This window comes from Polypterus senegalus, chromosome 18 (genome assembly GCF_016835505.1).
Source record: "Polypterus senegalus isolate Bchr_013 chromosome 18, ASM1683550v1, whole genome shotgun sequence".
In the NCBI taxonomy this organism is placed as follows: domain Eukaryota; kingdom Metazoa; phylum Chordata; class Cladistia; order Polypteriformes; family Polypteridae; genus Polypterus; species Polypterus senegalus.
The window spans coordinates 47,860,260-47,932,348 of NC_053171.1; the positions used below are offsets into that span (position 1 = coordinate 47,860,260).

At 36.3% G+C, this 72,089-nt stretch overlaps 2 protein-coding genes across 2 annotated transcripts; both read left to right on the forward strand.

Annotated features, from left to right (window-relative positions):
* Positions 1 to 14,317: 14,317 nt before the first annotated feature.
* bmp4 (bone morphogenetic protein 4) lies at positions 14,318 to 35,521 on the forward strand. The gene is made up of 4 exons (XM_039741862.1): positions 14,318 to 14,602; positions 28,513 to 28,634; positions 29,999 to 30,357; positions 34,589 to 35,521. Exons 3-4 carry the CDS (start codon positions 30,006 to 30,008, stop codon positions 35,443 to 35,445), a joined length of 1,209 nt encoding a protein of 402 aa, XP_039597796.1. The 5' UTR covers positions 14,318 to 14,602; positions 28,513 to 28,634; positions 29,999 to 30,005; the 3' UTR covers positions 35,446 to 35,521.
* A 23,819-nt stretch (positions 35,522 to 59,340) lies between these two features.
* Positions 59,341 to 61,508, forward strand: LOC120518396 (uncharacterized protein F54H12.2-like). Its single transcript, XM_039741182.1, has 2 exons — positions 59,341 to 59,561; positions 60,413 to 61,508. The coding sequence occupies exons 1-2, from the start codon at positions 59,341 to 59,343 to the stop codon at positions 61,506 to 61,508; spliced, it is 1,317 nt and encodes a 438-aa protein (XP_039597116.1).
* The last annotated feature ends 10,581 nt before the right edge of the window (positions 61,509 to 72,089 follow it).

Genomic DNA, 72,089 nt, shown 5'->3' on the forward strand with positions numbered 1-72,089 from the left:
AAGAACTAAACTAACACTTTAAGTCAAACAAGTTTATTTGAAGTTATAATGAAGCATTATTATTTACATTTACATTTATTTGCTTGGCAGACACTTTTATCTAAAGTGACTTATAAAAGAGGTAAACATAATCGAGTAACACTGGGCTAGGACCTGTTTGTTCAGCCAGTGTTGTAGGACTGGAAACAAAGTTGAATGCCACAAGTGAAAAGATGTAATAACTAATACATTTACAATCATAGATTAACAATCGATAAAGTAATTAAAGTTAATGTAACATCAAATCAACCAACAATATGAAAGATCACAGAGCAAAGTTTTTTTTTCTCAGTCAGTTAGACAGATATCCAAAGAACATTCACAGATAGTTTTCATTTGCTTCTTAAATAACTTTGTGGGAGTCAGCAGTTCAGATGGAGGTGGGCAGCTCATTTCACCAACTAGGAGTTTCACAGGAAAAAAGTCTGTATTGAGACTTGATACCACAGAGAGGCGGCATCACCAGACGCTGTTCACTGTCAGATCTCATCGGGCGAGAAGAAGCATAACCCCTCACCAGTCTCTCCATATACATTCACTGACTACTCTGTAGGCAAGCATCAGGGATTTGAACTTAATGCGTGCTGCTACATCGAGGCAATGAAGTGAACCGAAGACAGGAGTGATATGTGCCTGTCTTGGCTGGTTTAATACAAGATGGGCTGCTGCATTCTTGACCATCTCTAATTGAAAAGTAATATATAATATTCATATATTATATTAATATAATACATACATGGTACTGATATACTGTACGGTATCCTGTAAAAAATGATGGGATGAAATCTGTGCCCGCCAATATAGTCATATGTATGAAACAGATGTGAATGGAGATTTTATGCATGGAACCAAAACCTTGATTGAATTCCCCACTTCAGTTCATAATGGTCAGCCACCTCTTTGAAATAATAATCTTTCAGCGTCACGGTGTGCTTGGCCTTGAGCAGTGTGGAACTTCTTTGGACAGATTTAGAAATGAATGATTTACTGATTGCATACAAATCTAAGAGCACTCTCTAATCATGTGACATCTGTATCATAGCTTTGCTACATGTTTCTTAGATAACAGCAGTAGTTACACCGTGAAACAGCCCAGACAGTCTCTAATAGTGACATAAGTTGTTAACTGTACTGTGTATCTTTTGAGATTGTTGTGATAATAGCTATTAGAAGAGTCTTTAAAAAATTCCCACAACCACTCCACTCAACAACAGAGATTCTATGCTCTTTACATGGCTCTTTGAGGAGGCTCACTGACCTTAAAAGGACTGCTTGCCTTTTGCCACACCAGTTAGAAAAAACATGCAACTTTGCAGGCTTGCCATTTATATAGGCGCCCCGGCCACGGGTGATGTCATGCCAGCCCATATTTGGGTGACTCATCCCCGGCTGATGTAACTTGTCAGCGCTGTTGCAATACAAAAGTCAGGGTTGTGTCTACTGTGCCTTATGTTAGTGGCATTTAGGTGCCATTATCTTCGACAACTGTTTAAGGTTTCCAAAAAAGAATAAAAAGTTAAGACTGAACTCTCATTGAAGCATGTGATGAAGTAACCATTCTGATTTTATGAAAACATACAGTTGATGACACTGCACTTTTATAGAATGTGACTCACCGTTTTTTTTCGCAGACAGATAACTGCAATGAAGAGATTTCATAAGCTGCATGAGTGTCAGACTATTGCTACATAGAAATTCAACAGAGATGTCAGTCATGGCTAAGCTTCCAGCAATGGGGTAGGCTGTGCCTTTCCAGTTCAGACATGGTTCTGACCTAATAGTCATCAAAGCATTCTTTCTTTGAAGCTACTGATAACCCCTAAAGAAAAGCATCATTAAAAGTTATCAGAAGCAGAAACAAATCTTTAATCTGCAAGTAAATTGTATTGAACATTACACAGCACAGATTTTTAAAGTTCATTTTTAACATATATATCATCTTTGTGCAAGAATTCAGGCAAGTATAAAATTTTACGACTGATACAAACTATACGTTTTCTTTATAAAAATACAGATAAAAGGAAGGTACATTGTTTTTCTAGTGTATTGTCCTTCCAGTTTATGTCATATTGACAAATTAACCTGCAAAAAGTTATTCAGTTTATTGTAGCTTACAAATAAGTGTACTTAATGATAAATCAACATTTTAATTTATATTAATAAATTATGGTTTCTACTGTTCACAAAAATTTTTTAGCATGAAATGGATTGACAGAGATATTTACATTAAATGGATACATATCCAGATAAAATACCACTTGGTGAATATACTGTAGTTCATTTGTAAAATCAGCTAACAGCAGATAACTGTCATTGATAATAATAATTTGTTTTTTCTTTTTCTTGTACAGTACAGTTCAAACTAAACTATCTTTTGAAAAAGTTAAGTGAATCGAGATTAATGTGTGCACTGGATGACCAGTTTCCCTAAAAACTTCCCCTATTTTCCTAACGAAGCATATGTCTTTGTCTTTACCCAAGAATTTGCAAAATTGAATCACATGAAACTCACTAGAGTATATCATTAAACTATGTACATTTAATAGTCAAAATAAATATTCATTAATAACTTAGTAATTGTGTTCTTTCTTGCCAAATGCACGTGTTGTCTATATTTGAAAGAAACTTTTTAATAGTTGGACCACATGTCCATCCAGGATAATGCCTGACAGACACTGAACTGCCACGGCCAGCGAGTAACAACACCTCTGCAGCAAAGCAGTCTGTCTCTTTAAGGTCCACTTGTGCAAGTCAGGAGTTCTTCTGCTGTCATTAAAAATGTCATCTGAGTGTTATGAAAAAGGAATCAAACAGAGGTAAACAGATATTACAACTGTGTACACATAGATATTTTAAAACAAAAATACAGTTAATTATTCTAAATTGCCAAAATGCCTGAAACTACAATAGCAAGAGAAAGAAGAGGTGGGTTAATCTCAGGCTCTTGCTGGGTCTGTTTCTGTGCTCTTTGTTTTTATTGCTCTCCAGCTCACCTTTTAGTGTCTCAAGATGGAGTAATCACACCCCCACCTAAACTCAGTACTTACTTAAAAATAATAAAACCCGTTTAATTTACAGCTGCCATTTGGTTTATGGGAATAGTAAAAATAATAAATAAGAAGTATTTTTTTATTTATGATGGAAAATATGTGTGACATCAACTACCATAAACTTGAAAATAACAGGAGACCACTAATGGTTAGTAAGCTAAAACGTTGTGTTAATTTTATCACATTTATTTAAACATAGAATTATATGGTGGCAATAACCAGGTTCAAGTACATTGTGTTTTTATAAGTAAAATGTGTGCTGCCAGTTTATTGACAGAATAGATTATATAAAACCAAAACAATTACACATTTGTACTCTGTGAATTAACAAATGTTTAGGTTGAGTCATAATTTGTAAAACTACTTTGAGACTTTCCCTGACTGCTGAATGTTTTATTACAAAGAGGGAATTAATCATTTTATAAACAAATATTGTTTATTGCACCTCCTAGTCCAACTGTCTATGGAGATTGCATGGTCTCCTTGTTGTATCAGGCCACAGCTGGGGGATACCAGGGCTATCCATCTCTCATTCCCAGGTGTAGAGATGAGAGATCTGGAGGCAATGGTGACTTTAGACAACCTTGAAGCTTTTAATGCAGTTCTAGACCTCTGGACCAAGCACCCGGTGACAGGGCTTATCCAGGTCCAATTACCTGATATAGGTCTGAAACTTGTAGTTCTTGACTGGAAGCATGCTTTCCCCTTTCTATAAAACACCTAGTTTGACACTGTGCCCCTGCCTGAACCTCTGAAACAAGAGAATAAAAAGTAGTTGATGCCATCTAAAAGGTTTAGACCCTGTCTCTTATCTATTTAAACACATGGAAAGTACAATGAAGGAATGTTATACAAGTACTTATATAAAATACAGTCAACTAGTTTTTTTCATATCTAACATACGTTTGAGAATATACAATCTGCATAACACAGTAAATGTAGCAAACCTCATTGCAAAGGTTTGTGTTCTCAAAAAACACTCCACAGAATAACCAACCTCCACAAGATTGACAACCCAGGCAAACTAAAAAATCTGTGAAAATCCCATGCAAGTTAAAGACAACAGCAGTTAAGGAACAGACGATAACAGATCAAACTTGCACTCAGATAATCAAAAGAGGAACAAGATACCACAGTGTTTCATCAGACTTAACAAACCGACAGGTATCCCTTGTGTCAAAAGTCAGAAAAAAATCTGCATTCAATTTCTTATGCTCAGTTAAAGAAATACTAACAAAGAAAACAGATCTCACAGTCCTGAAACATGGTGACAGATTCGGATCCTCACCTATGTCTTTAAAGGAGAACTCTACGGAATTTTAATGTTACCATCCTATGGACTTTAAATTCAAATGCTAAACAAGCTTGTTAAATATATTTCTTTCTGTTTTTAACAACAGTTTACTTTAAACTGTTCAACTATCTATCTAGATGTCCTAGATAGATAGATAGATAGATAGATAGATAGATAGATAGATAGATAGATAGATAGATAGATAGATAGATAGATACTTTATTAATCCCAAGGGGAAATTCACATACTCCAGCAGCAGCATACTGATGAAAAAACAATATTAAATTTAAAAGTGATAAAAGTGCAGGTAAAAAAAATCCTAAATCCATTTTGTGGTAAATCAGAAATTATCTTTAGTACTACCTATTTTGATTTTTCATTTTTTTATATTTTGAATGTACAATGGTATAGTCATTATCATTAAATGTGTGTACTGTACTGTATAAGGGTAGCAAGAGTGGTGTAGTGGTTGTGCTTCTGTTTTGCTGTAAGGGGACCAGGATTTGCGTCCCAAGTCCTCCTAGTGTGGAGTTTACATCTCTCCCTGTGTCTGTGTGGCCCTTGTGTGTGTTTGTGTGTGTGTTTGGTGTGTGTCTTGTGCCCTCTGCTAGTTGAGATACTGGATGCCATACACACACATAACAAAAGGTAAAAAAATCAAAACAGCAAGAAATACAAATAAATAACATATGTTTCTTTTTTTGTTTTTTGAACCATTTTATGATACAAAAGCACACAGACCAGGTCAACTGTAAAAGAAAACAAAGTATTGTACTATATATATATGCCATACAGTGTCCAGTACTATGCTTTTTGTTGTCTTCAGAAACTGAATATTGTTAGTCCATTTCTGATCTAAATCAGTTCATACACCAAGCTTATTATTCTTTTTACAAAGAACGAGGATTGCTTCCCAAGAATATAAAAATGTGTGTTTTAGATCTGCTTGTTTGAAGAAGTCTTTCATACTGAATATACCTCTCTTAAATAAAATCAACTTATACTATATGTTAAGTAATGTACTGTTTTTGAAGACTGTGTAATAAAGAATAATACTTGACCACACTGTCAAAGAATGAGAAAATACAATAGCTGCCAGATGTCTACAAGTGAGCGTATATATATTTCATGAAGTTTTTACTAATTTTTATTTGCTTGTCTCCATTAATACAAGTACAATTTTTACATATTTATCCTGGAAATTACTGAATGGCTGAGAATGTTAAAAACTTCTCTTCCCCGAAGCACACTATACCCCCTCAACATCCATGTTGCACTTCTCTTTACAGAATAAGCATATTCAAACTCCGCACTCAGAACGCTTAAAAAAATGCCATTTTTTTCCTGCAAAAATGAAAAGAGCATCCATACTCCACCCAGTGGACACAAGCACTCCTAGGGAGATCTTACATGCTTTGTGTTTGAACTGAACCCAAAAATGATGCTCCATATATGTGCAGGTTCCATGGTTGTGGTTTCTTTAGCTGCCTGTATGGCTGCTGTTTGATTTCCTTCTGATTTCCTGTAGGCTGTGCGTCTAATTATTTCTATATTATCACAGGTTAGAATATCCAAGGTTTTTCCAATAGTGCATAGCAGGTACTGAAGCTCTGATTTTTTTCTCAAGAGTCAATTAATAATTAAGTCCCCTGTTTTCCCCATGAGTGCAGAAATTCTTCAGAAATATAGCCTACATAATTATTTCTACACTAGTGCAAGCTAGAACCTTCAGAATGCCCCCATGAATGTAGACTGCATTTGTAGGCATTTCTACTTGAGGGAAAAGTGAATGCCTTTAGTGTTCTTGATGAGAGCAGACACCCTGTCTCCTGAATTCTACATGAATGAACTTCCTGGGTTTGCTAGTATTATTCATAAGTACAGTCAATGTATCTTTTTTATTTTTTTGTGAGTACATGCTGTGCAAAGGCTAGATTTTTACAAAAATTAACACTGGACTTCTTATCCCCTGCAAAGTCAATCTCAGTGGGAGGCACTTTTCTGACCAAACTGTACGTCAGCATGCCTGAAGCAACCAAAGACTTGAGCTCAGACCTCCTGCACTTTGAACAGGAACGCACTTGGGGATGTTAGCATATTCCAAGTGCTTGGAATTCCACACGGCTTCCCTGCATTTTAAAACTTGCTGGACTCTTTTAAGTTTTATTCAAAAGTGTGTAATTACATTCTTGAAAGAATAGCAGACTCCTGAAGTGATTTATATTGTGAATTAGGAAGCAGAATTAGCGTTCACTCAGCACAAACACTTTCCATATTTAGAGATCCATAAGTAAAGAATATTTTAAAACACACAAAAAACAGTAATTTAGTTAAACTCACCAGCCTTCTAATGCATTATTTAAATTAACATTTGTTATTTATCTGAAATCTAAAATTTTGGGGGAACGGGTACAATAAGACATACACTCTACTCAAATAGAATCTAATAAATAAGCCAAATTGGACAAGTATAGATGATTAAAAATATGTTTTATAAGGTAAATTATTATTATAATTATTTGGTAGAATGGTGCTGCAGTTCAAATCTGGACCTGGTCACCCACAGTCTGGAGTTTCATGTTCTCCCCATTTCTGTTTGAGCTTTTCTCTGGGTAGTCCGCTTATCCTTCAACGTCCTGAAGAAGTGGATGCCAGGTTAGTTATGAACTCCTAATTAACCCAATATAAATAAGTGAGTGAGTGTACTTTGCAGTGGTATATTACAGACTAATACATATCACAGGTTAATGCACTATATAAACTTTAATTTGCAGAGAAACTGGTAAGTGGGAGATTTTCTTACTGTTTTTGAAAGATCTCTGAATCTTAGTGAGTCTCAGTTTACTTTAGAAGTAATAGTGCATTTACATATAAGTCACTACAGTATATGACCTGAGTTACCACACTGAAAGTTCAGGTTCCTGCCAGTGAATGAAATCTGATTAGATCCTTTTATCTCCTAGGAAATGTAAGAAGTAAATTAAAGTGGTCACAGAACACAGGAAATGAATTTCTCCCTTTCTGTCCTACAAAGAGTGTAATTTGCATCTAAGGCAATAAATTTAAGTTAGAGGATATGCACCCTTAACTGGAAAAGTATACAATTATCCATGTATTCATTTCCTACATCCACTTTGTTCATCATGTGAGCAGCTGGATCTTATCCTATTGGAAGCAAAGTAGGAATCAATCCTGGATGGATCTACAGACGAACAAACAGTATTTCCTTACTTTTTTCTTTTCACCTACAGTATACTGTTATAGAAAATGGCCACAACATGATGAACTATTCTGCCGTGAATTTTAAATGTAGTCTCTGACATTAAAGGAATTAATATCTTACTAAACCTTTTTTAAAGAACACTGCAGGTTTTAAGCTAATGCCTTAATTTAAGAGGATACCTCCCAGACATCAGGAACATTAAGTTAAGGAGCATGGACTGAAAAGATAAGGATTTGTACACACAGTGCTGCAATGCAAAGTAGTGCTACCTCACAATTCTAGGGATGACAGCTGGCTTGGTCATTGCCTTTGTGAAGTCTATACAGTACATTTTCTTCAGATTTTATAGTTTTTTTCTCACATGTCAGAGGCACACAAATGTGGTTAATTTACGGCTCTAAATTAGGCTGGTGTGAGCGAACATGCTCAGTGTTCCCTTTCATGGAATGGTGTGCCATGCAGTACTGGTTAATGCCTTGTGCTCAGTGCAGCTAGGAGAGGTTTAATTTTCCCATGGCTGTAATAGAAAGAGCAGTTTAAAAACCTAGATGGATATTTTTCTGCGGTGGGCTGGTGTCCTGCCTAGGGTTTGTTTCCTGCCTTGCACCCTGTGTTGGCTGAGATTTGCTCCAGCAGACCCCCGTGACCCTGTAGTTAGGATATAGCGGGTTGGATAATGGATGGATGGACTGATATTTTTAAGATGTCCACAGAGAGATTGAATATACATTAAAATTTAAATATAGCAGTACTGATTGCATTTAAAGCCAGAAGAATGTCTAATGTAATATCTTTGTACTATGAAGGTTAAAATTCAGTCATCCGTAACTTAGCAGTCAGTCAAAAGCAATCATTATTTCTGTTTTTCTTTTAAAATGCATTGTTTGATGCCAAAGTGTCTACACATCTAGGCAAGAAATTGAACACAGTTCTGCTACTACAAGGCTACACCATACTGTGGGGCTTGACGATCATTCTGCCGTAGCTCTAAGTGGTGGCAAAGGTCATAATGAGGCACTTCAAAACTTTGTAACTGTATTTGTGGAAACTGTATTTGTGTGTGTTCATCATACAACAGTGCTGAAAATTCTGTTTATGGCTCAGAACTACATAGTTAGACCAGGGGTTCCTAACCGGGTGTAAATTGTGCCTACTCAGGGTGTAAATCTGCTTTAAAAAGCTGAAGTCGCAAAGATCTCAATTAGTTCTCAAAGATGACATGAGACCTGCTTTTTCATCAACTTGCCCAAGAATATCCAAAATCATAGGTGAAAAGCAAGAACAGGCAACTCACTGACTGATGTGGTAATCGTCTTGATATACTGGCATAAGCTCATCATTACAGTAGTTGTTTTTAAAAAAAGTTAGATAGCATTATTATGTGCTATTATTATTGTTATTTGAACTTCAAATAAAAATGTTAAATACAATATCTTAAAATGTCGCCTTTATGGTAGCAGTATAATCTCAAACTACTGAACAAAACAGGGTGCGAGTAAATTCACTTTAGAAAACTTGCCTTAAGGAAAACAGGGCAGAAACGTTTGGGAACCTCAGATTTAGATGATGCATTGTTCATTCTAAAGCGTAAATAACCTGCCTATGACCTATGGTTGGCCATTTTAATTTATGTATATCTAAAACAAACCTGAAGTAAATTAATGTGTTGAATTTGTGTAATTTCAGTATCATTTCAGAAAGGGAGTGAACAATTTAAGGGATGAAGTTATGTATTTGGGACTTGCATTTCTTTGGTCAAATGATGTGAAAAAGCAACTCACTTCCATCACCTCATATTAGTATACATCTATAAAACTGTGTGCTGAGCAAATGAGCTCAATTCCTTGCAGTATTTTCTAGTTGCCTTTAAAAGAGTGGAAAGTCCCAAATCTCTAATAAAAAACTAATACTCCAAAACACGAAATGAGTTCAGAATAGTATATCATTAGTAATGAAATAATCTGACAAATTTAGAAACAGGACATTGGTGGAGAAAACTCAAGGTGTTTCAGTTTGCCTGTCTGGACTGATAATGGGCAGTGTTTGCTGTTGTTATTTTGCTTCATTGTTGTGTATAAATAACAACTTGGAACATGTTAGGTATGTTACTACTGGTAAAATTCTCATCAGCTAATAACATCTAACCTTATCTTGTTGCAGGGAAGCTCCTTGACCAGAATAAGCAGAATGATGATCTTATCTGGGCGGCACGGTGGTGCAGTGGTAGCGCTGCTGCCTTGCAGTTAGGAGACCCGGGTTTGCTTCTCGGGTCCTCCCTGCGTGGAGTTTGCATGTTCTCCCCGTGTCTGCATGGGTTTCCTCTGGGCGCTCCGGTTTCCTCCCACAATCCAAAGACATGCAGGTTAGGTGGATTGGCTTTACTAAATTGGCCCTAGTGTGTGTGGGTGTGTTTGTGTGTGTCCTGCGGTGGGTTGGCACCCTGCCCAAGATTGGTTCCTGCATGGTGCCCTGTGTTGGCTGGGATTGGCTCCCGTGACCCTGTATTCGGATTCAGCGGGTTAGAAAATGGATGGATGATCTTATCTGCTGGTTCTCCTCAGGGTTGTGGTCTGTTGTTGATTTTACACATTATGCATGAATTGGCATTGCAACACATTTGAACACACTCTGTAAATGTATGCTTTTTGAAACTTCTAGATAAGTCTGAACCATGTCAGTCAATGTGACAAGTTCTAACCATTACTGTATAACATGAGAAAAGATTATTGATTTCAGAAGAAACACATTACAGATACAATTGATAGCAATTAAGGACCAGGTAGGAGATACATATTAGGCAAAAGCTCAAAAAGAAGTTATGTAGTTATAGAGATTCATTTAAACATATTAAATTATTTAGAAAAACAAAATAATTGATAGATCCAGTGGAATATTTTGTCAAAAAAATGAAAGTCTAATTAAGCAGAACATTCTGGTAATAGAGAGATTTTTTTCTAATTAAACACACCTGTAGTTTAAAATACTGTATCATTCAAACTAATATGACTTTTTTAGCCCTAAAATGTTTTGTAAAATTAATCCTAAGTATATTAGATCAAATCTTTACATTCTTTTGTACAATTAAATTTGTGCATCTTGGAATAATGATGTGAAAAATAATCCCTACACTCAGTTATTTGCTTGGTACCTTCTGTGTGTTGTGTGAATTAATTAATGATGAACTTCATAAAAAGTCCTTCAAGGTACATTATATGTCTGAATATACTACAATATATAGTAATAAACTTCAGCTTGAAAGTTTAGGAGCCCCATTGTAGCTCTATCAATGTTTAGGTTTTTCTTGCAAAACCCCTGCTTAATCATAAATAATCCTTACTAATAAAAAGACATATATAGAGATATATCTAATACTATGTATCTTGTAGGGGCATTGATACATAAAACAGAATAAGAATTAATTTAATTATAACCAAAGTAATATGTAATTCGGGTAGTTAATTATCTCGCATCTCCAAAATCCTGGTTTCAAATAACATCTAAAAATTAACAAATGGTGTACTTTGAAAATGAAATCATGAATAAATGAATCACTGTGTTGCAGAAGAATGTGAACCCATGGCTTTATCATTCCTCCATCAGATATAACAATAATAACAATTAGCAAATGATCAGAGAATAATCTTAAAGATTCCAGCCAAAAGAGGGTAAACTTGGTCTAATTTGTTATAAATATGTAGATAAATGTCATGCTGAGATCAACCGATGTTTCCAGGCACGCTAAAAAAAAAAAGAATGATGGTGGTTGTGTGTCTTGGAGAGGCTACAAGGCAATTTAAGTGCGTGATTCCACTCTGCATAGACTGCCTGGTAATAATGGAGGAAAGTCAACATACTGTAAGTAATCTACTAAGAATAGGCCATGCCACCACATTCAGCCCACTAACTGACTTAAAGATGCTCTGGAGCACCATGGTAAACCCCAAATATCTAAAGACATTACTTGGCACAATCAATGGTGTTGTGCTTTGGCCAACTGAAAGAAAGAAAGAAAGAAATGCATATATTCAGGTCCTAAGCAGTGAAACTGTTTCTAAGCTTCTTGAAATTCTTGCTGCAATGTAAACTTTTACCTAATTTATTTATTTGTCAATACACAACAATATAGTAGATTTGTAGATTTTTTTGATTACTGCACGGGCAATGCCTTCTATGACTAGCACCGACCTTCCCTCACATTGTTCTTCCCTGATATCTCCATCTTGTACTCTGCACCCTCCTCACCAGACAATGAGAAGTAACAAACAGCGGAGTGGCTTGGAGCTTAAAAGGCCTTACAAACAGTGAAACACAGCCGAAACATTACAGCGGAGTGGCTTGGAGCTTGGACAAACAGTGAAACACAGCCGAAACATTACAGTAACTAATATGGTCTGGTTGTTTGAAAGGCTTGACAAGACTTTTCTTAACACAAAGCTGCTTGACACAAGACAATGTTAATACGCTGAATGCATTATTTCTGCATGTTGTTATCTGACTCCGTATTCTGCACAAAAGTATGTTGCCCTTCACATAGTAAAACAGGACAAGTGACTCATTTTTTTCCTTTGGCCAGCTGATTACCAGCATTTCTAGTCAACCAGCAACCGCATTTTATGGTTTTATACTTTACTATCTTGCACAAATATGATCATTGATTTTTTTTTTGCGTTATTTAACTTTAACTGCCTGGATTGTGTTTCTTTTTTTGTAATGGAAACAGTGAGCAAGCATCAAGTAAACCACAGTGATTTCTAAGTTATGACCTAACTATCGCTCAGCAAAAGAAAACTAACAATCGAACAAAAATAAAAAATGTGTATATAACGACACAATCATGTTTTTTTTCATTTACAATTGTACAAAAGATAAAAAAAACAAAAACAAAAAAGTGCTTATTTTAATTTGACATCGCCCAATGATGGCCTTAAGTGGTTTTCCAGGTTTTCAGTAAAGGACATTAATTAAATTACAGAAATCTCCTTTATTTTTGTAAAGACAGGAGTAAAAAGTATATTTATGAAAAAGAAGTCTAAATAAATAGGATGATTAATTGAATAAATACGCTTTCCGTGATCTCTTAAATAGTTCCTTTATCATGCCAATAACATCTGAGAAAGGTCATTACATTTACTGTACTCATCTGGTTGACACCTTTATGCAAGGCATCTTACAACATCTGACATACAATTGTTTGCATTTTCTTTTGCTTCCCCTACTGAAGCACTGACTTGCTCGTGGTCATGCAGCGCTAGTCTTAAGCACAATGCCTGCACACAGAAGACCTAATCTAGTTACAGCTGGGAGAAACACAGAAATGTCCCACCTTATCACCTTGTCTGGATAGGGTTTTCTTTGGCTTGTGAAGTTTTCTCCCACATTTAAAAACATGTGTCTTAGTTTAATTTTCAACTCTGAACTGGCAAGCATGAGTGTAGATGTATAAATGTGCCCTATATGACAAACTGGTGCCCTGTCCTTGGTTGGCTTCTGCCTTGTGTTTGATGCTGCTATGATGTGCTCTGACTCTCCACCCTAAACTGAACTAAGTGGATTTAGTGGAAGGATGGATGGATAGATAAAGAACTTTGTTGGTTTTACCAGAGAGATTCCTAAGAGTGCATGCCAAGAGAAGATATTGTTGGATTTGAAGAATGGCAGAAAACATTGGTTTAATAAACAAAGACTTCTAGTGGAGTAGAGTGAGAATTATTGGGAGAGGTTCTCCATACTTAATTAATCAGTTGCAGAAACCATGCTGAGTGGACAGGACTTAATCTAAAGCACAGTGTCTCAATACCATATTGACCAAAAGAGCTGCTTCATCAGATTGTAGTAATGAGATTTAGGACCTTCAGACCCAATCTAAGCCATTTATTGCAATAAAACAGAGTAAAAGGTATGTGTAGCATAAACAGGGAAAAGCAAAAGTGTGGGATTTTAGTTGTCGCACAGGTTTACACTGAGCAACGGCTGGAGGCAAACATTCTAGTATATTTGATTGTGCATAATCAAGTAGAGTTTTTATTATTTTAATATGAAAGGTTAGCCAGGGCATCCTAATCAAATGTGCTTATTTGTAGTTAGGCATCATGCAGAAACAAAGTTGTTGAACTAGTTAATACTGTAAGAGGATTATTAAATAAATAAAGTAAACCAGCAAGATAAATAATCAAGTAGAGTTTTTAACATTATTTTAATATGAAAGGTTAGCTAGGACATCCTAATCAACTGTGCTTATTTGTAGTTAGGTATCATGCAGAAACAAAGTTGTTGAACTAGTTAATACTGTAAGAGGATTATTAAATAAATAAAGTAAACCAGCAAGCGTTATTATTATTATTATTAATAATAATAATAATAATAATAATAATAAGGAATAAAGGTTATGTGATTAATTTAAAAATGATGTTACAGGAGCCTAATTGTTTAATGTTGCACTGCAATTGTTTAAATAGGAATAGATACTTTATTACTATAAGATTCTGTTTCTTGCGCATCCTTCTTGATGATTCCGGAGCATTAAACGGAGTAGTTTAAATAATTAGTGGGGTGGGGGTTGGTGGGTTGGGGGTTTTAAGGAGGGGCGCAAGAAGTTTAGCAACATCTCACTGTGAATGTGCCACTTCGGTGACGTAACATGAAGAAAGGCATTCCTCTAAATTGTCTAAATTGGGCGGACACATAAAAACTTGAGAGGGAGGCAATGTGAGAGCAGTTAGCGAATGCTTACAGAGAAAGACACAGCTACTTCGGAGAAGCTATATTGCTCATCTGTAGCACGCAGAAAATATCGATGCCCTGGGATTTTTCGTGATATAAAGGAGGACATTTCCAGTAATAAAGAAAGCATTTTAAAGGGATCTTTGAGCGTGTATATGGGATACGTATATGGAGTTTAAAGCTATTTTTGAAATTGGACTGGAGTTGTTTATTTTTAATACAATGTGCTGCCCACGCTTAACCGACTGAGGAAAATTCCCAGTCCATTTCCTAATGGTAAGAATGAGCTTTACTATCATACTGTGGAACAGTGTACAGCATTGTTATATGTATTGTTACCATCACGTGTTTGCTTTATTTCTCTTAGTTCAGTTCTGCTTAATTACCTGCCGTGTTTATTCCGACAGGCAGCACGATAAGTAAAACCTGTTTGAAATGTGTACAAGTTATGCATTATTTTCTAAACAACACACAACACTCCAACTAAGTAGAACTTGGGAGAATGTGTCGGGAGCTACAGAATTAAACGAGCAGCCAGACACCTGTCTGCACCTTACCGACCAAGTGTGGTCTCCCAGTGACTTCTTGAAACTGATAAACTAGTTGATTTCGTTGAAATGAGATGATATGTGCGCTTTTCATTGAGTTTGGGCATTTCTAACCACATATGTTTTATTTATGTATTGTATTCCAGTACATACGGATACATCAGCCAGGGTTCGCAGTATTTTCACCAACATTATTCTTAATGCATTAACTTATTTACTTGAAGAGTTCCCGTGGGCGGACTTGACCGAAACCTCAGTAAACCTTAGTGAAGTTTACTGCGCAGTTTTAAAAAATCTTTTGCATAAACAAATACGTTTTCAGTGTTAAATAACTAATGTATCTCAACAGAATCTCAACATGATACAAAAAAACGGGTATTACTTGTTCTCTATTCTAAACGTGGTTAAAAGCATGTGTATTAGAGAGTAATCATCCACTCGCGCACTTGTTTGTAAACCAAGCTATTGTTTAACTTGTTGCTTTTGTGGTTTGTAATTCTTTTAAATGATCAGTGTTACAGTTAAACGCGGATGGTTTCCAGATTTTCAGCGCAATCGGAGAGGCGATTCTGGCATACAAATGATTTTGCGGGACTGTGCTCCTGTTCCTAATTTACTAACTTGGCCTCAGTACTAAGTATAAACAGGCACTGTGTGTGCTCTGGCTTAAATATCATTCCCTCGGAATTCAAAAAATAAGTCGAGGGAGTGACTAAAGCCGTACTCTGAATTCGAGCATATATATTTGAATATTACCAAACATTTTTATTTTATGTTTTGAGAAAACGTCGTTATATGAATTTTGTTATGGACGACGTCATCTGATTTTTCCTTTTATTTGCAATCGGAGTATATTAAATGGAGCGTATTTACAGAATGTATTCCTTTGAAAGCTGAATATGCTGGAGATATACACTGTAGATCAGAGTTGTATGGAGATTATAATGCAGACCGAACAGACTTCACAATGTATAAATGATTTCGTAGTCATCTAGCCCGTCTCAGTACTGTTCAGTAACAAACGGAATAGGCTACTCACCTGTTGCGGCACAATAAAGTAATTATTAACGCTGACATACTTTTAAGAAGCTTTGTTACGGTTAAACATATGTCCAGACATTTGCTTCTTTAAATGATAATAACCTCATCAAAACGTCTTGTTAAGAAGGATAGATTCTGAGATTATGCGTCGCATGTAGGCTACATCTTATTTTATACGAAAAGGTTACTTGATTTTAAAGCGATATCTTGGCAAATTTGACATACTGCTTAAAAGGATTAATTTTTTTAGCTGCAATAGTTTCACATGTTACATCTGCAGTATGAATATTAATAAAAACCCATCTGCATGGATTTTCAGTTTTGTGGATTCGAATTAATTAACCATGTGTCACGTTTGCTTATAATGACAAGCCTGTGAAATGACTGCTGATTATTGTTACAATCTAAAGTGAAACAACTATTTCATAATTGTACTGAAAGAACGTGGACATGGTTTGATGATATGCTTAATCCACCTTTCAGAAATAAACCATGGTGAATGAATTCTCCTACAGCTCTGACGTGTCATTTCTTTCATTTAAACAACCAGAATGAAACCCTGGAAGAATGGGTGGACGAATAAAAGCAAATGACCAGCATGAAACCCTCTTCACTTCGACAAAATGCGAAAAGCTAGATTTGACAGTTTAGTTGATGAACATTTAAGCGCGGCTTAGGTGTTTGTTTTTTTTACAGTTTAAATATGTTTAAAATAATGTTAGTAATAAATACATAAAAGTTAGTCATTTTACGTTATGAGTTCAATAAACAAAAGCATTGCATTGTTCCATTAGTACTAAGTACACGGAAACCGAATCCCGGGCTTGTACTCTGCTCACGGGCTGTGCTCGAAAAGAAAACCCAGCGGAAAACGCCGGAAAAGGCGCTATACTATAATTTGGCGAGAATACAACGGCAGAAAAATAATTTTTTGCGTTTGAAGAAGAGGATGTATGTGTTGATATTTTCTGTGATTAAGTTACAGTTTTAAATTTATGCAAAACAATGTGCATTTCTTTTAACACAAACAGCAATAGACTTTATTGTTGTTTTCGTTGCGTTTTTTCCAAATAAGACCTCGTAATTAGGAACACATTTGTGGCATCCAAGATCATAACTTCTATCAGAGAAGTAAGTATTTCATACTGGGGTCATTAACGAAGCAAACTCTTAAATTTCACTTGGGGGCTTCAATGAAACCCGAGATAAAAATAATAATGGAATTGTGTGTGTTTTTATATATATATATATATATATATATATATATATATATATATATATATATATATATATATATATATATATATATATTAATTACACTGAGTAGCTAGAAGACCAGACAGGCTCAATCCGAAAAGCGTACTTAACCTTCTTGCTACTAGCAATTAAACTTCCTCGGGGGAATTATAAAAATGCAAAAACATTTTTAATTTTGCAAATGATTTTACTAATCTAGACAATAACTGAGGGATGAGAACTTTGTCCTTTTAATTCTGTCCCCATTTCACATGTTTAAAGATGCTGCACATACGGTTTAATCCCAAGAGACAAACGTTCTGCCTTATCCACCCACTTTCACTATGGACTAGTGATGGACTAGTGGACTTCGGAGGTCTACTGAAGCTCAATACCCCAACTCAACTGAACATGACATTTTTTTTTCCTGGTAGTTGATGTCTTAGACAGTGCCGTGATACAACCTTCTTCTTCATGTGGATATCTACTACGCTCCGCTATGTAAAACCACATGAGTATTCTAGATTAATAGATTTAGCGTTTGCACCCGATACCGTCAAGAGACTTATAACAAAGTTCTATGTAGTATAAATAAGAGAATTCATCACTTAGAAGATTTTAATAAAGGATCCAGCACGTCATGGCAAAATCATTTTTTTTCTGGTATTTGTACACGTTTGACTTTTGTTTTCTTAACATACGTTTTAAATTATCTTAATTTACTTTACAGTATCATCAATTAGAGCTTTGATGCGCAGAACAGTTAATCATTTACATTTGTCAGTTTCAGTAAGTGTGCAGTACTTGTGTTCTGTAAACGCGCCTAGATGTGAACTGTGTACAGGTTTGACATTGTGGGCATTGTTGTAACTGCATTGTGTTTACCATGTGCCCATAGAGCGCAGTTTACCAATGCAAGCCAATATGTAAAAGAAAAACAAAAAGCGAGTTAAAATGTGCTTTTGTTTGACAGCAGCTTTAGACCACAGCACATCATATATATACACAGTATGTTTACATTCTTTACATTCTACATTGCCACATAACTTTATAGGTTCCACCTTAGGCACTGGGGACTGCTGGAAACCAAAAGTTACAGTCTACTCCACTCTTTTTTTCCTTCAAAGCAATTTTCCAAGTAATCATTTCAAATTGTTAAAAAAAAGAATAGATGGGTTGTGGATGTCCAATCTTCTACAGTAGTTACCAGAATTACTTTACAAATCCACTACATTGTTGCATGTGCTTTACAATTTGCAAAAGAGAACAATTTCTAGGAGTTTGATTGAAGAACCATTGCCCTTGTGGCTGACAGTTCATTACTCCCAAAGCTACAGGTTACACTTGGACATCTGGAATTGCATGAAGTATTGCTGATGATCCTGAGCTGAATATGTTGGATAGCACAAGACATGTTAAGAGATTAAACATTTTGACAGCTGCGGTGACTTGTTTTTGATTCTTTGCAACTACTGACATATGCACAGAAGTGGACTGTTTACCTGATTGAAAACTTTATTTCTAATAATAAAAAAGAAGTGAAGTAAGATTCCTAATTCAGCAAATAATAAGGTATGAATGATGATTACTCATGTGTATTTACTCATATGCACCTTTAGTAAAAACTTGAGATAACAGGTTGTAGTGTTCCACCCTAATTCATAAAGATTTTAACTTCCAGACTTTCATTAGTATACAATCAGCATCTTATGAAAAGCAATATTTGAACAAACACCAGCCACTAAAAAGTGAAGAATGTTGATTCAGCAAAACATGTTGGTAAGTCACCCTGTGCTGGAAAATAACTTTATGCCGTTATAAAAGTTGAGAATTCTGAGTGCGTTTTTACAGGGTTTTTAAGTCAACGTATTTAAATGAATTTGTGTGCTCATCCAAAAAGTGAATAGGAAAGATTTGTTGTTTTCAAAATCATATGGTTATTAGTCAGATTAAATTAACTCTCAAGATAAAACTGTTCCATTCAGCAAAATATCCTAATTAAGTGCAGTACCCAAGAAAAGACTACATTTTGGGTAAGATTATCATTCAAAGGTTTACATTTTATTAGACACAACTGAAATTTTGGTTATTTGTAAACATTGTAATTTTAACAGCAGAGTGACCCAAGGGTTAATGGCAAAAAATGCAGTTAAAGCTTTTTTCATTAATTACTAAGTTATATAAGATATCAACTTCCTAAGATGTTTTAAATTTGTTGATTTTAGGAAAATCTGGTCATTTAACAATTTGGAAGGAATAGTTGTGCTGAGAGGTGGCATGGTGGTGCAGTGGTAGTGCTGCTGCCTTGCAGTTAGGAGACCAGGGTTCGCTTCCCGGTTCCTCCCTGCGTGGAGTTTGCATGTTCTCCCCGTGTCTGTGTGGGTTTCCTCCCAAAGACATGCAGGTTAGGTGGATTGGTGATTCTAAATTGTGCGTGTCCTGCGGTGGGTTGGCACCCTGCCTGGGATTAGTTCCTGCCCTGTGTTGGCTGGGATTGGCTCCGGTAGACCCCTGTGTTCGGATTCAGCAGGTTGGAAAATGGATGGATAGTTGTGCTGATTATGGTTTTCTAGGACTGTTAAATCGTAGTATATCTCATGGCATAGTAAATAAAGCTTTATTTGTGAATATGTAAATTGTTGAAAGTTTATTTAGAAGACAATAATGGTTAGGTGTCATCAGACATGTGGATAGATGAAAAAGATACCCAAGAAATCATGAAGTTTAACATTAGGAGAAATGCAGAATTTCATCAAGTTAATCAAGATCAAAGTTAACTTGTTGATTCAGACCCAATATAGAAATCTTTAGGAAGCTTCCAGGAATTTCTATTCCTTTTAGAAATAATGCAGGATAGTTTTATTTAATATTTAATTTAATGTTTTTATAAATATTTACTTAAACTATTCAATTTAGGATTTAGAACGAACTTCTTGCTGTAGCTGTATAGTTTGTTAATCCCATGAACTAACAAAAAACAAACAGTAATCTGCATTAGTCATTTTTTATTCACTTTTTCAATGGGTTGTTGTTGTTTTATTAATTCTTGGTTACTGACTTAATTGCAACGTTTGCTTTGAATATGAGATTAATGTGGTTAGCATACCGTTAGTTTACATTTTAGCTATTAGTACTGCTACATGAACCACATTCCTCCCGATCCTGTCCACACCCAATATTACGCCAAAGAATTTTTAAACACTGTGCCTAAAATAAGTGAGATTACTAACAATCACAACAAAGTGAGGAGTATAGAAGAAACACAAAAATGGCTAGTAAAAAAATCACAATCAACAACCGTGCAGCCAATCACTCCCTAGGCCTACTTCAAGTAGTGATGTATAACTGCTTGTCTGGTGGGGTCTGCAACTCACTTGCCCACTTTATGAATACCACGCAACTGTCCTTCCAATATCCCATTCTATCTTTTTGTTGTCCTTGGTCTCTTCCTCCCATCAAGTGTGCCTTTGCACTTAATGCTACTTCCACTTATAGACTCAGAAATGCTCCAGTCATGGGATGGCTTTACACCCAATGCTGGGGACACTTCTGAAATGGCTTTTTGGTGCGAAGAGTATCCCTATTCTTTGTTACAGGGATGCTAGACTAGAACTCCCTGTTGCAACTTCTGGATATCCCAGGACTATCTTACATGTGCTGTTTCCAATCTGTCTGGAGGTTTTCTGACCTCCTGCCCGCTATACATGCACTTATTCTTTCTCTGTCTTTCTTTTGCTTTTAGAGCCCCCCACCACTTTGGGGCTGCATTACTCTGTAAACCCCAGTGATGTTCCTTGACCCCCAAAACCACTAAAACAAGGTCTAAATAATTGTTCAAGGGCAAGGAAAATCTATAATAAATCAAAAACAAAATCCCAATTGTGACATTAGCCGCCTAGGGTTTCGCCACCTTTAGTGGACCCCATATCCCACACTGACCTGTGCAGGTTCTCCTCTATTGCCACTGTGGTTCCTTCTCTCCCTCAGTCTCTGTCAGTCTTATGAAGGTCTTGGGTGGGATGTTCCCATGTTCTGTGCCCACCTTGTGGAGAACCTGTGCTGGACATTCTCATATTATATGTAATAGATACCCTGCAGATATTGTGCTTGCAGGGTTTATTTCATTGATTACTTGACCCAATAGTTTTAAATGATTACTCTTTCACATATGTTTCTTCTGTATATCAAAAACCATGGCTGTATATTTAACTTTAAAACACATCATATAATAATACAAATAATACCAATTTGGCCTCATATAATGTTTATGTTAAATGCATTTAACATGCACATTATATGATATCAACTTTGTATCGTCATGTAATGTGTTTGAATGTACTGTAAGATGGTTTATTGTGTCATTCTACCAGAGCTGTAGACCTTTTATTTTTGGAGCAAAACAGTGTCACTAGCCAAACTATGTGCTGTATCTCTAGAAATATGACCACCAAGAAAACAAGGTTTGTTTAATATAGCATCATCTTCTTCAAATCTATTTTAGATACTTTTCTGTTTGTTTCAGATTCATTCATTGTAAAACGTTAAAGAAACTAGCCCTTTAAACAGCTCCCCTGTAATATAATATTGTTTCCCACTTTGGCGCCATACAGAGGTGATTCTTGCATTGTGTCCATTGCTGCCCGTCGAGTTTCTGGCTCCTCAGAACACATAGAGAAACTGGGTCTAAAATGCAGGCAGAAATGAATGATGCATATTTTACGTTAACATTGTTTACATACTATTGCACTTTCTTGTGGTAAGTGGTAATTTTTAACACTAGAATCAACATTAATTATTTATTTACTTTCTATAATTTAATTTATGCCAACTTTAGACATAACCGGCTTCTTAGAAATGTTTGAATTAAAATTCCTTACAGAAAATATCACTTTATTTCCATTTAGTATATTGCACAAAACACTTAAAGAACTGGCATTTGAAAGACATTTTGGAAATACTTTTAATTAACGCTTTCCTGGAATACTGCATGAAATCAGTCAAGAAAACATATCACGTCCTTATAATATTTGTTGATGTTTCATATTTTACTAGTAAATTAGTGAAATGGGCAACATAACCTAAAATTGATATTCATTATGTTCTTTGATACTTGTAATTCTAGCCTAATCTTTTAAATCTCAATGACTTGGCAACAACACAACACAGCACACACAAACTTTAATCATGTTTAGTGCAATGTTTGTGTTTTCAGCCAATACCACTGTCTATTCAGGTTTTACTTCTTTTTTTTAACTTAAGATATGCTAATTGTGTGTTTGAAAACACTAAATTTAGAGAATAACCTACAGATGACTAATTCCTGTCACGTGTGGTCCTTAAACTCATTTTTATTAGGATATCTTGTTAAAAAGGACATCTCAAACCATCCTGTCAGAGGAGTACACTTTTAATTATTAGTTAGAACTAAGCTCACTCCGCACCTCATTAGATTGATATCCTTCATATTGAATATATTACAAAAGCTTTGATTTTCATATAGCCTTTATTTTTCTTTGAGTAATTAAAACATTTCAGTTTAGGATTAGCTTGTAGAACCTTCAATGTATGGTAATTTGGAAGATGGAGAAAAAAGGTGACCTTGAAAAGTACTAATACCTCAATAAGTAGTCATCATCATCGTTGTTATCAAGTGTTCTGTCTTTAGTCAGGTCTCAGACAAAATTCTCTTCTCTACTTCATCTGCCAATATGCCTTTCCTTTCTAAACATTGTCTCACATTGTCGTCCTTTTTCATCCTCTTGGCCTCCTCTCCACGAATATTCCCATTGTCACTTGCTTCTTCAGGCCATTCCCTCTTAGCACAAAGCCAATTCATATTTTCATTCTCTTCATGAGTGACAGGATGAGTCCATGCACATCTGCTTCCTGGCGTAGGACAACCTCATTTAATTTCCTTTCCATCCAACAAATTTTCATCACACTTCATCAGATCCATGATGTTAAATGCATGCATTGAAGAAGGCAAAGGGAAAGCACCCCAACTATTTCTTCCTAGTATAGGCAAACTCAATAAGAAATAAGAGCTATTACATTTAAAGCATATTGCTTGGTTAGCTGCAATTTAGAATATATTTTATTTTTTCCTATTTAATGTGCTACGTATTGTATAGTATACCATGAAATTAATTTAAAAAGAGGTATTTCTTATATTTTGTGTTTTGTTTTTCTAGGCACATCAGCCTAATTTGCATTGCCTAAGCAGGAACTGACTAACACTACAGCCATGTACTAGTGTCTTTTTATTCTTTTGCATTTTCACTATTTTGATGTCTTTTCCATAACAAGAACATATCTTTAGACTGTCTTCAGGTTCACTGGGTATGTTTCCATCAAAATTCCAGATTATGTCCATTTAGCTTTAATAGCAAAATTATGACTTCCCACACTGCGATTCTCTCTCTCAGATTAGAACATGTTATGTAACGAGTTTCAATCTACTTTTCTTCCATTCTTTTTTGCTTCAATTTGTGGGATTTTTTATAAATCCAAAATATGCCATTCCTCTTGTAAAAGGAAAATGACCAACATTCATGCCCTTATCACCATGGCATTTAGTAATCTGTTCCTTTGGATTTCATCTGTCTACCATCTTTAACCTACATGAAATAATTAGAAAGCATAAAACCATTTAAGAAATTCCTGGTCTTCTGTTAGAAATAAGAAACTGCATAATTTATTTCTTGTATTTTTTATGTAGGGATTCTTCATAGGAATTTTCCTAGTTCGTCATTTTCTGTCAAGATTTATTTTGCTCTTTGAGGGAATTCAACAGCCTCTACAAGAGGTTAAACGTCCTTTCCTATTTTTTCCCTGACTGTTGCATATGTTGTATGGACAGGCATCCTGAATGGGATGGATAGCCATAATGGAAGGACAGCCTGGATGATGAACAACCTGGCTGTTCTTATCCCATTCAGGTTAAAAGAATGACCTATAGATTGAGGGAGACCATCTACCAGGAACAATTCATCCCACAATACAATAGGTAGCAGTGCTGCTGGGAGAAGACCTCCCGACTTTATGGGACTTCCGCTCGACCTGCAGGTGCTTCCACTGAGCACTTCTATGGCAAGGGAAGTACTCCTTGGTCCAGCCATCTCAATTCAATATGGGATTTGGACTCGGGAGGAGGTGGACAAGGCTTGTAGGGGAGGAGTGGTACAAGTAAGGAAAAAAATGACATTGTTTTGTATTTTGAACTGGAAAAAAGGAAACTGTGATAAGCTACATTGTAAATGAAAGTTTGTTTTTTTTTAACCCAGGGTCTTGTTCATGCCATTGTGACTAGGGTTTGGGGCTCAGTAATTTCCCCCTAGAGGTCACACTATTTTCTATAACTTTCATTATACTGCATGCTTGTTTACTTCTTCTGTCTTTCTCTTTCCATACTTCTACTTTGGCTTTGTCATTGCTAAATGTCTTTCTTCTTACGTTTGACATCTTTTTAGCTATTTCTTCTGTCCTTTCTCATTCTTCCTTTCTCTTTACTATCAGCATGTTCACCAACACTGTCAATTTTATTCTCATCCATGTGCTTTTTATTTTCTAATTCTATTTTATCTGTTACTAGAAGGGTACCCAGCACTGCTTGGAGTTGAAATAAATTTTGGAATAAAACATAACACATGCTGTTTGCTTGTAAAAATAAGGAATCTGTGTAAAATCAGGTTCAGTGGTTTGGATTTGCATACTCAACAAATGCAACCAAGGGTACCATCACTATATAGACTGTTTTTAACAAAATATAGACAACGGTTTTCTCTTTATGAATGGGGGATCTGTGCAAAAGTTGCTAGAGATAGGTTGAATGGTGTGGATCTGGATACTTGTCAAACATACATTCATCTTTATATCTTACATCGATCCATTCTATGTTTCCAAAAAATATTTCATCCTCTTCAACTTTTTTCATTTCTATATTCCTCCTCGCACTTATCTTCCTCTTCACTTTCTTTTAAATTTGTCCTTCCATCTTTTGCTTTTTCATGCCTTTTTCATCCACTTCAGTTTCTTACTATTTTACCTTTAATTATATTCACCATACATCCATTATCAAGCATGCTTCATTCAGCTTGGGGTCAAATAGGCCAGAGCTTATACTATATATACTAGTTCTTAAGGAGGCGATAGTCCACTGAAGAGCACACTTACACATATATCCATACTCATACTCATCTAATGTGTATGTCTACTGTATGTGTTGTGAAAAGAAAACTGAAGTAGCTAGAAAAGCCACCATACAAACACAGGGAGATCGTACAAACTTCACAATGACAGGGTGCATAACAAATTTATGCAAAATATTATGCCCCACTGTGATTCTATTTACTCATTCATTCTTGTATTAATGATAATTTAACTTTTTATGTGAGACCAAGGAAACTCTACATTTGTGAAAGAGAGCACAACACATACTAAGAGTTATTTTTTGAACTTTAGTATGTTTCAGACCACACTTCTTTGCATCGTTTTCTATACTTGGAGAACATATACCTTTTAAGATACTACAGATTGCTTCCATATGACGTTCTTAACATCATTCTAAACTGACCTGACAGACCAGTTTTTAACACCACTTCACTACAGTCAACAGTGTAGTGGATCAGTGCAATTGAGTGTGCCATGTTTCTGTTCAAATCATTAATTTGTGTGGAATTCTGTCAAATTCAGAATTCATCCCCTTGACCCTACTAAAATGAAGAAAATATTGAAAACAAAAATATCACATCATCGAAATCAAGAAATTAGAACCAAAATGGCAACAACGTCCAGGAACTTCAGTTTGACGCCCAATTGCTTACTCAATGTATGGGTCTTGCCTATGGGTGTGTACATTTGCGTATTCCTTTAATAAAATGGTGTCCATACCTGCGTCTGTGGATATAAATCACAGCTCTGATGTAACCATGTATTCAGAAAATGAGTAAATATTTTCATGGTTCAGTCTCATAACAAAATAGATAAAACAGTTCCCTTCAATATATTTTCTTTTTTTAAAGATGAAAACATCTTTCAAAAGATCCTACTGTATATCTACAAAATCAACTGTAATTTGTTAAGCTGAAATTTCAAATCTTTCGGGTCTTATCTTCAGGAAATCCTCCTCCCACCTACTATTTAAGATGCCACAATGTTTCATTTGGTACTAGGCCTTGCAATCTGAGCTCACTAAATAATCATTATCAGCATCATCATCATCTCTATATTTTCTTATTTCCACCATCACAGATTTTTGTCAGTCTGATGACATTTTTATGATTTATGTTCTGACACAAGCACAGGGTAATGGATCTCCTACACTATTAAAATGATACCATTACCAAGGAAGCATGCATTCTCCTGCCACTGCACCTTTCAAACAAGTGGTAGACTCAGCCAACTACACTTGATCTTAGCCATAAGAATTATAGCAGATGAAATTAAAATACACATGTGGTGGGCTGCCAGTTCAAATGCCTGAGCTGATTAACAGCCATGAGATTATAATATCTTTAAACATGTCCTACCAGTTCCCAGTCTTAGGTGAGCAAAGCCTGTTCCAACTGCTAATTAAGTAAAAAAAAAACATTTTCGGAATCTTTAAAAGCATGCTAATTAAAATTGAAGAATATTGTTTTTCAATATTTTTGTTTTGAATGACCTTGAGGTGAAGAATAAGAATATTTTATCGCTATTAAGAAATGTTTAACATAATGTGGCAGACAGTAAGTGAGTCAAGATGATGAAAATATGAAAGTAAAATTTTTGCACAACAGTACTATTGTCTATATTTCACATTTTTACTTACATTTGGTTCATACTCTAGGATTCTGTATTAAGCTCAATGGTCGATTAGTGAATAAATGGCAGAATATTATTAAAATGTCATTAAAATATATACCATGATGTAACATTATAAAATGCTTTTTAAAGTAAGGGAGACTGTAACCAGCTCTGAGCAAGGAATTAAACTCCATACAATCAAACAATAAGAGACAGTCCCAGGACATTACCCCTGGATAATCTGGTCATGATGTCCTGCCAATCAACATTTACTCTGTAGTAATTACTGAGACTGCATCCAGTGCTGGGAAATGTGTGGTAAGTTTTGAAAAATGAATAAAGCTGCCCACAGATCAAAATCTCTGTAGCATCCAGTCACAAATGCAGCAGAAACTAAACCTAAAGCAGAAAAACTATAAATTGCTACAATCAAAGGATAAGAAATACACAATGGATAATAACTTGTACAGAAAGAATGCTTCACTGTGAAGCTGATGTTTATGCAAAGAATTTATACGACATTGATAAGCTGCATTTAATAGAAGGGGAAAAGTATCCAGTTGAAGAAGACTAAGCAGCGTAATATAAGAAATATTGTGTAATTGTACTTATTTTACAAAGAGCCAACATTCCTCAACAATTTAACTTTGTATCTTATTAAGAGAATTTCTTTTTCTTTGTTCACTTATACTGTCTTTTTGAGATTGTGACAGTCTATTAAGTAGCAAATCAGGATTCTTTTTGGCTTCTGTAAGCTTTTGCTATTTAGCAGTGAAAATATCACAAGATGCTTTACAAAGCAAAGAAGACCACAATATTTGTAAGGCTCTTTTAAAAACACCGTTGTTAGGTATATTGATATGTGATTTTTATCCTGGCCTCAAACAATTTTATTTTAATTAAAGCTGAACACAAAATAAACCAAATTAATAAAAAAAAAACTGTTGGATTAATGGATGGAGTGTATTAATGAGAGCCTACTTTTAAATGTGTGGTTTAATAACTTAAAATAAATTTAATAATACACATATCAAATTATTACATACATTAATTGACATGCTAATAAACCGGTTTGCCAAAGAATTGCAAATACAACAGAAATATAATCTTACTTATGAATAAATAAAAGATAAAATATCTTTCCCCTATGTTTGAATAGGTTTCTCTCTCACATCTCCAAAGACAAGTGTGTTAGGAGGGTTGGTGACTCTAAGTTGTCCCCAGTGTGAGGCAGTTGAAGATGTGTGTGTGTCCTATGATGGACTGACACTCAGTCCAGTTTATGCCCTGCACCTTTTCCTGCCAGGATAAGCGTACCGGTGACTCCTTTATGTGTGTTTGTGAATAGAGTAACTAAATAGTGCAGAACAAGTTGACCCACCACACAATATACATTTTCAACTTAGTCCGGTATTACTTGCCTATTATACATATTTAAAAATATTGATATCACAGAATACATGTTTCCCCTTACTATTAATTGAATAACACATGTTTGAATGATTAGCTACAAAAGATATTCACTAAATATAAATTACTCTTCTTATATTAATCAGTAATATTCTTCAATTTTTTCAGGAACACATTTGCTTCAGTGTTAACCAGCAGACATCTGACAGCACCTGAAGTTGTGTTAATAAACTGTCCTACGGTGGATGTGAAGAATCATGGATTGTTTTCACATGCTCTGCTTTCTGTCAGTAAGTGAATTTTTTATATATTTTACCATTATGATGGCATAGTGGAAAAGGGGTTAAAACTGCTTAATAATTACAGGTTAATAATGTTGATCAGATATAAAGGTTAGAATTTCACTACACTTTATACTCTGCACACACCAAAAAATGATTACTATTACTACTGTTACTAACACTAATGCTACTGTTGGTTTACAGTTCCAGAGTAGAGGCCTCTATGTGTAATTGTACATTCTATTTATATTCTTGAAATATTTCTTCAGATACTCAGGTTTGCTTATGCATCCCAAAGTCTGGTTAGTTAGGTTGTTTAGTAACTGACTTGAATCTGGGTATGTCACTGTAAATTATAATATGAACTTTATATAATATGAACTTACTGCCATGACCAGGTTTGGTTTTTGCCGTGCTCTTGATACAGCTGTGATAGGCTGAAAGCTCTGCAACCCCATACTGGAATAAAACAGGTTCAGAATACAGAGACATGGGTAAATGAATGTATAATTACAGTATATTGCATTTAAATTGCTTTAAAAGCTGTTGTACTCCTAAAAATAAAGTTAGTAAATGCCAGGTTCATCTGTTTCCTGGGATCCTTTTATGTTTTTTCCCTCATGAGCCCATGTTTTCAGTCCTGTTTAATGCCTGAATGATTTTCCTAAGAAAATTACACAAAGCTTAATTTAGTAGTGTATATAATATATAAATTAATCATGCACTGTACATAATAAACTGAATTAATTCTCATGGAAAACTTTCATTAAAAGTATTTCATATTATTTAACTTTTTGGGTCCTGCTCCATTTAAGCAGTAAAGCAGGGTTCTCTTCAACAGTATATTTACTTTTAGAAACACATCACAAATATCCTTAGGAGGAGCCTTTCTTTAATTATTTTTAGTCTGATGCCTGCCAGTTTGAACTGCAATGCCATTTAAGCAAGTATTGTCTAGTAGGCATGTACAGTATGTAAGATACGTATATTGTATAGAATGAGCACATGGATGTATATATATATATATATATACATATATATGTATGTATATATAATCATTCTCAGACATTCTTTGCAACTTCAGCATGCAGTGCATTTAAGTGTAATCATCTTTGAGTTCCACTTAAAACAAATTTAAAAGTAAAAATGCAAATCTGTTTATTTTTGTTCTGAAACCAGACAGAGATAATTACTAAGAAAATAAGCAGGATGATGACAATCTGATTATGGATGAAAATGATAAACATTTTAGACTAAGTAATCATGACACACGATAAGGTATTTTGAAACAGAACTGTAAATGATGTATTTCTTAAGTACAGTTTTTGATTGACTCCCTTTGTTCTTTTGTCATTTCTTCTGTCTGCAAATAGAGACACCATGATTCCTGGTAACCAAATGCTGATGGTGATAGTATTATGGCAAATTCTGCTGGGAGAAAAAAGCCAATCTAGTTTGATAGTCGAGGAAAGCAAGGAAAAAACAACAGAGCATGGTCGGAGCTCCAGGCAAAGCCATGAACTTTTACACGATTTTGAAGCCACTTTGCTACAAATGTTTGGACTGCAGAGGAGGCCCAAACCCAGTCGTTCAGCTATCATTCCCCAGTATATGCTAGACCTGTACAAGCTGCAGTCTGGTGAGTCTGAGGTGGGTGAGCATGACTCCAATTTTGTTTACCCGGAGAAGTTATCAAGCCGTGCCAACACTGTGAGGAGTTTCCATCATGATGGTGAGTGCAAAATGTAGTTGATTTAAAATACATTTGATTTCTGTAGATCTTTTTGTCAAAGCTCTTTCAACAACTTAATTCCATTTGTAAATATATCGATATGTTTTGTCAGGACTGTCAACAGCATACATAAAAAATGTAAATCACACAGATAATAATAATAACATGTTTTATTTTTGTGGCACCTTTAATTAAGGGTGAATTACCAGAACTGGATAAGCAGGTTAGAAGATGGCTGGATGAATACCAGTACTGACTATTTTAATTTCACATTTTCTGGCACCTGTTATAAATTAATAAATGACTAAAATAGAGTTTTTCATTATTAAAGAAATGAATTACAGTTGAAATATCATTATCATTATCAATATTGGAATATGACTACAGGTGCTTATTCTTCAGATATATGCAGATGATTTAGTAATTAATAATCTATATGAAATACTGGACATGTTTTTATTACTTGTATTTGATCTTCAAAGGTTATCTTAAAGAAAGCCCAATTGGTGCATTTTTCTAAGTAGGGACATAAAATATTTAGGTCCTATGGAGCAGAGATAAAAAGATAGATAGTGACAAAACTGGATGCAAAGGAATATAGTTAGGAACATACAATACTATTGTATTTCCTAACACCCATTACAAATAACAGCACTAGCAGAATGCCTCAATGACCCTTCTTAAACATTCTTGCCTTCATTAGGGAACCTCTCCTTGGAGTCAGCAAATCCTGAAACCCTCGGACTAAGTGCTCAGATTTAATGAAATGGTAGTATGACTGTGTGAAGATTTGGAGACTACTCCTCATTTAGGAATTTATGAATGAGTCTGTTCTGGGCAAGTTGAGATCTCTAACTTGATCACACTTTACAATAAGGTGCTCTTTATTTATTCACGAGGGTCATACATTTTCATTGGCCATCTTGTCACTCTGCCCTGTATTTTGTAGGGAAACATGATCCCTGAGAAAGTGATTTTTTTTTATAATGCCACTACAAAATACATTCACACCTAAAAACATTTCATGAAGGATAAAACTCTTCATTGTTAGAAGAAAAAAAGCACTTTTTTTAAAACCATTTTTCAATGCTACTTTAAGTTGCAACATAAGCAGTTGTTGAGGCAATGGATTTACTAATATCATATTCTAAAAATGGATTATTAAGGTTCAATGAATAGGAGGACAGATGTTATTTTTTCAGTTTTAAATGACTGTCTCTTTTAAAGTCATGACATTCCTTACAGTTCATATCATATCTTCCCATTTCACATACTGTTCAGTTTATGGAGGAAGCACATTATACTGTAGTTTTAAAATATCAACAAAAAATGACAATTTTTTCTTATAACAAAAATTCCATGTTCATTAATTAAAAACAATTATTATAATCAAATAACCAGTTATTGGTTATATAGTAAATCCATTTATTTTTGCTTACTAATTACTAATATATAGTGCTGATACACAAATTACAATAAAACAATTGCAGTGCTGCAATAACACTTTGCGTTTTATGCTTGTAAAACTAAAGTCTTATGCAGACTACTCCACCTTTCCAATTATGATATTATTTATATCCCTCAAGCATTTTGTAAAAAAAAATGTTGTTTTGTTTCCACTATACAAAACTGGAATAAAATGTACTGCAAATGTCTGTAATTAGAAGAAAGTGGAACAAATATAAATGTATTTTCCATTTATAACATCCCATTGTCATCCTGCAGCTGATCTCAACAAGCACTTTACCTGCCCTACTGTTCTTACCTTATTTTTAGATAACCAGGTAACACAGACTCCCTCAAGGATGCTGAAAAGTTCTCTCAGGAGTCTACAACTGATCAACACTGGCTGCTATAGCTCTGGGCTTCTGAATTCATTTGATTAACTAGCTGCCAACCCTCACCTCAGGTGTAATAACACCAGATTATGCAAATTCTGCTAAATTCAACAGAGGAAAGTATTTTACAGTTAAATCAAGATACACAGCTGCAGTCACCTGTATTAATGAACCTAACCGAATTTGGAAAGCATGATAAGGGAGACAAAGTATATTCTTGCACTCCTTAGGAACTCCTAAACCTTAAATAGTGGAAAACATTAAAAAAAGTCTTACTCTAATTGACCACTGTTAAAAGTGTGTGTGTCAATTGTCAGTTACACTAACTGTACTTTGTAACAACTTCTCCTTAAAATGAATTCCTACTAAACAGACTACTAAGTAAGTATTGAGTTGAAATATAAAAATACTAAAATAATAAACAATAATCTACTTAAATACAGGTACAAGTTCACTTGTACTTACATTTCACCACTGCTGGGATTCAGCACAAGATTTGTTCTTGCCTTATGCTAGAATCTACCAGGATAAGTTCTGTTTCCTGTGACACTATAATAAAAAAATAGGTTCAGAAAATGGATTTACTCTATATTGTGCTGCAAGATTGAAAAATTGGCTGCTTCCCTAACTAGAAAATATTTTATTTGAATACAATGTGTTCAGAGGCTGATCAGGCAGGCAGTTTGTATAGTGTGTGGACCTCAAACCCTGAGGCTGTAGATTCAAATCCTGCTACTTACACTGTGTGACCATCAGCAGTTCACTAGCTGAATGCTATACACATTCTACATCTACAATATTATAAAAATTCTTGGAGATGCAGAGGTAGTTTTGAAATCACACCTTCACTACCTGAAGTACTACTCATTCATCTACCCCTTTTGCAAATCCACTTAGTCCTGTCATCAGGGCCACTCAAAATGAGAATGGCGCCCATAAAATTCATCAGTTTCCTTAGTAAAGAGAGAAGAAGAGTCCAGTCTTCAACCCACAGATTTTAGAACAGTGGTGCAGTAAATTTAGTTTGGTTGCAGCCTTTTTTCTGCTTCACCTGACGCGGTAGTTAAGATGAGTTACAGCGTACCCTACCAGCACTGGGAAAAAGACAGCAGACAACTTGGGTCTCAGTACATCACCTGTCACACTCATACACAGACCCATTCTAACCTGCACATCCTTAGGATTTTGGAGAAAACTTAAGCACCTGAGAAAACCCACAGAAAAATTGGGAGATGTGCACGCTCCACATAGAGAACGTCTGAGCTAGGATTTCAACTAGGCATAAGAAAATATGAGACCAGTGCATCCTGAAATACTTATGTTTTTAATTACATGTCCAACATCTGTTTAATCTGGATGGAAACACATGACTATTTCATTTCTGTGGTAGATTATTTTGGTACAGGAGTTTCAGTCTTAAAAGGGTCTATAAATATATTTACAAACTGGGACTTTAGAAGGGTTCATACTGTGGCACATCCATCCATCTACTTTTCAGGCTATCTGCAGTACATTAAAGAGTAATAGGACACTGGGGGTCCAGTGCATCACAGAGATATAGTATAAAAGAGCAATTGTCCCTGTCGAATTGAATTGAAATTGAGTTAATATTTGGCAAGAACTTGTAAAAACCAGATGAAAAGAAAGAGAATTGAATACTTTTGTTAACCTCAGTGCGCCAATATCTCAGTGTATGAAAGTCTTGAACTGTGCTTAAAATAAGGGAAGGCTAGAATTTTATGAAGTTTCTGTATCTTTATTTTAAGGTAACTCTGTCTCTAGTACACTTACAGAAGTGCTTCATGTAACAGTATGAACTACCCCACCACTTTCAACAAGGCTTAGGACACTTCCACACAACTAAATTTACAAGTCCATTTTTTCACGTTTTTTAAGGCTCTCAGCATCTTAATTCTTAACAGGCATTTATCTCAATTTCCAAAATAGCCAATCTTGCTCCTCAGACAGTTTTACTTTAAAATCTAACAAGATGCATACTGTAGTTGGTAAGGTAACCTGAGTGTAACAATATACAATTAAAATAATAGAAAAATTATCATTCTTTTTAAATCTGTTATTTATACCAGTGAGAATTAAATAAAGATGTCAATACAAAGACATCTGACCAAGCTGAAGAATAGAGGTTTAGCATATTGCTAACTAAATGATAGTTAAAATAAACTGAATATAAACTATCGTGTTTTAACCCTTTATAAATTTTCATTCAGGAAGGAACCATTTATATAAAAAATTTAAAAGGCGCTAACTTAATCTTTTTCTAATGTCTAGTATTTTAATACCTTTAATTCAAATCTGGCAACATGAGAGCCTAAAGTGACTGAAATTTTGCTCTTCCTTCAGCTGTTAGTTTCTTTTTTTTATTGTTTCTGCAGAACACCTAGAACAGCTGATGGTCGCTGAAAAAATAGAATCTGTACCACTGCGATTCCTGTTCAACTTAAGTAGCATCCCAGAGGATGAAGAACTCTCATCTGCTGAACTCCGGCTTTACCGACACAAGACTGAGGAAAAAGACTTAGATGGACAAGATGGAGTGTTCCATAGAATCAATGTGTATGAAATTTTGAAAACTCCACAAAACACAAAAAGGCATCCAATAATGCGGCTGCTTGACACTCGACTCGTCCAACACAATACAAGCAGATGGGAGAGTTTTGATGTAAGTCCTGCAGTCATACATTGGACTAGGGACAGGCTTCCAAACTATGGCCTTATGGTTGAAGTACTACATCTAAATGATACTCCTACACAGCAGGGGAGACACGTACGCATAAGTAGATCATTACATCCGAGCTCAGATGATGAATGGGCACAGCTGCGACCACTGTTGGTTACCTTTGGCCATGATGGTAAGAGTCACCCATTGACTCGTCGTGCTAAGCGCAATACTAAACCTGTGCGCGGTAGGAAGAAAAACCGCAGCTGCCGACGTCATGCTCTTTATGTGGATTTTAGCGAAGTGAACTGGAATGACTGGATTGTGGCACCTCCAGGTTATCAGGCATTTTACTGTCATGGAGACTGCCCCTTCCCCCTGGCAGACCATTTAAACTCTACCAATCATGCTATTGTGCAAACCCTTGTGAACTCAATAAATTCGAATATTCCCAAAGCCTGCTGTGTACCCACTGAGCTGAGTGCAATCTCCATGTTGTACCTTGATGAATATGACAAGGTGGTATTGAAGAACTACCAAGAAATGGTTGTGGAAGGCTGTGGCTGTCGTTGATTAACCTTAAAAACAAAAAAAGACATGGCTAAACTATCTGCCTTTAATAATAAACTACGAATACTATTTCTGTAAACTAAGGCTTGGTTTATCCTTTGGAGATAACATGTGTGTTTGTAAAGTTGGTAATGCTTTACTGTACATCTAAACTGTCTTCCTTGGATCAAATCATGTACTTTTAATTTGGCTGGGTAGCAAACCATTCGAAGTGCAGACAGAGGCCAGTAACTCCTGAACTCTGTTGAAAATAGAAAGTCAAATTAGAACTTAGGTAAAAATGTTGTACCAGATAATCATATCAGATTTTCTACATGGCCCTTATTTATAACAGTAATTTCATGAATTGTTTGCTTTGATATGCCATATATTTTGACCAAAATATATATATATATATATATATATATATAAATATGTATATTTATAACTACATATTAAAATAAAAATGAGTTCTTATTTTAAATATAACAGAATAAAAATGTATAGCTTCATTAACATATATGACAAAAATACAATTTTCTACCTTCTTTGAAGAAATTATACTGTATATATTCCATGTTAAAATGAGCATTAAGTACCTAGAAGGACCATTGACTCTGTTTCTGTTGTTTGACAACTTCTTAATGCAATGTAGTTCTGCTAACTTACAAACACTTCAAACTGTGTCATGGTCTTTTCATAAGGTCACAAAATTATCAGTTGTATGAAAAATAATCTGTTTTACATGTAATTTATGTCTTCATACATTTGATAGTTTGCTTTCATAGCCTTTGTTACTATGTGTACAGAACTGCTTCGAATGTTGCAAACAATATCATGTTGGGATGATTACTTTGACATTTGCTGAGTAATTAGCACAACGCTGCTGTAACAAAGTGGGCTAAAGACAAGTTTTTTTTGCAGAATTACATTGTAATGCATCACTTTGCAACATTATGCTTGCTGTACTTACCTCACATTCCAATGGACATGAGTTCAGTTTTCTGCCCAGTTTACTGTACATGTTCTCACGGTGTCTCTCATCAGTTTTCTCTGGGCGCTCTGGTTTCTTCCCATAATCCTCTCAATGATGTAAAACATAAAAAGTGCATCTTTGTGAAAGACTGGCATCTGGATCTGCTTCTACCTTGGTCCTGATACTGTTGTGTGCCCCATAATTTAGTGAACACATTTTACAACTGATGGATGGTCAAGAATCATTTTCACTTGATTGAACTGATAAATTACTAGGCAGGAGATCTGCTGCCAATCTCATATTCACCCCATAGTAATATAACTAAAACCTGCATACAGATAAACTAATTTTGATTAAAAAAGTGAAACTATTTGAAGTAAGTCATATGTAGCAAGCAGTTATAAATTTAAATTAAGAAGGTCTTACTTTTCTATTTCTCACAATCATCCCTAGTCATACTCTAGTTTAATCCAGAGAAAATAAGTAAATTTCACATATGCACTTTAAAAGCCATATTTTTGTGTCCACCTTTTTTGAAAATTTTGCCTTCTGACAATTTAAAGAAAAAATAAATTTGCCGTACCATAAAGTTGCATGTCATTTGATATTTCACTGTCACTGTTGTCCCTGACAGATCGTTGATGGCCTTGTATGCCTCAAGGACACAAGTGTCTCCTTACATGGGCCCTGATGTAAAAGTTTTGTACTTACATTTATTCACCCACCTATTTTCATAACTTGCTTATCTATTTAAGAGATGATATTTGAGATTATCCTGAAAGGAAAATCAAAATGCAAGTCCACCACTCTCCAATTCCTAACTACACTACAAGAAAGGGCACAATCAAACACAGACAAACACACACTGGGGCAAATAAGTCTATTGAACGTCCCCTGTAATTAAACTGACCTAATAGCTTGCATTTGAATTGTTTGATGTGCTAGATGAAGTTTAGCACTACAAAGTGTGAGCTGTGTGAATATACAGTACATAATCACTTGAAGAAGACCAATTCTTGAGGACTTTAAAATTGGGAAGGAAATATGATTAATTAGGATATTTGACTGCTGCTTTGGAATAAGCTCCTTAACAAGGAGAAGCAGACAGAAATAGGTTAAAGATGTGTCTGTCCATTTTGAAATCCATTTATCCAGTTCCAGTAGCACTGGCTGTAAACCATCCCTTAATGAGGCACTGCTCTTATCACAAGAAACACTGAAGCAGTACCACATATGCACATCTCCAAGGCCTGTTTAGAGCAGCCTGCTAACATCTTTCTCCATACAGGTATGTTTTGTTTCTTTTTATGTGTCAGATAAAGTGCAGCTGATGAGTTATGCTAGGCCGGACAGGCTGTGCTTGTTAAAATGTTTTCTTATGGTTTTACATACTTTGATGTCAAATATTTTCAGCCTAATGAAGTTTAAAGAAGGCAAGTGAAAAATGTTAGAAAAAAGGGGGTAATCATGATACCAATTTTTACATTAAAATAATTCACAGTCAAAAAAGATGTATAGCACAGATTGGAACAGGCTAAGGGTACATACATTAGAAAGTATTGCTCAAGCAGAGCTGTACATGTATGCAGTAGTTTAATCAAAAGTGTAGCTGAGATTAGCAAATTGGTGACCTTGAAAAAGTATTTTAGAACAGGGGTTCTCAACATCAGTCCTGGGGACCCTCTGTGGCTGCAGGTTTTTGTTCCAAACAGCTTCTATATATATATATATAAATGTACTAAGCAGTTATATGGAAATAATGTATTTATTTTCTTTTTAACAGTATTTTCATCTTGATGTTCATTCTGTTTTTCTGGGTGTTCTAATTGTTTAATTATTCCATTATTTTCTAATTAATAGGTCTGACACTGAAGTAGTTTCAGCTTTTCATGATTCAGTGTTGTTTGCCAGCGTGCCTGCTCTGCTCATTTTTAATATTCATTATTAAGATACAATGAAGGCAGCAGACTGCACAGAGAAAGGGCAAAATATAATGAAATCAGTAAAAGTGAGTTAAGCATTTAAATCTATTGCAAAAATGGTCATATTTCTAAATGTCTTATAAATGTAAAAATCATACTTCTGTGCTTTCTTAAAATGTAGAATAAGAAAAGAGACAAAAAAATACCAGCTAATTAATTGAGATCAGTGTTATCAGTTGTCACTGATTATGAATCTGGTTGAAGTGAAAACCTGAAATCACAGTGGGCCCCCAGGACCAACTTTGAGAACCCGTTTTATAACATTTCGGGGAAATAAAAATTGACAAGTTTGGTTAGCCTGAATGGTTTATTTCCATTAAAGTGTTTTAATATTCATAGAGACGGAAACAGAAAACTCTTAAGTAATCAGTATGAGGCCAGTCTGGCAGTGACAGGTGGCAATGCTGCACTTTCTTTCTGTATTACCTCTAATTGATATGCAGTGTACGGATCTCAACCACATAAATCGTACACTGGTTTCTTACTCTGAGAAAATACAGCATTTTAAATATGTCATAACTGAATTGAATGGATTATTGATTGTGTAAACGCACATGCTCAAGACCTACCTGAGTAGAAAAGCACTTGTTTGAGCTGGACAGCAAACCTACAAATGCAATGGCATTTTATCACTTCTTTTTAAGAAAAATGCAACAAACACAGAAATAATAGAAGTCACACGTCTGGGCGTTGTAACAGCCGTACTTGATACTTCAGAGAGTCTGTTTTCTTCATTTTCTTCTTAGGTAAACAAAGAACTGCCGTGTCCCCTTTGTGAAATGTCGCTACATTTTAATTGTTAAATGCGACAGTTCACTTGCTGCTGCCACAGATTGGCTCAAGTCTTTGAAATGAGGAGTGATCGACACATGCTAAAGAGCCTTCGGATGCATGTGAAAGAACTGAGAAGACAACAAGGCGCTTAGCTGGCGACACTTAAGCCGCTCGCTTCGACTTCTTATTTTAATTCTTTTTTTTCTTTTTCTGCCGTGCGATCTTATTGTATGACGGGCGGTCACACCTGGTAAGCGAACCGTCCCCGCCCCCTTTGGTCGCCGTGTCTCACGGGAGCCAGAAAGGCGCGACAGAAGTCTGGGCGGGTAGACAGCAGGCGGGCAGCAGGCAGGAGAGAACAGGAGTGCGCGCTGGGGAGGGCGGGACCGGAGTGGCCACTGCCTGCCTTGAGCCCCTCGAGTAAGATCCAGCATCGACGGAACTGCAGTGCCCGCCATAGCAGAGAGTATACGTGAATTAAAAAGTAAGCATACAATACTGTTCAGGTAATTAGTACGTTCAATAACATCTGCCATACCCTGACTCCTACAGTATATGCAGTGTGTTAGCAGAATGGTACATTTTATTATTTCGCTAAGCTGTCTGAACTGACACACGCTTTGAGACATCTCTGAAAAATTATTGTTTTGTTTTTACAGTAATAATTAACGAATACTCCAGGGACAAAATTTGGAGGGGGCATTTACCTTGAACCATTGTGTGGGTTCTGAGGAAATCACGGAAAAACTAGCATGTAACGTCAAAAGGGGTCGGCAAAACCCGAATAGGCCTTTACATTTACGTATTTGGCAGACGCCCTTATCCAAGGCCACTTACATGTATGATACAATTGGTTACATTTTTTTTTTTTGGTTTTCCAATAGCAGCAAAGGCTTGCTCATGGTCACATAAGTGACACTAGCAGGTTTTGAAAGCACAACCTTAGAGTTTGAAGTCCAAAGTCTTAATAGACGCCACACAAGAAGAGCAAGTAGTGTGAGTGGTGAGAGTATGAAGTAGGTGTATGGATTCCAGCAAAAATCACAGAAACTGCACCTGAGATTATAAAAGATACAGATTGCCGGACAATGTATGCAGTGTAAAAGCTTTAAATTATACTTGACAGCCATCGGAGCACAGTAAGCCATGTCAGACAAAAAACAAGGAGAATCTGAACTGTAAGCTTTCTATTTTGAGAGAGAAAAACAGAGAGAAAGGAGAGGGGGAGGAAAAATATTTTAGAACACGATTCTGACATCTAGTTATTTTCACGATTTCAGGTATTTTTAGCGGTTAAGAGTATAGTAAGAAAATATGAAAACAAAAGTAAAAAAAAAAGATAAAAACACCAGTTTTCAGACTCTGAACACTTTTCTCCAGCTACTAATAAACTATTGTTCAGCATACAGAGATGGGGCCAACTGAATACTACACTGTGTGTTATTTGAACAGCTATATTTTGCTCAGGCATGTCAAGTGTTGAAAAAGATTTTATTTTCAAAAAGGATTTCTCACGACTATTCAAAGTGACAGGTAAGTTGTTATCAACTCGACAAGTAAAGACCATGTCATGTTGCACGACTTTTTCCAGAGTTTTGTCAGTTGTAGTTTTCACTTACCTAATCTGAGTGAGTTGGGGGCAGTTGGCTCGACATCACAATCCTGTAAAGACGGTCATGTAATGTGACATGTCCAGTGACTCTCTCCAACTAGCCTGTGACTTGCTCTTGTAAAATCAGACAGGCTTGATTTTGTCTTTAGTCACAGGGTTGGGCTCATGTGCATGAGAGCTGCCATCCATTGAACTTTCAGCCAGAAGCCAGAAGTACAATGCATAGACTGGGGCAATGAGGAATGATGAAAACTGGTGTTTTAGACCAGCGGTTGCCAACTCTGGTCCTGGAGGACCACCGTGGCTGCTGGTTTTCATTCTAACCCTTTTTTTAATGAGTGTCCAGTTTGTGCTGCTAATTAACTTCTTGTGAATTCATTTTAATTGAATTGCTTTTTTAAGATTTTTTCCCTGAATGTCTTCATCATTCCTCTGAATTGCTTCATTTCATTCCTTAAACGACACCCAAACAGAAATGAAATGTGAAGTGACCAAGCCACTAGAAGACAAACTAAGTCAGGGCCTCAAACTCCAACCAATTTCACTCCAACCAGCTGCTTATTGAGGTGCCAATTCTTGTCGTTAATTAAACTTGTTCTTTAATTCCGTGGCTTGTTGCTGTTGCTGTCATGGTGCATTAACAGACATTTCTGAAATTGTTGATTTTCTCTTTCTAAGAGCACTGGTCAAATGTTTTGGGTACCTGAGCAGATCAACATTCCCGAGACATTCATCTTTCTTTATTTTCAGATATTGTATGATGGACGCCGGTTGTATTGGCTCATTTTGTATCTCATTTTTGTTTGTTTGCTAATTAAGGAAAAAAGAAACAATTAAGGGGTCTGAGTCTTCAAGAGCAAGTCAACTAAAATTAATTCACAAGAAGTTAATTAGCAGCAAAAACATTTCACTCATTAAGAAAAGGGTTAGAATGAAAACTTGCAGCCATGGTGGTCCTCCAGGACCAGAGTTGGCAACCCCTGTTTTAGACCACACAATGAAAACAGAAGTTCATCTGTCTGATATTGCCATGTTTTAAGAGCCATGATAGAATAGAAAAAATAAATAAACGGGCAAGATTGCTGCTGAACTTGCCATTGTTCTTAACCCTTCGTACAGCACCAGCTCTGTTGACTGTCACAAATACGGCTGAGCACGACTGTGCTAGCAAGTTGGTACTCGGTCAGTAAATGTGACATGGGCAGAAATTTTCAGTCATTTAAACTGACATGGTCCAATGACGAGATCAACAACTGCACTTGGCAAAGCTGACATACCCCACAACTAGAAGTTGTGTATTGTTACATTGACGTAAGATTAAAAGTTTTTAATTAATGAGTTTCTACGCTTTTCCGTTGGTTTACATGACAATTATATCTAACATGCTGTCTCTTATTAACAAACTGAAAATCGGTAAGGCATCATCTGTATGTAATAAATCTGTTGTACGCCCTGGAGATCAGTGAATGGCAGCTTTGAAAGCTGCTCAATGTCCTCTTAACACCAGACACATTCAAGAGTGGTGTCATAGCTTACTATTTATGCAAAGTCATCACCTTCATAGGCTTCAAAGGCTTCTTTTTTATGTGCTCCAGACTGGAAGGGCGGGACCTTTTGGAGCGACTGGGTGTGGTCAGCCACCCTCCTGGAAGACACAAGACACTTAGCAACAGCGCCCCCTCTTGTCCTGGTTGTGGTACCGCAAACATGATCAGAGCTGGCAAGGTGATCCTCAGACACACGTGTGAAATATACAGTATTATAAAACATCACTTACTTTCATTTTGAGCAGTAAAAATGAGATTTGTAAATATGTGATATGTGACAACTCAAAATTGAATTGCAGATATCTGTAATTAAAATTCTAAACCAAAAAAATGTAATTACAGATCGTGTACCTCTACTTCAAGTTCAAACCAGTCCAAATGTAACTGTAGATATCTAAAGTAAGCATTAGCAAGAGAATAAAAGTAAAACAGCTTTCCATAGTCAACAGTTACCTTCATACGTGTTTTTCAGATGTGCAGATACCTCTTACATAGTGAGAGGTTTGAACTGCTATTCTGCAAAGCCAAAGCACTGTGAGACACAGAATCAGTCTGTTCATCTTTTCTTAAATATCACGGTTATTAATGAATACCATAACATGATGCTTTATACAACAAATGAAATCTCACTGTATTATTGATTGTACAAGTTAATCAGTATAATAACCTCCAAAACCAACAAATACAAAGAAAGATAAACAGTCCTGCAGTGACAGTTGTCAACACAAGTAAAAAGCTTTCTAGAGTGAAGCAAGACCACAATGAAATTACAGAGGACATGGCAGAAATAAGACCATTATATTGGAGGAAATTTTATACATTTTTGAAATAGCTTTTGCAGCTATTAGTCTAAGTTAGGATTCTTCAGTGCAAAAGTAAGAGTAAATAGGAGAGGTTGTTGAATCTTGTAAATGATTAGGTAGTACTACTTTAGACTTAAAGTCCGGTTGTATATTCAGCCTGACTATGCATTTCAGGAAACAGAATCTCACAAATCACACCAAAGAACCGAATTCCAGAGAGTAAGAGCCATAAGGCTGAATTATAATTTGCTGCCAGGGTTTTGGAACAGTCAGAAGTGCAATTTCTAAGGATCTTAGGTTAATATGGTGCGTGCAATCCGTATTAGTAGGTAAGTATGCCAGAACTTTGCAGCATTAACTTGAATAAGTCAAGAAGAGAGTTTCAAAGATAATTGGGTTTTACAGAGTGTGCCAGTGTGGACATGTCGGCTGACAAGTAATTTACTCAACTGTAGATACCTTCTATAGGAAGACCACTGACTTTCTTATTTGACATAACCATGGCAAAGTAGCTATAAAATGAAGTCTTACCTGCCACAGGGAGTGGCATGATTAAGAAGTAAGTCTACTGTCATAACAACTCCACGCATGGTGGCAGAAGAAAATTGCATAGTGTTATAAAATCAGAGGTTTAATGAAAAGGAGTGAAGCTTTGAGAGTTGCCCAAATGATCCCAATAGAAGTATTCCAGTTAGGTATGAGTTTAATTAGTGAAAGTTTGCAGACATCCAAGCACTACAATCATCCTCAATGTGTGCCATGCTGTTGATTAATGCAGCTCTGCTGGCTTCTGATGCTGCTGCCCAGTCAGTTCAGCAGGAAAGTTATTGTAAAGGAAAATGATAAAGTCTGATTTTAGATAGCTTCTTTCTTTCTTCCAAATTGTTAAAATTGTTAGAATCCATGCAGTATATGACACAAGCTGTCACGTTAAATAGGCATTAAACAGATTATTCAGCTGTCCATATGTGTGTATACAGGAACAAGAACACTACATTTTGCTTCATAGAGCATGTAAAAAGCATTTTTGGCAGATGACCTTGCAGAGGAACACTAAATATTTGGAAAGATATGTTTAGAGAAAAATACATTCTTTATAATTATACTGGTGCAACTACAGACACTGAAGTGGTATGATAAAGGAAAGGAGATTTTCTACAGCATAGACAAATACCCAGGATGAAGTAATTGCAGGTTAAGGGCCACTCACGCTGTTCTAGTGGGGTCCTAAGGTTTCCCCCACTGCATTCGAACCCAAATCAATGCTCCTGACCTTACCTCACCTTATCGATAAATAGTTTATAGCACATGAATCCTGCAAGTCTGAAGTATTATCTTCTTATTGAAAATAGCTACAATATGGTGATTAGGTGGAATCACTTTATCACCTAGGTACATTTAACTGGTGACTTGGTGATTGCTTACACAGCCAAAAGCTAATTTAAACAAGTCTGTTTCTCCAAAAATAAAAATGTAAATGGCTGCCTCAGGTTTTGTTGCTTACCTTTCCAACTCACTTGTCAAAAAGAAGGGATTACTTAAGGTGCCCAGAGAAGTGACTCATTTTAATTCCCATTTACTAATAACAACCACAAGCTCCTCCTTTGGCCACATCTTAAAAAATGTGAAGATTTCATATGAGTTTGTACAAAAAAAAAAAAAATATGTACTGTAGATTTGCCAGCCTTGATTTTGGAGAATCATTCATCAAGCCTAGTGGAGTTTTTATTTTGACATTTTTATAACAACAATTTCTACCCTCAGGTTGCCTGTCAACAAAAGTCTAAATTAGTTATTCATATAAGACTAACCATTATCTTAAATTAAAAAAGCATTTTTCTTTACTACCAACAGAACAGTTTAATAAATTGTTTCTGGTAGAGTCATTCGGCAACCAGTAGTAGTGAAGGGTATTATTTTATCATTAAGAAGTAATCTGCTGATCTAAGGCCATGAAATGAGAAAATATATTGCTATCACTTAGAAACCACCCAAGAGCCAATATCTTTTATCAAAGGGTTTTAAATATTTAAAGTGCTTTCATTTAGACATTAACATTTGAGAGGTGTGGTGGAGTAGTGGTTAACACTTCTGCCTCATGGACCCGGAACCAGGGTTCGCATCTCCTTCCCAGTGGCTGTCTGTATGTAGTGGGCACTGTCTTTTTGTGTCTGCATGGGTTGTTGTCTATCTGTGTCAGTTGTCATCCCAAAATCTGGCTGTTATGTTAATTGAAGATTCTTTTTTTTTTTTTTTTAATTTATTGTGTTTTTTGTAATCATTCCGTACAAATAGATAATTTTTTACAAAAAATAGCATTGAAAACAAATCAACCCCCACCCCTGGAAAGAGAGCATAGCCAACGCAATACAGCTTAAAACTAGTAAAAATAAATAAATTGATGAGTTGAATAGGCGGATAAAGATAAATGGAGAAGAAAAAGAAATGGGAAGTGAATCTACTTCCTCAGTGCTTTAAAAGCTTATTCTAAAATGTTATTGATTAAGTCCTGCCAGGTTTTGAAAAAGTTCTACACAGATCCAAGTGAGAATTTGATTTTTCCAATTTCAAATAATATAAAACATCAGTTACCCACTGACTTAAAAGAGGAGAGTTAGGATTCTTCCATTTTAGCAAATACGTATGCGTGCCAATAATGTAGTGAAGGCAATCACAGTTTGTTTGTCCTTCTCCACTTTAAGCCCATCTTGGAGTACACCGAACCAAGGTTATTATAGTTTTGCTTTTTTATATTAGTTTTTATTTTTATATTTTTTTCTGACCTTACTTGGAAATTCAGTTTAGTTTTAGTTTTCCTTCTTTGTGTATTTTTAGTTTTAGTTTAGTTTTTATTTCTATTTTATTTTTATGTCTATTAGTTTCAGTTTTAGTTTTAGTAATTATAGCATGGAGCTCCTACAAATTTTAATTTTGTGTCACAATCAGACAGAACTGTACACTTAACAGATTTGGATGCGAGTTTTGTTAGTGAAAGCTTACTGCACTACATGGTTTAATATCTGGTTTTGTTTTAGTCTGATAAAAACAAGCATAATCAAAACTTGATGCTGAATATGAATAATTTAACACAATTTTATCATTTTTAAAATATTTTCTCATGAAAATCATCGGTGCTTTGGAAGAACCGGGCACTTAGTCTTGAATCAGTGTGCAGACCCCACCTAGCTGTATTGAGGGAAACAAAGAAAAACAAGCATGTAGTGTGAAGGTTAGGGGCAGTGAGACTTGAATAGCCCACCATAAGAACAGTAAACCCATAATGAGCAGAGCAAGAGCAGATAATAGGAGTACAGGCAGGCCTAAAACGACAGAGACAGCATCTGAGATTAAGAACAATATATACACTATCTAAACCTGTTTATCCAGAGTAGGATTATAGGAAAACTGGAGCCTACCCTAGCAGGTTTGGATGTAAGGCAGGAAAAATCCCTGGTATGCAATATGTATGGTAAGGCTGATGTTAAGAACAAGAGTATGATATTTCAACTATCTATTTTGAGAGAGAGAGAGAAAAACATTGAAAAAAGGAGACAAATATTTTAAAATATAATTCTACCTTTCACAATATCAGGTAGTTTGAGTTGTGAATATGAACTAAAAAATAAATTAATAAATATAGAATAAATACAAAAATCCATTAGTATGTTTAGTTTTTCATCAATTGGCAGACTCTCTTCACCTGCCTACCTTTGTTTGTATCGCTTCGTTGTTAAACGATGTTTTTAAAGCAATAGTGATTGGTCAGCAACAATATGCTGATCTTGTATAATGACCTAGTCAGTCTCTCGATCAGTGCCGTTTTATTTTCAATACCGGGAGTGGTCTCCCCCTAGATTTTCTTGTATACTCATATATGGGGATGGATATTTGAGGAATAAATCAAAAGACAATGATTATATTTTTATATAATGTACATTAAAGAGCCATCAACAATAAATCAAATCAAACGAATAATATATTGATCAATTATTATAAAAATAAAGTTGAATAAATAAGACTCTGCAGCTGCATGAATAAAAAAAAAAAAAAAGATTGAGTATATGTTCAGGTAAAGTACCACTTCCAGGTGATGGATTTGGCCAAAAAGTTAATATAGATTGTGAAGGACAGCCGGGTCCCATGCCTGGCAGGGACGCCCCTGCTGCTTATGATCCGGGGGAGCCACCATGGGCAGTCCAGTACCTCCCCCTAGACTCTTGGTGGCAGCCTCCATGGCTGACGGTGAGTCCTCCACAGCCTGGTTGGGGGCTCGGATGTCTGCTAGGGGGAGCTGCATGGACTCAGCAGCCTGACTGGATGAATCTTCAGCCCCACTCGGAAGTGCAATTAGGACCAGGTGGTCAAGCACCTGGAACACTTCCGGGTGGGTTATAAAAAGGGCCAGCCACCACCACTCAAGGAGCCAGAGTCGGGAGGAGGAGGACTACACTTGTGGAGGAGTGGTGGTAGAGGAAGAAAAGTGTGTTGTGCTATAGTGTATGTGCTTTGGGGTCTGTGTGGCATGGGGAAGACGTGTCACACAGTTGAAGAGAAAAATAAAGTCTCCGTGTTGTTTTGTGTCAGGTCAGGCGCCTATATAGTGCCTTTGCTACAAGATCTACAATTCTGGTGTAACAGCCAAATGCCGAATTTCAGCCATCTTTCTAGTTGGGTTTTTAAGTTATCGTGTTTAAACAAACGCACACACAATTCCAAAAAACGGTATTTTTGGACTCTGGGAGGTCTATACCATCAAAATATTGAGGTCAAATTTTTTCATGATTACTATATTTTCTCAATATTTCATATATGAGAAAGTAAAATTATTTCTCCTGTGCAAAAAGTGGGAGGTGAGTTGCTGTCAACAAAAAGCAGGCACCTGAGAAATAAACTGAAACGTTACTCACTCGTGATTTTTCTGTCCATATGGTAAACATTTTGTTGAGCAGCACATTCTGATTTTAGCCGTTTGAATTACATCTTGACAAGTGCAAAGAAAGGTGGCATGTAAATAGTTTTCTATCTCACATGCTTTACGCGCCTGCATTCAGCTAGCTCTGTCACTGCAAATGCTGTGTGAACACTTGCCCTCCGTCACCAGCTGCTATTCACTGGATGAATATGTGCGGGCGGCTCATGGTGGATGACTTTCTGTTTCAGAGTTATAACTTACAAGGGTTAAAGATTAATGGCAAGAATATTCATTCAAAAACTAAACTTAAAAATATTTTAGTAAATTATTATTTTATTTCAGTTAGTCTTTCCAGCTACTTTAAATAGTATCGTTTAGTTTTAGTTTTTCATTTTGGTTTGGTTAATTATTTTATATCAGTTTATGAAAATGTTTTTTAATAATAGTTTCAGTTTTGATTTTAGTTTTTGTTAACTATAATAACCTTGCACCGAACACAGCTGTTAGTGGATTAGGAGGGATTGTGGCACCAAGGCTGTCTGATAGGCACTTAAACATTTTTCTCCAGAATGATGTTAATTTGGTGCAGGTAATTGAAGATTCTAAATTGACTCTGCAATGGACTGGTAAACCTGTTCAGGACTCCTTGCTGTCTTATCCCCAGAGTAGCCACCTATTTGAAACTTAATCAGATTAAGAAAGTTTAGAATGCTATGATTATCTTACACACAGCTTACATATAGTAATAGTTTTTTGTTTATTTCCGGATGTATGCTATATATATTCAGGGTACTAAGATTTAAACAAAGTTTTAACACTAATTAAAATAATACCTTAAAACATGAACAGAATGAAATAAAAAATGAGTTATGTTTTTGTTGGGTTCGTTTTGTGCAATATGGTGGTGTGATGTTTGCCTGTTGTTCTCCCCTTAATTGTTTTAAGTGAACTTAATTTTTTTCTGTACAGATAAATACATTAATCTGACTGTATTTTTAAGGATAGCTCTTTCCCATTCATACCTACTGAATATGAAATGTATCATAGCCTTACTTCACTCAGGGTTATTCTCAAGGATTCAGCTGTGAATTTCCTTTTTTTCCCTTAAACTTTGAATACAATTCCAAGTATCTGCTGCTTAGAAGCATCTTCATAACATTGACACCACCATCGTCACAACCTGCCGGTATTGTGTTGACTGAAGCTGTACATTTCAGTTGTCACAACAATTTCAACTTTGGAATTATACTGTTGGTTTTTTTTTTGTTTTTCTTTTTATTTTCCCTGGGTATTACCAGTGGTTCACTGCTATGTGAAGGGCTGACTCTCTGTCCAGGGTGGATTTCTGCCTTGGAGATGGTACTGCTAAGACATGATCCTGGGAGCTGAAATTGGATTAGGCAGGTTAGATAATGGATGGGCATTTTTTTATCTTTTATATTTCTGTCATTTGCATTCATGTCTACTTTAGAAGGTTTTTAAAATGTATATATGCTTTGAATGACATCCATTTTAGACATAATGCTTTGAAAAACTTTTAAAATGGCTTTCAATTCTCAGTATTACTCTTTGCCAGTTTTCTTGTTATCCAACTTAATTTTGGAACAGGTGTTTGATTTGTAGTAACTGGTTTCCTTTATCAATGACAACATTTATTTTTTTTGTTTGTTTTTTTTTGCCTCTTTTATTGTGGGGTTGCTGTATAACAATGCTAGTTGTCAGCTATCACTCAGTTTTAATTAAGGAAATTTGCAGAGACGGATGCATTTATTCAGACATTAAGTCATGCCTGTTCCGTTAAATACAACAATTTCTATGAATTTTTACATTTATTGTAAACTGATTTACATATATTATTCAAAATGACCTGAAAGCATTAAGTATTAAAATATACTTTGATATATAGTGATTAAAGTATTTTGATTTCCATCAGCAGCTCAGAAGTGTCATGGGTATTGTACCATTGCAACATGAACCTGGGTACAGCTCTTGGCTTGGGTATGATCTCAGTGAAGTTTCAGTTTTCTCTTCATATTTGTGTTGGCTTCTTTTGGGGCCTATGGCGTTACCACCAAGTACAAGGCTGAAGTGGTGACTTTAAATTGGTCTTGCCTTGTTCCCATTGTTACTAGATTAGGATCTGCGGAGGAAAGTACAGTGTAGAGAATGTCACTCTGTCACTGCACAATCATATACTAGAAAATGTAGAATAAAAATCTAATTGGAATTACTATGTTAGGGCCTTTGTAAAGAATATAAATTTAAAATCACATTTGAATATTTTATTAATTTGAATACTGGTCAATGTGGCCTATCTTATTTCATATTCTTATTACATTTTGTTATATCAGCCAGGACTCGTTCTCTGGCTGGGTTTCAGTTTTCTTTTATGTTACGTTTGTTCTATGTTGAGCCATTTATTTATGTTAATTTTACATTTGTTAATTATCTGTTGTATTTTCTTTGCCTGTGTTATGTTCCATGTTTTTTGTTGGGGTGGCAAAAGAGGTGGGGCCACCTGCCAGTCACGACCAGGAATTGCCCTCTGTCTTGTTATTCCTGAGGGTCTCCCACAGTTCCTGGCCGTTCATTTCAAATTCTCTAAGGAGTTTTGGTGAGTTAATGTAATTTTTTTTTCTGTGCTTTGTGATTTTTTTTAAACTGTGCTTTGGTTTTGACTTCACTTTGGATACTGTATTGGGACTTTGTTCACCTGCGATTGCCTTTGCTAGCACCTGCTTTATGCCTCTGTGCTGTTTGTAGATTCAAAGTGTAACAGAGTATTTTGTAACAATAAACTTTGTATTTTATGAAGGCCCAGTGCTTGCGCTTATATCAAGACAGGATTTGACAGTAAACTCCCCCCCACTATAGCCAATTTTGGAAATATTTTTTGGGTCTTACATAATTTAGGACACCTTGTTCATAATTTGGGTTCACATTTGGGTTCACAATGAATAAGAAGAGCCAGATCTCATGAGTACATTGCAAACAAATGATAAAAAACATGCTAATGGAAAATTCTATCTGTGAATAAAATAGAAACAACATTTTAATAAACAGTTAAACAAGTCATGCACTACAATGTCTATTTTGAAAAATATGTATTCTCTGCAACTGAAATGTTCACTCTACAAATAATTGAGAGTTTTAGCTACAATGTGAAGTATAACGCAAAGCTAAATTTACCTTTCATTTGTTGATGCCTTCATTTTGTGTCATAGCCTCTTTAAGCTGGGAAGATTGTGCTCATAGTAATGCAACGTAAACATTATGTAATTTATAATTCCTAATAATTTATATACTTGAACAAAAAAAATACTTCAAAAAGAGGTTCCTGGAGTCTCTTACCCTAAAATGAGCAAATAGTACACAACTGATGATATGGTGTTATGCCCTTGATCACAAGCTATCAATTGTTCTGAAAGTCACAAAGTCTGTGTATCCTATATAAAATTAAAAATTACCTATTTTTCCAGTTTGGTTTGGATGGAATTGCAGACATTTTTAAAATGATGTGCATAGATATTCATGCTTTTTTCCATGCTGTTTTCAGTAAACCAAAGAGAATCAAAGAAAATACTCCATTGTCCTTCTTTGCCAGCACATCACCAGAGAGAAGGCTTTTGATCTCTCTGCTGTATAATTATTATTTTTGTCTTTTTGCATCAAATAAATGTTTTCATTTTAGGGCACCTCTATAATTCTGCATTTTTCTCCAGACTTTTGTTGCCTAACACAGAAATGAATCTTGCTGCCTTAGGCTACAATAATCCTTTATGAATGTTTTGTAATGTTACATTGCCCTGCACTGTATGACTACACGCAGCTCAGTTCTCTCTAGGAACACAAACCTTGTTCCTTCACGTGTCAGTAAATTGTTGTAAGATAGCAAATGGTAAGTGAGGTACTACATGTAAATAACAATCTGGCCTTAGTATACTGATACAAGTGTACTCTCCGCTACACGACAGTGTTCCTTTCAGGGTTTGGTTGGTCTTGCATTAAAACACATTGCTGTTAAAACTAACAATTACACATGTGTATAGATATGTCATGCTCTTTCATGAATGAACCCATTAGTAAATGTAGCAAGAGATGTTCTGAATTTGTGATATGTAACTGTTTTAGTTCATTAAATGGAAGATAAAAATAAAGCTTTAAATGGCCTGGCACTGGACTACGGTAGTAACATACTCCATCATTATGGTCCTGTCCGCCCACTAAGGTCCACTGATTCTGGCAATCTTGTTGTGACCAAACAAACCTGTTATCTATGGGTGACAGAGTCTGCAGCTCCCAGACTTTGGAACAACCTCCCTATTTTAGTATTTTATTCTGGTTTATTATTGCTTAATCTATTTCAAATTATTTTTTATGTCCTATCTTTATCTTTATTTAGTGTTTCATGCAAATATCATTTGTATCCAGTGTTGTATATACCCTGTTGTACTTTCTGAATTTCTGTGAAGGGCTTTAAGTATGGGAAATGTGCTATATAGATAAAATGTATTATTATTATTGTTATTATTATTATTATTATTATTAACTAGAGTAGTAGTCATTGTCAAAACAATTTAGAGTTTATTTCTACAAAGTATAAACCAGCCTATGTACTATAAATATTAACTAAATATTAAATCTCTAAGGCATTTTTACCATGAACCCTGCTTTACCTAAAAGAATGTCTCCTCCCTGTTTCAAATAAGTAGAAGTAGTAAATCGTATTTACTGATATCATACACTCTGGCTTTTGTCAAGCCTGCTTAAAGGAAGATTCAATATTGTATAAATGCTAATGTGTTATTTAAGTAATTATTCAGTCAGGGTGACCATAATTAAATTAACCTCAAAACATATGGAGCATTTTGCAAAATCTGTGTGGTTTTGTTTCAATAGGCTTGCATTGGCAAAGCACCCAATAACAAATAAAAGTAATAATATGCATTTTCTTGCAACAAATCTTTTCAAAAGTAAATAAAAAATTTAGTGACAGCCACACATATCATTTTCCCTGAATTAGGTTCACATATAATGTATAAATACATATGTATTTGGTATTTAATGCAATAAAGGTAGTGTTAATAAAATGAAACAGTTTTGTTACTCCACTACAAAATGAAAAAGTAGCTTTAATATTTTGCATATTGATTCAATGAAAACGAAGATAATCCCCTCATTTGATATGAAATACATTACTGTGTAACGTTAGTTTATTCCGTGACACTAAATATTTCCCTCTGTATCAAGAGACCATCCTATTGCCCTAGATCAAGTCAATAGTTGCCCTGCCCAAGAACTTAAGTCTGTTAGCGCTGAATTTTTCATATAAACATGCTGCATCTCCCTCATAGCTGCTTAATGCAGATTAGGATTGCCATTGGCATGAGGCTATCTCTGAAGCAGCAGTTGCAAGGGATAAGTCGTGTCTTGGTGTGACATTCCTGCACACTACATGCTAATGTAAATCATTTAGTTTCTTAGGGTATTGTTATTTTTTGTGTAAATGATTAAATCTCAAATAACATAGCTTTACTGAATAAATTAATAATTAAAAAGACAGTTCTGGCTGACCCAAGCAGATTTACCAGCTTCAGCTATTATTATCCAGCGAATTAGAATGAATGTAAATAGCAGAAATACAGATTAAGGTTGCTAGCACTCCTTAATCCTTAATCATAAAGACAGTGCAGGAGGCCTCACTAGGAATTTTTAAAAACAAAGTGAAACTTTAATGAGGAGAGCTGTAACTTAAATGTCTCCCTAATACTACAGAACACATTTTGAGCAAACATAGCACTTGCTAATGATACTGTTATGAGATAGTAAAGTTTAGCTCTGACCTATTTGTGTAATTTTTAACTTATGTAAAGTTTAAACAATGTAAACAATTGTCAAACTTGATGGTGGTGTTAAAAAAGCCTGAACAACCTAAATGCTTATTCAATTGATTAGAGCTTCATGTTTTTTTAAGATATTTATATGACTTTAACTCATTTAAAAAAAATTTCTTGGGTGCTATAATGTTATAAAATGCATCAGAAGTTCTCATTTTCAGATGGTGATTTCAGCTGACCTGTTCACTTCTCTATTGGCCTAGAAAAAGCAGCCATTGTATTTTTCTTCAGCATCGGCACAGTTAGTACAACTTTTTTTTTTCCAATTATCTAAATGGCTTTCTAGAAACTGAAAAAAGAAAACCTCATTTGGAGCTTACTTCTTTTCAGGTATGTTTAATTAGAAAGTTACTTACACTACATGCCTTTTACTAGGAAAATCATTAAAGGAGAAGTCGATTCGTCAATTTTAACAAGAGATGAATAAACAGAAATGTAGCTTTCCACCACTATCAAGCATATTTAAGTATAAATTAGCACTACAAAATCTGTTTGTCACTCAATCAGTATTGCTTTGCAGTATTTAGCAGTATTTATCATTCTAAGAATGCATTCAACAATAATGTTACAAAAGGTTTGTAATTCAAGTGACCACAAATTATGGATGCACACTGAGGCCCTTTTACTATGCACACCAGCTCATCATCCTTAACCAGTAAAAGTATTTGGGTATCAGCACATTGATTTCATGTAAAACTTGGGGGGAGAATGGATCACCCTATTTGTGTTTTCATGCACAACATTGTCATGGGGGTATCAAAAGTAGTCCACCACCAAAAGTACATCCAATGAAGGCAACCCTGTGATTTGCAATTCTGTAGACTGTTGATGGCAGAAAATAATTAAGACTGGCATGGGCCAAGTACTCAACAACAATGGCATTTAAACAGGAAGACCAGAATGCACAATTTATTATGTCCTCTCATTGAGGGATTATGGCAGCCATAAACACTAATCAAGTTTCACTTTAGTCAGAGGAAAATCGTAAGGTATGATTTCAGTGGGTTAAGGAAAACAAATACACAGGAGGACTGTGAAAACATTGTCTCATTTAATGAATCCCAGTTCTTGCTGATTCATTCTAGTGTGAGATGTGTCTTAAAATCCTTCCATTATGTTTTTGAATGCACTGGATTTTGGCCAATAAAAGATAACTCTGCAATTACATTTATGTTTGTATATTTAAATTAGCAAATTATGGCTTCTTAATATTAACAGCATCCAGAATTTTAAATAATAAAATGTATTTGTATTTATTTAATGTTTGTTCTGTTTAAGGCATATGTATATCTCCATTTGCTAAATAAAGAATAATCTATTGTTGTAACCTTGGATTTTGTGGTTAGTACAGTGTATCTGTCTGAAATCCTTGCTTTCTATATACCTCTTGTTTTAAAGTAAGGCAAGTTAAATATTAGAGCCTTGTAGGAGTGGTGGCCCAGAGCTCTTTCTTTGATGCCTGTAGATCAGACAAAGCTGTGCCAAAAAAGAGAGGAATTTCATTTTGAAGAGGCAATAAGGTTAAAGGGAAGTTCTTTTTAGCTGTCTTGACGGTGCAATTACACATATTTCAAGTGATTTCCTAGCATTTAGATAACATCAACCAAGCTATGATAATTGTTTGCTACCTCATTACCCTGGTCACATAGACAGAGGCAAATGCATTTATAAGAAAGATAATACTCTGTTAGCTGAGTTCTCTTAAAATTATGTTTTATAATGGTACTGATTTTCTCAATATAGCTTGAAACCACTTCACAACAGTGTCCTAGTGTCCAATCTCTTCTTTTTTTGTTTCCTTTTCCTACCTGTTTGTAGTCTTCATTTTATAAATTACTCTGCAGGTGATGCTGTGAATATAATGTTCTCAGTTCTTGTGGGACTGTTGACAGTGGATTTGACCTTTTACAATTCAAAGAAAGACCCTGTGTAAGTTCAAATGCTTATTTCTTTCTTTGGTATTGTTCAGTAAATCTTTAACAGAAATCAGTGAACATTGTATTCAGGATTCTATGGTTGGTTGCTTTTAATGTAAGGTTTTGTAATTTAGAAGTTTGGTATTTTGTTTCATGCAAAGACCTTGTTGTACTTCAACAGTGAACTGTCTCTAATTAAGAGAAAAGCCTGTTGACTGCTATTCTAATTAACAACAAGTGACTAAAATGAAATGTGGATTTTTTTTTTCAACACCTAACCTGTCATATGCACTGCATTGATCCTACTCCTAACACACGGGCACAGTTGAAAGTGCCATGTTTTCAAACATTTTGTTATAAACTACTTATAAGATTGTTAAAAAAACATATAGATGGTTTAGGCAGGTAAAACTATTTAAATAACAACTAAGTATGCTTTCAAGAAAAAACAATCTTTCACTTCTTCAGAAATAAGCATGAAATAAACAAATACAATATGCAGTATATTGTATAATATATATTTGGCATCTTTTTGTTATGTCACCTTTTATGTTGCGTTTTGTTAAATAGCCTCTATGTGCTTTACAACAATATTTTATCTTAAACATACCTGTAAAATAATATGTTGTCATATAGATCATATTTTATTAACAGTAAGGAATACGAAGCAGCAAGAACTTAGTCAGACAGAGTACAGTTAAAACATGTGCACTGGGGCAGGGCCAAATACCTTTGATAACAAACCACACCCAGGCTGTTAATATACCTCAATACAGTGGATTCTCAAGTTCAGTCTTAGGGGACTCCTGTGGCTGCAAGTTTTTGTTGCAACCATTTCACAATCAGTGAGCCATTGTACCTTGATCTCTTTGTTTAATTATGTGTTTTTTTTTCTTCTTCTCTTATTTGACTTTCAGAATAGAGCAGTTGTGTGAGATTTAAATTCATAAGAAATCTGGAAATATTTACAATTTTGCAAAAGCTTTAAATGCTTAGCTCTGCCATTTTTCTATTATTTTTCCTTTTCCTGAGTAAATTTCTCTCTTAATTGTATATTAATAATGAAAATGAACTGGGAGCTGAGTAGGCACCAGGGCAAACAATATGTTGAAATACTGCAGCTGTCTCAGTGTCATACTTTGAGAGGTTCTGGAAGTGAAGGAAAAGTTAGCAGATGTGCTTCAGCATAACCCACCCTTGTTGTATTATCCGAAGAGAATATATAAACTATATAATCATACGCAAGTGATTAGGAAACAACTTCAGAGCTTATCTATTGCTAATTTATCCCCAAGCCATGGGTTGGTGGTGTCACTTACTGGCTCTCCTGTTCTTAGGTTCTCAGACTTGAAGATCGATGACATGACATGAGAAAATATGATGTCATTTCTGTCTCTGGCAGCTTAAATAGTCGACCACAAAAGTAACCTGTCAGTGAATGGACCCATGCATGCAAAGACATTTCTGTACAACAACAAAAACCATTTTTGTCAACTTTACTTTTTTACCATCCAGTTACACAGGGTTTGCCTTCGAGGTGCCCCAGCCCTTCATCTTGTTTGTCTCTTGTTATTATATATATGAGTGTGTATATATAAATACTATCAAAAAGGAACCGTCAAAGGGATGATTTATGACCTTAAGCCCCACCGCCAAAATATGATTTATGAAAATATGAAAATATAATTTATCAAAATATGATTTGTGAAATATCCCCTGCCCCTATGGGTGGGGAAGGGTAATGAGGGGTTGGACCACTGTCATAATTGATAATCTCTAAACCCCTCCTTTTAGGAAGGTTCTTTCATAAACCGAGCCCTTATCACGCCCCATTAACAATTGCCATACCCACGAGGTATGCCTTTGTCTCTCTAACCGCCTATAGGGTTAGGGTAGAGGCGTGTCACTCCCCACCCCTACTCAACCCGACTACGGCAGGAGACGAAAGAGTTCTTGTATAAAACTCTAGTCATTTAGTGAAAACGCCACGACACACAAAAGCAGGTAGAATGGCCGGTCTTGTGAATGCTCCTAAGAAAATGAAAACAAACAGGTTGTAACGAAGAAGGGAATGAGTATCAAGAAAATGAGATAAAGGAACGAGTGACTGAAATTCATTTTTCTATAAAAGACTGGACTTTTTTTAAACCTCTTATTCCAAATATTGATGAGGCTATTCATCAAGGAAAACTGTCTGACCAAATTAAAAGAATTAAAAGAAAATTGGAGCCATTGTTTTCGGAGGAGGAGATTTGCATGTTGAATAAATACTCGTAGGAGGAGGAAGAAAATTGGGAAACACCCACCCCTAAGTAAGTGGAGATAAATACAGAGGCCTTTCTTCATAGATTACTTTAAACTAAAGCAATCTCGAGATGTCTTCAACCAACTATCCTACCGAAGCTGAACTCCTAGAAGCCATTGATAGATGGACCGATCGTCTCCCTGTTCTCTCGGACTCTGAGGTGTCAGAAGTCCTCCACACTTTGATGCACTTCGAAGAGCCGATCTGTGGTAATGTGGAACAGACATTTGCCGCTGACTATCTGTTGGCCGACTAACCCTCAAACCAACACTGCCTACTGTGCTCCAGACCAAATGATGACTACCGGTAACCTACAACCCAGCTACTCTGCTCCAGACCAGATGCTGACAGCCAACGACGTGTTTTGGCCGGGTAACAACCAGCACCTCTCCGGCTATGCTCCTGATCAGGCATGTTGGTCTACGGAACAGACGGCACCTGCCGATTGCCTGTTTTGGCACAATGATATCATCCTTAACTCCGGGTACTCTGTTCCTAACAACTCGTCTCCAGACCAGCCATCTTGGCCAGACCTTCTTATGCCTTCAACTGACCAGATCTATTGGCCTGAACCTCAGTTACCTGCCCCTGATGATATGTATTGGTCGGACAGTCTCCTGGAGAACCACACAGTACCTGACATTTTTGTACCTGCTAATTATGTTCTGGGGAGCCTAACAGGGGCCGAGGAGATAACCATTCAAGCCATGCGGCAAGAAGAGACCGTGGACAAACTGATAGAGGCTCGGGTCGTTTGGAAAATATCACCCAAGGATGCTGATTATAAGGGTATGGACCTTGAACAAACTAACGGACCCCTGGGTGAAACATTTCGAAAGGCTCTGAAACTGATCAAGAGTTTGATTGCGGCTGTGCTGGATGTAATAGTTGATTGGGACCTAAAAAGTACCTGTCAGGGGTGTTTAATAGATCATCCGAGTCAGATGCAGCATACATGTCTGTTTGAGCCTGACTCTGTTTATTGGGTTGGCCGCTTTCAAGAGGTTCTGGCCGTTTTCCGCAAACCATGGCTGAGGCGCCTGGTCATAAAGATTCTGGGTTGCTTCAACATCTTTCTGCCTTTTCACAAAATTCACCAGAATTCAGAATTCAACAACCTTAAGCCTACCCACTTTGAGAGATGTTGCAACGGGAGCTGTCCCTTCTGAGAATTGTGACATTCAGTTATAAAGTGATGGAAAGAAGAGTCTATGTTGTACCAGGCGAAAAGGATGAAACTATACACTTAAAAGGACAGCTGAGTCAAATATTAGGAGCGCATCCTGATCAGACTCAGGGGTTAACTTACAAGGCACCTTTCCCCGCTGACATCAGGGCTGGCTTTTACACGTTGTACGTGTATGGGGACATGGTATCTCATCAGAGAGTCAGAGACAGCTACGTGCCCCTTTTGAGGTGTGTTCATATAGAGGATCAAGCAAATAAAATTACTACCATCACATACAGTATGACAAACCTCATTATACCCCAGTCAGCAAGAATCATTTTGACACAGTGACTATTGAAATAAAGGCGGACCAGAACAAAAACGTGCCATTTCAGTTTGGTATGGTGATAGTGAAGTTGCATTTCAGACCCGCGAGGCATTGTATGCATGATTGAAACAATGAGGTCTTACCAGGACCCGACATCATACATCCAATATTACCAGACCCAAGCGGGTAGTGGATCCCCAGTAATGTATGGTGAGGGGATTGGAGATATATTTTGAGGGTTGTTTAGAAGAGCTTTACCTCTCCTAAAAAAGGCTTTGACACCGCAAAACCACATATTAAATCCGCTGCTAAAAATATTGTAAAAGATGTGATAACCGGGGCTATATCAAGTGTGGCTGGTGGAGTCAGAGAAAAGCAGGAGGGAGCAGGCTTGATGGTAATTAGAAAGACAAAACGCAAGAGACCATCGGGGTCACATGAGGCCCTGCCAGTTAAAAAGGCAAGACACATTATTTTTACAGCATTTTCTAAAAACATCGTCAGAAGAAGAACAAGACTAAAGCAAGCAAAAAGAAGAGAGACATTTTTAAGAGAAGGTGACTTTCGTACACAGAATGTCCGAAGAGTGTGTCAAATCTGAACTGGACCTGTTTACTGTTCCTTTCACTCAAACGAGTGTAGATAAAAGTATATACAGTACATCGAAGTCCCACCTCTCTCAGCCCTCTCTGAAGTAGTGCCACTAGAATTTCTCATAGATGGAAATGGAGAAGATTACCATGACTTGAATAACACTCTTCTACACCTAAGGGGCAAAATAGTGAACGCTGATGGGACTAACATAGCTGCCGGCGCAAAGGTCGGATTTGTCAACTACCCTATAGCCAGTTTGTTTTCACAAGTTGATGCTACCCTGGGGGACCGCCTAATATCGCAGAGTTCAAATTGTTATCCTTACAGAGCTGTTTTAAAAGGCCTGCTAAATTACAGCCAGGAGACTCTTCATTCTCAGTTTGCTACAGGCCTTTTTTACAAAGATACACTTAACAAATTGGAAGAGACAGATCCTGATGGAGAAAACACCAGTTTTAAAAAAAGAAGCACCTATACGGCCGGTAGCAGGACTGTTGAACTTCTGGGACAGATACATATCGATCTCTTTTTCCAGGAAAAACTAATATTGAACGGCATAGACGTGAAGATTAAAATGGTTCAGAACAAAGATGAATTCTGCTTAATGTCTGGTGATGCCGAATGTTACAAAGTAATTATAACATCAGCCTCTCTGTTTGTAAAAAAAGTAAAAGTTTCACCAGCTGTGAAATTAGGGCACGCCTATGCCCTTACATCAGCCAATGCTAAATACCCTGTGGAAAGGGTGAATATTAAAGTATTCAGTATGCCTGCGGGTATCCGAGTATGCAATCAAAAAAACCTGTTTTTGGGTCAACTACCAAAGTATGTGGTGATTGGCATAGTGGATAATGAGGCTTTTTCAGGTTCTTCTACAAGGAATCCGTTCAATTTCAAACATAATGATGTAGAGTTCCTGGCTCTGTACATGGACAGTGAACAGATTCCTGCCAAACCTTTTCAACCAGACTTTGCAAGCGGCTACAGTGCCAGAGAATACTATAACCTGGTACTGGCCACTGGTAAGCATTTGAAGGATCAAGCTCTGTCTATCACCCATTCAGAGTTCTCGCAAGGATATACTGTTTTCGCTTTTGATCTAACCCCCGATCAAGAATGTGGTGGTCGTTTTTCATTAGTTAAAACTGGAAACATGAGCTTTGAATTATGCTTCCATGTCCCTCTCCCATGGACCGTCAATCTAATAGTATATGCAATCTTTGACAACATCATCGAAATCAACCAGAGACGTAATGTTCTGTATGACTACTAATAAACATCATGAATACAAAACAATTAACAGAACTACTGTCCCAAGATCTCTACACCGAAAGATATTTCCGCGGGGTGCTGGCGTGTGATCAAATACCAGAAAAAAATAGCAGAGTGCCAGCCATGTTCGTAGTGAATACTCACCGCCAAACCCAACCTGGGGAACACTGGCTGGGGATTTACCTCAATGAAGAGTTTACCTCAGGGAGAGTTTTTTGATTCCTATGGAAATCCTCCAGACTTTATCTACTTCCCGGTTGACATTTACTGCTTCTTAAGCAAAAACTTCAAATAAATCATTTACAACAACAGGCAGCTTCAAAGTTGGATCTCGGACAAATGCAGTCAACACTGCCTCTTCTATCTGTATCAGAGAGGAAAAGGACTTGCGCACACCACTGTAATAAAAAAAGTATTCTGATGATGTGAACAATAATGATGCTATGGTCTCTAAATTTGTTCGTTCCTGGCTTCCTTTATTGGGACGTTATTTTTTTTGGTACCCTTGCATGCAGAGATCAGAGACCTATAAATGTTTCAATAGACGGTTAAAGGATGACAACACTCTATAATGACATAAAATTGCATTTAATAAACAAACAGTTTTACAAATTAATAAGCAATCCGATCCGGTCTTTTTTTTCTTGGTTTTCGTCAGTAGGGGCTGACTTCAGGTTGATGAACAGGGAGGGGGGCACCAGGAGGTTTAAAACTTTCAAGGAGTTCTCTCATTTTGTCATTAGGCACAACAGAAAATGGAATGTTCAAACCAGCCATGGCATTTACAAATTCCTTCCAGCCACATGGCCGCCTATGCTCAGGTATTGTATGAGAGACTGTCAGATTACGTACCAAATCCACCATATTGGAGCCGACCAAAGGTTTACCTTCTAACAACAGCTCTCCATGATTATTCCAAAATGTGAGGTTGGGATTGACAGACCTTTTATGTAAAACAAATTCAAAATTTTTCTTTGCTTTTACAGGCGCACTTCTGAAAACCTCTTGCCAAACCCGGTCCTCAGACACATTGACTGTTCTAACGTTCCCCTCGACATTTTCTTCTTTTGGTAACATGAGTGTCAGACTGTTAGTTTCTTTATCGGCCTATTTAACTAACGTTAGATATCTCTGCAAGATAGAGGTGTAAAGTTTCACCTTCTCGTCAGCACCTATATCACAGCGTTGCAGGATGTTTCTCATTTCCTTGTCCAGTTCAGTTTCAGTGGCGCTCAATAGAGTGTTCGGATTAGCTCTCTTTTGCTGAAAAGAGACATTTGTTGCGTGGTACCAAATACATTTTTTGAGCGTGTTCCATGTTTATGCTCTAGAAGCTAATAAACTGGATATGAAGAGTCCCCAAAAAGCCTCCTTTCTGGTTCAAAATATCTTTCTTCTGTTTTAAGGTTAGTTTTCTGTCACTTGTTTTTCTGACAGATGTTTTATGTTTCTTGAGTTGCTTAAACTGTTTTGGTGTATTACAGGCTATTTCAGACAAAGCATTTATTAAATCGTCAGAAGACACATTTATAAGAATTTTACGATGACGAGAAGAGCAGTGGAGTAAGGCCTTGAGAGGCTGTTGGTTTCTGCTTATTCTGGACGATATGCTGACAGAATATATAACTTTGACTCAGAACAGCTTCTTTTATCTTTTGATGATGTACACGACAGGCCAATCGGGCGTAAACAGACCTATTCTTAATTGCAGTTTATCGGGGGTCTGTGCTTTCAGATCCACTATGAGATAGCCTGTGACAGATAGGGGGCGCTATCGCTCCCTTGAACCCTTGTCCAATACGCCAGACACCAGATAAAAGTGCAAAAGTAGATTATATTTATTCTGCACAGTGCACAAAGCACCCTCTCCTCCACAATACTCATTAAATGACTCACAATAATCACAATAAACAATCCTACACTCCCAGACACGTTGCCACCCTTCCACCTAGCTCAGCTTGCTGTCTGGGAGCTCCCATAATCCTTTTATAATCACTGACCCAGAACTGTTCCAATCCCCAGTCCATGTGATCTCCTATCACTTCCGGGTCAGATCAAAAGTCCTTTTCTTCACCCTGGAAGCACATCATTCCCCTTGTCCATGTGACTCGGACGTACTTCCAGGGTGTAAGGCAAATAAACATTGTTCCTCCCAGCAGCGTCTGCTAGTGACCATCCTAGTATGTTCATGATGCCCTGCTGGTCTTCGGGGCACCTCCATACTGCAGGGAGGGCTCCACCTGGCGGCTTGGGGGTATTGGCCAGGATGAACGGCCGGCCATACACCACAAGCCATAAGGTAATTTTGTAGCATCTTCAAAAGCTTCCAAAAAGAACTTAACACGCCCTGGATACATTTGGCGGGCCAAGCTAGTAATCTGCAATTTGTCCCTGGGGTTTTAAAAAAGAGTAATATAATTTCCGTTAAGATTAATCATGTGGCTTTTCTTTCCTTGAAAGAATAAATTTTGAACCAAGTAAATGATAGACAGATTCCGGTGATGAGTATATTTCGTGAAAGCTTTTTCTATTTCCTGGCTTTCACTAGCCAATTCCATCAGATCATCTATAATGACCAAATTTATTTTCTCCAGAGGGAGAATTTCGTCGTCGCATAAACACTTCGGGATCCCCTCAATAAATTTTAACTGCTGAAATTTAGCTGATAGTTCGTCGTACATTTTCTGCCAGCAACTATAAAATCAAATTATATTTTGAAAAGGCTGAGACACAACGTGATTCGAATGTTCCGTAATTTTTTCACATAATAGGATTTACCGGAACAAGACGGGCCTGAAATAATTTTAGTGAAGGGGTGTGGAAGGCGTGCATCAAAATCTCTTTTAGTATCCATAAGGCCTTGTGGGAGAACCCTTTTGTTATACACCACTCTGAATTTCTTCCTGAGTGGTCTGTTTTCTAAAGTGAAGCATTTTTTATTTCTACGGATCAGATTACCGTGAACCAGTAACTCTTGAGGAGGAGCTTCATAAGACGTCACAAAATTCTGATCTAGATTGGTTAGTGTTTCGAGGTTTACAATTTTACCGGTTTCGTGGTTAATGGTAATGCCTTTTAACTTCATACATGTTTTGCCTTGTGCTGTTTTATACCCGTATGTCTTTGGGCCACCTGATGTAAAGTCTGTAATATAATCACCAGGATTTAACTCACTGGTGAGCTCTCCTAAATAGTCACCCTGAGGAGGATTGTACTGATCAGGCTGAAAAGTAAAAATAACCGAGTCAGTGTCGTGGTACAACACCCTTTCTCCCAGATTAACGACATTAATGCTACCAGGTAAGGTGTACTTTTCATAGGTGTACTTCCACTGTATTTGAGCAATCTCATCACCAATAAATTCAAAATAAGAAACATTATACTATTTGGAGAAAATATATTGCAAGAATTCCTCACCGTCCTTGACTAAGCTAATAGTGAGATGGAGAGGCTTTTGCCCAAATTTTCCCCAAAGAGAATTTAAAAACAACTTTGAAATCTGTCTCTTAGCAACATTTACGGCGATAATGTTCTAAAATATACCGGTCTCGGGAAGCCTCATACGTACACCAGGTAGGATAACCCGATGCCTCCTGCTTCCCTTTTAGATGAAGCTTGATATAGTCCGAGAATAGTTCAGAATTAAGTTCAGGGTAATGCCAAATTGCGTGTACGTTTGAAACTTTATAACCTTTGTCAATGGCCTTCACTATTTTACACTACACCAAGTCCTGGTTAATGCTCTCTCATTCTCTGTGTGACAACAGTCAACAGTCTGAGATTCTATTTCCACGCAGGTGTGACAGTGGGTGAACATTAATTTCCTGCAAAATCGAGAGGCAGGACTGGAAAATTGAGAACATGTGGAGGCTGGACGGTGGCTTTAATTAAACCAAAATACTGATCACCAAATTGCTGAAAAATGATGGTGGGATGACCGATCGGGTATATTTTTGGTACGGGTACAAACTAGTGAAATCATAATAGTGAATCTGCTTGTTGCCCACGGCCTTGTGGTACAATTTTATGGCATTGGTACAGCCGCCAAACAATGAGTCCTTCGGATTTATATGTTGAGGGAAATCGCAATGTTTTAAGAAAGTTTGTAGTCTAAGGTCGTGTTTTTTCATCGTCTCCCAATCATGTTCCCAGATCACATGCACATCTAGACTAAATTTTGTCTGAAGTATTTCCAATTTTCGCATTAACTTTTGGTACAGAACAGCACAAGTCATGCCGGTTAAAGGATGGGCACTGTTTAAATCACAGCATTCTGGACAGCCCTGATAAAAGCAGCCAGCAAATTCAAAGGCGGTCGGAATACCTTTAATTCTGACATAGCCGTCAAGAAAAAAGGAACCCTTCTTTACTTCTCCAAGGCTTGGAGCATGTTGAATGTTCAATTTTTCTGTTTCACAGAGATACAATAACCATTGAATAGATGCATTTGAATAGTTTTTCTGACTACTAATGTAATGGTCAAAAGAAATTATACCAATAGATTATGGAGGCATACAGTTTTGCCTGTACATGGCCATACATAGAGAGGCTAGGGCCATGCATTGAAACAGGTCAATATTGCCAGTTTTGATGACCTCGTCTCTAAAGTTGATGCATGCGGTTCTAAGAATTTCGACATCATTTTTACAATAAAAAGCCATCTCCTCTTTAAAATTAAAAACACCATGTTTGACACTCTCATACCAGGTAAAAAAATTCTTCTTTTTCTTTTGCCATCATGCTCTGGATGCCGTAGCATTCAGGCTCAGGGTAGGGTCCGAAATAATAATGGTTTTCAGCCTTATTGAAGAAATGAGGGAAATACCCTTTTTCGGCTTCAAACCCCATGGCTTTAGGCATGACACTCAATTTCATTGTTAAAGAATTCAAAGAATTTATAAAACATAATTGATAACCATCACCTGTGAAACACATCAACTTATTTCCTTGAATGGTAACATGAGGGGTCACTCCATTTTCAATCAAATACTTCATTAAAAAGTACCCATTGTAACCTTTTGAATTATGAGCTATGAAGGTATAGCCTTGATACTTGGGACGACATTATCTGACAAAGAACTGGTGTACACAATCTTCACCTACCCAGAACCAGGATTTCCCCTGCAAGGACTTACAGTATACATAATTCAGAATGTGTACACCCATTTCTTGCTGACTTTCAAAATCATAAAACACATATTTCTCACACTGATCCCTAGACTTCAAGGTTGCTATAAAGCACTGATGGTTTTCTGCATCATTTTCAATTTTAGCTTTACAAACACGGCATTCCTTGGGACGACATTTATGGGGTTTTGAGGCGGCACTCACTGTGTAAGTTTTGTAACACAGGGGACACATTTTTGCAGTGTCGCAGGTCGCTTCCATGTCATTGGTCTTGTCATTAAATTTAGGAATCATATGCTGAATAAAACAAAATTGGGACCAGCAGTAAAGGTTGCAGTCGGGGCAGAAACAGACATTGCAGTGACCTTCACAGTGATGGCTAAGGTTTGAGTGGTAGCCTGTGTAACAGTAGTCACACAAGTATTTCACACCCAGAAAACCCTTTAAATTCAAAATGCCGTAGCAATGGTTGTCATGCAAAAACATAAAATATGTTTTAGGGTTTCTAATGCAGGAGCTTTCAAATTTTTCATTTCTTGGGCATCTGTACCAGATAACAATTTTAAACGTCCAGCATGTTTTCAAATTTATGAATGTCCACAAAGAACACTTTTTCATGCTCAGATAACCCAACCCTGCTCTGAACATTGTACGCTTCACGCATGCATAACTGCGGATTTTGTCTGTACCGGTCTTCCATTAGGGTAAGCAGACAAAAAGCAAAGCAGAGCTGATTCCTGTAATTATAAGAATTAAATACCTCATTTTCTTTCTGACTATTTTGTGAATGAGTAGAGTGGACGCCTTGCGAGAGCCGTTAGCGCCCCTGCTAGGTGAGCGAACAATATGTATGACTAGCATCAGAGACTAATCTGCTAATACACTCGCGTGACTCTGAATAAGATTCTCTGTCTGTTGAAGAAACCTGTCTACATTAATATTAGCTCCAGTCATCTGTATAAAAACACTAATAGGTAAGGAATCAGCATGCAATTCTAACTGTACAACATCTTGTGGATTTAAAGTACCCAAAAAACTATTCAGAATTCTTTGCAGCATTTTATGAATACTGTTAAACACCTCTTCGTAAGTTTCTAGTTCATAGGCATCAGCTAAATTTAAGGGGTGTCTTATTTCTGTATTATTAAACGCCGGTCTGTTGATCTGATGAAAAATGCTCTAATTGTCAGCACTAGAGACAGCAGAGGCTCCAGCCTTATGGCTGTTACACCTGAAGTAGAAGTGGTCGAGGGTTTAAACACAACAAAACCACCAGATATAACTGGCACAACTGAGGAGGTTGAAGGGGTAGCTACAAATGGCTGTACAACAGGGGCTGAGGAAACAGTGACTGAAACAGAGGGCTTAGCTACAGCAGAGAGGATTGATGGGCATACTGAAACAGGGGGCAAGACTGAAGCAAAGGGGTTAGCTACAGATGGACATACTGAAGCAGAGGGATCAGAGGTGTTAGCTACAGGGACTGAACCATAGGGGGCCAAGGAGACAGTGACTGAAGATACAGTGACTGGAGCAGAGGATGCAGTGACTGAGACAGAAGTAGAGGGTAAAAAAGGTATAACTGAAACGGACGTAACCAATGGGGTAGCTGAGACTGGTGTAACCATACTCTGAGAGGAGACAGCTCTGGGTCTGGGCAAAGAAACTGAGGAAGCATGTACCATAAATGAATATATATATATATAGTGATACTAGCTCTATATAGTGCCTGACCCAACACAGACTCACACAGAGGCACATGTAAAATCCAACAAGACTTTTATTATCTTCACCTGTGGGGCACGTCTTCCCCATAATCCCCACAGGCACAATACAGTACCAAAAGCACTTAACTCAAATGATCACAACATTCCCGTTTGACACCACCACTCCTCCTTTGCAACCTTGAGTGGTGGTTGCTGGCCCTTTTTATAGCCCACCCGGAAGTGCTCCAGGTGCTTATCACCTGCTTCTGATTGCACTTCCGGGTGAGGCTGTAGAGTTGTCTATGCCGGCACAGGGACCAATGCAGCTACCCCAGATCCTAACAGGGCTGTGGAGAAATTCATTTTCCATGGAGCCCTGCAGGAGACTGAGGCACCATCCTCAGCCAAGGAGGCTGCCGCCAAACGTCACCGGGGGAGGTATTAAGCAGTCCTTGATTGTTCACCTGGAACATGTGTAGATGGGGCATCCCGCCTGCCACAATATATATATATATATATATATATGTTATGACTTTCTAAATTTAAGTATTCACAGAAATTAAATTTGAAGACAGGTTATTATAGCCAATAAATCATTGTCTTCAATTTCCTGCAATAATTGTCTTTTAACACCTGTTACATGTTCTCCTTCTTTTTGGAATGCTAAATAAAAAAACAAACATTTTGATCAAAGCCTGTACTGAACGCTCTGAACCTATACTCAGGGAGCAGTTCTCTACAAAAATACACTAAATTAATTCAATTGAATCTGAGATTTTTGAGAGAAGACGGGACAGAAAGAATAGAATGAAAGATAAAGTGGACATAGAGAGAGCAACATTTATTTTTTCATAAAGTCCAGGCAATGATAAATGTGAAATCAAACATTTATGTTGCAGTCTACTGTTATGTTTTTTTAGTAGCAGACACCCAATCCTTTTGTAATGTTCATGCTAACATTTTTCAAATATTATATTTTGTACAGGACTCTCATAGCTTATTAATTCAACAAACTGTGTAAAGTCCCACAGTACTGAGATTTACTGTTAACTGGTGTAGTCTGAACAGGGAAATCGAGTCATGCGGTATTATTCGATTAAATATTTTCATATTTAAAGGTATAGAGAAGTATTTTATTATTATCATTATTGTTGCTGCTGTTGTTAATAATAATAATAATAATCAAAACTCTTGTAGTAACAGTCCCTGACATTGTTTATTATCACTGTAACTAACTTTATTGCAATGTTATAGGTTACATTTAATAACATAGTTTAAATATTTACCCATCCACCCATTTTATGAGCCTGCTTTAATCTTCAGAAGGCAGCATTAGGTGCAGTGAGGAAACTGTTTTAGTTTAGACACTGGTCCATAAAAGGGCACACTCTTTTGTTCATCCATATTCACTCATACCAAGACAATTAACTTTTGCAACCAATAAACTAATGTACATTTATGGGATATGAGAGGAGTATTAGAAGAAAACCTAAGAAGGTGCTGTACATTTTCCAAAGTGCACTCCTATCTGTGAATTCATATATGCCAGTTCTTAACTTATCACTGGTTTTGGTTGGTCCTCTTCCAAACTGTTTTGTAATTCAGCTTGCCGTGATTGAGGAACACAGGTGTTTAAGTACACAAAACATACGAGCAGACAGCTAAAAGAAAAAAAGGAAAATTTTCTGCAGTAACTGACTCAACATATATTAAACCCTGACCACTAGGGCTGTGAGTCAGCTTCACTAAAAACAGCATGGTCTCAGTCAAACATGATTTCACAATTCTAGTTATCCTGTACTGTAATCATATGTTATTTGACCATGAATATTTTGTTTGATTTGTAAAGAACTCAGTAATGATATTTACTGTAATAGACACTATATAAAATAAATAGAAACTTCTTAATAGTAGCTTCTCAAATGCAGACCTCACAACTCATTCCTAATATATTAGTTATTTTTAATTTTGCTACAAAAATTGTGCATATACAATTTTCCTCCTTATTCATTGAACCTAAGTAATCCAGATACTGTACAGGTTATTCGGCATGAAACATTACCTGGGCAGCATTGGGCACAATTTAGAAACTGGATTGGTCACCAAATTATCATAGGGTACGCACAGTGAAAGAATCGTCTACCACAGGTCCATTTTTATACTCCACTATCAAACTAAAATGTCTGTCTTTGGAAAGTAATGCCCATATGCAGTTAACTTTTTTCCACAGTAATTATATTTGTTTAATGTTTTTACTTTGTACGCATTTAACAGATTATCAATATAAAGAATTACAGATTAAAAAGTATATTGCAACAACGAGTGAAGGGCTAACCTAAACACCTTTGTAAAACACTGTGATATCCAGCAGACACAATTTCACTCCTAAACATTAACATAACAATTTAGGTATAGTAAATTAATGTTTTACAAGGATTAAAAAAAACACACACACAGATCAGGACTGCCAAGATATGTCTTTGCATACTTACTGTATAGTTGTCGTTCAAAAGTATTTCTTTTTCTATGAACCATAAGTATAAAAGACAGTGAAGGGTTAAAGATAATAGATAATACAGTTTATCAACACATATAAAAAATGTATGGCATTGGATTACACCAGACAGATCAGTTTCAAAACATTACCTGACTAAATAAACTTCAAAATATTTAATATTTGCACAAATACAGAACATTTAGGTTATTTTTTCAATAATATAAGGTACATTCCCAGTTTTGCTTTGTTTTTTCTAATTGTGTTGCTGTTTACCATTTAAATTAATTAAAATTACAATCTCAGATGCATGCATGCATGCGCCATGGGCGTCTCATTCTGAATGACAGTCATTTTGCCAAAGTAACATATCTGGACTACGTTCAGAAGTTTTTGATAATGTATTTTCCTTAGTTCCAGCTGCATCTAATTTGAACAGCAGTGGGCTAAGATAAAACGAAATGGTCCCTCACAGAAAGAAGTTTAATAAAACATCCTGCATTCTTCTTCACACCACCATGGTGTTATCAGTTTCTTCCCCCCTCTTTATCCCAGTGGCTGACAGCCTGTTTTTTGTCACTGAGAGACATCTTCAAACACCAAAAAAAAAAAAAAAAAAAGATGGACTGAAATAAGGGTGGATATCAGGGAAGTGTTAGCAGACACTCCAATTGAATCCACCCCTCAGTTGGCAAGGTTTTTCCCATTAAAGGTGACTGAAGCCAAAGATGTTGGACATTATCTAATCTATTTTACAATATTAATCTCATCTCACTGTATCTACTGTATGCAAATTAGCATAATTTACAGAATCGTAAATTGTTAATTAGATTAAAATCTGAAGAAGCAGCCAAAATCCATTGTGTGACACATAAGTGTACATCCATTTCAGAAGGTTAGCTGTTGAAGACCTGGACAGAGTAGACAGCAGAACACATTTACTTTTCATTTAAACTAATATCCTTAAATCTTACTACAGAGTTTTGAATTGGTATGTAGGGCAAACCTTCTTCAAAAATAAGTTTAAGAGAGCCAGCATCCATAGTAGACGTGTATTTGAACACTGGGTCATGGGACAAAAGCACAGAAAAACACATTGGTAGCTTGCCATTGTACTTAATTGTCACTTAGAACTAAATGCATGTCAAGAGATGCAGGATTACCTGGTAAAACAGTTTTTTTAGGATAATCTCTGGTATTAAATGTCTGATGACCAAGTAAAGTGTCACCTTTCCATAAATCAGTACAACTCATG

What these genes read in the sequence shown, in the direction of transcription:
- LOC120518396 (XM_039741182.1), top strand. Translation starts at nt 59,341, where the DNA reads ATGGAAAGAAGAGTCTATGTTGTACCAGGCGAAAAGGATGAAACTATA. An exon ending in AGCTACGTGCCCCTTTTGAG is followed by an intron (nt 59,562 to 60,412) that starts GTGTGTTCATAT and finishes TCTACACCTAAG; the next exon opens with GGGCAAAATAGTGAACGCTG.
- bmp4 (XM_039741862.1), top strand. Translation starts at nt 30,006, where the DNA reads ATGATTCCTGGTAACCAAATGCTGATGGTGATAGTATTATGGCAAATT. An exon ending in GAGGAGTTTCCATCATGATG is followed by an intron (nt 30,358 to 34,588) that starts GTGAGTGCAAAA and finishes TTGTTTCTGCAG; the next exon opens with AACACCTAGAACAGCTGATG.